This window comes from Prosopis cineraria, unplaced genomic scaffold (genome assembly GCF_029017545.1).
Source record: "Prosopis cineraria cultivar Desert tree isolate PC_DT_omini unplaced genomic scaffold, ASM2901754v1 PC2, whole genome shotgun sequence".
NCBI classification, from domain to species: Eukaryota; Viridiplantae; Streptophyta; class Magnoliopsida; order Fabales; family Fabaceae; genus Prosopis; species Prosopis cineraria.
Window position 1 is genome coordinate 40,607,340 of NW_026555333.1, and position 72,089 is coordinate 40,679,428.

General features: G+C 33.3%; 3 protein-coding genes across 9 annotated transcripts in view; all 3 read left to right on the forward strand.

The window, feature by feature from the left end:
* The first annotated feature begins 1,414 nt into the window (after nt 1-1,414).
* On the forward strand, nt 1,415-24,321 carry LOC129303058 (kinesin-like protein KIN-UC). Of its 3 annotated transcripts, none has more exons than XM_054942063.1 (21): nt 1,415-1,825; nt 3,463-3,563; nt 3,777-3,899; nt 4,190-4,372; nt 5,825-6,046; nt 6,186-6,348; nt 6,640-6,789; nt 7,720-7,808; nt 8,953-9,165; nt 9,312-9,437; nt 10,831-11,010; nt 11,437-11,616; nt 19,154-19,279; nt 19,414-19,542; nt 19,634-19,766; nt 19,866-19,958; nt 21,635-21,760; nt 22,431-22,556; nt 22,850-22,993; nt 23,069-23,197; nt 23,954-24,321. In XM_054942063.1, exons 1-21 carry the CDS (start codon nt 1,573-1,575, stop codon nt 24,115-24,117), a joined length of 3,153 nt encoding a protein of 1,050 aa, XP_054798038.1. In that variant the 5' UTR covers nt 1,415-1,572; the 3' UTR covers nt 24,118-24,321. The 3 variants fall into 3 exon arrangements, with proteins under 3 accessions (XP_054798038.1, XP_054798039.1, XP_054798040.1); XM_054942064.1 differs by having other exon boundaries at nt 19,160-19,279; XM_054942065.1 differs by lacking the exons at nt 1,415-1,825; nt 3,463-3,563 and having other exon boundaries at nt 4,239-4,372.
* Nucleotides 24,322-26,811: 2,490 nt separating this feature from the next.
* Nucleotides 26,812-55,219, forward strand: LOC129302187 (cytochrome P450 97B2, chloroplastic). Of its 5 annotated transcripts, none has more exons than XM_054940881.1 (14): nt 26,812-27,190; nt 29,027-29,207; nt 29,733-29,840; nt 30,803-30,887; nt 31,502-31,743; nt 33,811-33,984; nt 34,189-34,275; nt 34,407-34,466; nt 48,895-48,981; nt 49,117-49,205; nt 49,849-49,940; nt 52,972-53,033; nt 53,597-53,746; nt 54,827-55,219. In XM_054940881.1, exons 1-14 carry the CDS (start codon nt 27,030-27,032, stop codon nt 55,052-55,054), a joined length of 1,806 nt encoding a protein of 601 aa, XP_054796856.1. In that variant the 5' UTR covers nt 26,812-27,029; the 3' UTR covers nt 55,055-55,219. The 5 variants fall into 5 exon arrangements, with proteins under 5 accessions (XP_054796856.1, XP_054796858.1, XP_054796860.1 ...); XM_054940882.1 differs by having other exon boundaries at nt 26,814-27,190; nt 34,228-34,275; XM_054940884.1 differs by lacking the exon at nt 26,812-27,190 and adding an exon at nt 28,209-28,924.
* An 11,957-nt stretch (nt 55,220-67,176) lies between these two features.
* LOC129303471 (gamma aminobutyrate transaminase 1, mitochondrial) overlaps nt 67,177-72,089 on the forward strand; it is an 8,017-nt gene continuing 3,104 nt past the window's right edge. The window contains exons 1-10 of the mRNA XM_054942812.1: nt 67,177-67,378; nt 68,982-69,097; nt 69,733-69,817; nt 69,966-70,038; nt 70,444-70,541; nt 70,842-70,934; nt 71,440-71,513; nt 71,598-71,636; nt 71,748-71,836; nt 71,935-72,011. Of these exons, the coding sequence (XP_054798787.1) occupies nt 67,343-67,378; nt 68,982-69,097; nt 69,733-69,817; nt 69,966-70,038; nt 70,444-70,541; nt 70,842-70,934; nt 71,440-71,513; nt 71,598-71,636; nt 71,748-71,836; nt 71,935-72,011 (780 nt within the window). The 5' untranslated portion in view covers nt 67,177-67,342. The remainder of the gene's footprint in view (nt 67,379-68,981; nt 69,098-69,732; nt 69,818-69,965; nt 70,039-70,443; nt 70,542-70,841; nt 70,935-71,439; nt 71,514-71,597; nt 71,637-71,747; nt 71,837-71,934; nt 72,012-72,089) is intronic.

Genomic DNA, 72,089 nt, shown 5'->3' on the forward strand with positions numbered 1-72,089 from the left:
GTTAATTCTATATAATGTCCTAAATTGTCCCCTTTACCACATTTGAATGAAACTTTTCTTAAATTTTTTTTATCATTTAATCCTTTTTGTCACTTATTTAATTTCTTTAGTTTGTATTTTATTTTTTTGACACAAAACCCCTATTATAATTTAGAATTCATGCATTACATAATAGTATTTAGGTGACATTAGTATTATCATCCATTTAGATAGTTTTAGTGGCATAAATTGTATTTTTTCATTTGCATTCTAGCGTAAAAATCTAGCATTTAGTTTTAAATTTTTTTTGCATTAGCTTTTAAATACCTACAAAAAATTAAAATAATTCCTAAATTGCTCTTTGAAAAGAATAACTCAAAGTTGGTCTATACTATATTAAATCAATCTTAATTAATTGAGTGTTGACACGATTAAGGCAAATCCATCACCATGTCCACTTAACGGTCTTTCACATCTAATCATTTTGAATGCTAAAGATCACACTTTTGAATATGTGCTTAGCACGAAACTTCAATGGACTGGGTTGTATTTTTCCTTGAATGTTAGGCCAATCATTTTATTTCTTTTTCTTCTTCTTCATTTTCTTCCTGATTTCGTGCTTGATACTTCATTTTAGATCCACACAAAAGGTTTGGGAAATAAATTGATAGCCTGCATGTGTGTGCGCGTAAAATTTTGCAAAACATAATTAAATTAAGGGGTCAAGAGATCTCCTGTGCATCGCTTGGTACATTAGAGTTAAAACTAGAGAAGTGAAAGTGAAAAGATGGAGTGTTCCATGCTACCTCTGCTCTAATTCATAAAATATTTTTTAAAAAAATTCAACATTTCAAAACATAAAATATTTTTAATAAAAATAAAATTTCATTAATAATATTTTTTTAATATTATCCTTTTTATTTTATTCTTTATCTTTAAGTAAAATATTAAATGAAGAGTATTTTAAAATTTTACATTTTTATTTTTTTAAAAATTTATAAAATGTATTTAATAAATTTTATTATTATATATGTGATTTTGTATAAAAATGATTTATAAATCAAGATATAGAGAGTACATTTGTCAAAATTGATATTTTCAATAATATCTTGGCGATGGCCATATAATTTAAAATTTACCTGGGCCTTGCTTGCAATTATTTTCCAGGCCCTCAATCATGTTTTCTCCATTTATTTTGGTCTTTCTGACTTTCTGTCATTCCTGTGTTATACTGTTATTTTTATTTTTTCACTAGTTCAGTTTCACCTTGCTATTATTATTATTATTATTATTATTATTATTATTCCCGAGCAGAGTACGATTCTGCCTTGTCACTTAGCAACACATGGCCTACCAGGCTGGTGAAGCTTGTCTTGGACAGCGACAAACTACGTTTACTGTGCCGTCTCACTTGTCAAAATTTTTGTGTCGACGATGACAGCGAATGAATGAAATGACGCGGGAAGCACATTCCTCCATTTGTACTCTTTCTACCTCACCTTTTCTTCTCTTCATTTTCATTCCATTTCTTCTCTAACCAAATCCCAATTCCACTATTATGTTTCTTCATCAACCATAGCTCAATCAAACAATATGGCTTCCAGCTCTGCTTTCAGATCCTCGAGAACGCACCACAGACAAGTCCTTACTGCTCACTCTCATGGATATTCTTCTTCTTCGTCTTCTTCTTCTTCTTCTTCTTCATGTGCTGCTTCAAATTTGAATACGGCTAATGTTCATGGGCAAATTCCGCCGCAGCCTGCTCGATCCAGAACTCCTTCTGCTTCTCCCAGGCGGATGCTCGCTTCAAGTAATCATACTGCTCCGTTGGATGATGATGAACAAGGTGATTTCGAGTTCATTGGAAGGATAGTGTTTGAAAACCTACTGTGTAAAAGTTTTTGTTTTTGTTTCCTAGCATCTTCTTTTGTTTCTGTTAGATATCGGTATGTAGCCCCCAATCTAATGCTGGGTTGGACAGAGACAATGGAATATTGTTTTGACGTAGATTTTGAACTTATTGTTTGTAATATGATCTTTCTTGCATGGTGCGGTTATACGTTGAACCAGATTATCCTTATTAGGTTATAATGGCGTAAAGTATTTTCTTGGGAGAATGACAAAAAAGGATGTTATAAGAACATTAATGTCAAAATAGAAACTTTGGTACTAACATGGTATGAGGAGTACTGAAATTTGGAATCGTCAGTGTTGAATTGAAAAAAGGACCTTATTTGTCATTCTCCCTATTTTCTTTCGATATTTTTTGGGGTGTTATCTTAGTAGACCTTAATGTATTAATCACCACAAGTTTTATTTGCTTTCCGCTATCATCAATGAAGGATTTAAGCGCCTTCGTTATGTCCGTATGGTTATTTCTGTATTGTTATATTTAAATATCAAAGGAGTCGGGATTGGGGAAGGGAAAGTAGCAGGGATTGGACCTTGAATCATGTCCAACTTAATTTTAAAGTAAACCACGTGACAGAACACATGTGCACATTAAGAGATTGTAAAATGAAAGGGAATGCGGCCCCCCCCCCGCCCCAAGCACCCAAAAAAAAAAAAAAAGAAAAAACTTCTATTTGGCCTGTTCTGCCCAAGCTTCTGCTGGTGAGTAATTATGTTGGTTCAGTGACTCTTGAATAATTTCATTATGGCTTTTTGCTACGCAGTACGCACATTCCTATTGTATTAAGCTTCTTTTTTTCCTATCATCAATCCACTGTCTATCCAGTTTATTCTTTTAAAATCAGCATGACTAGATCAACCTTTACCCCTTAGGCTCTTACTCTATATTCCGTTATATGTTTTAAAGTGTTAAGGTCAGTTATCACTTCAATCAAAAGGTTAAGCTAAAGTGAAGGCCCTTTAGTAGTTTATTGCTAACTCTAGCAGACCTCTCCGCTCAAAAGTCCTCTAGTATCAAGAGTTCATAGAGCATGGGCCCAATGCTGAGACTTCTTTAAAATATGAAGAGTAGAAGCAGCAGAGAATTCCGTGCCTTGGTCATGGAGGCTTTGCAACCATGTTGTTGACCACCTTAGTCTTTAATTCAGAAGATTAGGTTGAAAAGTGAAGTCCATGGATATTGTATTATTATAATTTCCTCCTTGAGGATTCTTCATTTTGGTTCTAATATGCTAACAAGTCATTGTATGTAATTTTAGAAATCAATTTAATCACTAATTATTTGTGTGAAGGTCTAACCTATCAGCTAGCTATTACTTTTAATGCTTTTCTCCATACTTTTGTTTTGAAATTTTCTTATCATATTCACTTGTTGCTTGTTATATTATTTACTTGTTTGCAGATTTTTTTGGGTATTGGAATGTCTCAACTGTATATTATCATCTTTTTACGAGTTTGTTGAAGGGAGGTCCTTTAAGTTTAAGAAACTGGTGCTGTGGTTAACAAGTATGGCTCATTTGTGGGGTAAACACGTATTTATTGAGTTTGATCCTTTCTTTGTTCCCTATTTAGATTCTCAAAGGGTTAGAGTTGCTGTGCGACTTCGGCCAAAAAATACAGATGAAATTCTTTCAGATGCTGATTTTTCTGACTATATTGAATTACAGCCAGAGGTAATAACAATTACCACTAATATCAAAATCAGGCCAGCCCTCTCATCCTTTCACACAGAAGTTCTTGCATTACCTTCTATGATTGTCATGCATGTAGTTCACGTACAAATAACAATCACCAAAAATTATTATATGGTTTAAGATACTGTTTTTTTCTCCCCTTAAATCTGGATTCTTTATTATTTGTTAATATTTTGATTTGCGTCCTTGTAGCTGAAGCGGTTAAAGTTGAGAAAAAACAACTGGAGTTTTGAATCTTATAGGTTTGATGAAGTTTTCACAGAAACTGCCTCTCAGAAGCGAGTTTATGATGTTGTTGCCAAACCTGTAGTTGAGGTAAGTGACCATCAACACTTGTTTGAATTATAATTAATGTTTTGACTTGACTGAAGATTATGCCACAAGTTTGACTCTTGATTACTGAAAATTTCACTTATGCATGCTGCTTGAAGTTGCATATTTGGAATGCTACAAAAACGTGCCACTTTGTAAATTGGTTGAAGCCTATGTTCTTTAATGATTGTGTGGATATTGTAGTCTGGACTCATCATTCTTCATTTGTTTTTTGGGGCCAAACATCATTCTTCATTCTTAACTACATTAGAAATGTTGATGTGTTCTTGCAGAGTGTATTGAGTGGATATAATGGGACAATTATGGCTTATGGTCAAACAGGTACTGGTAAAACATACACAGTTGGAACATTGGGTAAAGATGATGCTTCAGAGCGTGGAATTATGGTTAGGGCTGTGGAAGACATAATTGCCTGCACATCTGCATCTGATAGTGTTGAAGTTTCCTATTTGCAGGTATTCAAACTTGACTAGAAAGTAGAGCCGTTAATTAGGGCCAAGCATGTCAAGCTGGCCCTTTTAAGCCTGAAAAAATTTAGGGCCGGGCTGCTAGTTTATAGTATAAAATGACCCTTTTAAGCCCTTTTATAATTTTTAAAATTTTGGCATTAAAAAAATTAAATATTACACTAATTTTAAAACCCTAGCCTCATTTTCACAAGGATGAAGAAAGAATATATAAAAAGCTTAATATCTTTTCCACTGATGAGGCTCCACAAGGAGAAGAATGAAATTATATTAATATTGATGACAATGAAAATCATTAAGATTTAGTTGATGATGTTAGTAAGGTCTAATTATTTTCAGTGCTGATTTTTTTGATATTGTTTTTTATTAGACTTAAATTTGTTGTTGTGTGTATTGACTTAAATTTGTTTTTCTAGACTTACTATTATATGTTATAACTTTTTTGAGATTTTAAATATTTTTTTTAGATCTTTAAATTGAAAAATGAAAAAAAAAATACAGGGTTGAGGCCTTGAGGGTCAAGGTTGAGCTGACCAAAATGAAGCTTTGAGATATAATCGGGTTTAATAGGGCTAGCCTGTTTAGGTCTTGAAGGGCTAGACTGACTCTAATTGATAGCTTTACCTGAAAGCTTGGCCTTTTAGGTAGTTGTGATGCTATGTAGTGGCTTTTGTTGAGTAATTGTGAGTAGAAGCTAGTTCTTTATTTTCTGTGGAAGCATGGCCTTACAACCTTTTGAGTTATGAAAGTGTTATGCTATTTTTCATTTTTTCATAAGAAATTCATATTTTTTGGCAAGGTTTTAAAAATTGGCTGGTTATTGGACTAGACTAGGCACTAGATCACAATAATGAACCATGGTCGAATTGTGGTTGAACTGGTTGGCATTAAATTAATATGCTTTTAATGTATGTATCATAATCAAATAAGAACTACGTGTAAATATATATTTTTTTTAAAGAAAATATTATGAATGCTTGGTAGTATGATCTATTGTCGATGAATACATGATTAATAATATTAATCATGGATGAAGTCTTCCATTTAGAAATTAAGAAGGAAGTTGATAGAATGATAAAGTGTTAGACACTTTTTGAAAGCATATTTAAGTTAAATTTAAAAGATCAAGTTTAAACAAAAAATATAGATAAATAATAGAAAGCATCAACATTAAAAAGTTGTGTTTACATTTAAAAAAAAGCTTCAAGATATAAGCGAAAAAAATCAACCAAAATCACTAGTAAAAAGAAAAATGAGGAAGAATGCATTGAGTTGTGTATTGTGTGTGCATAATATTTGTTAAGAAGTCTCTAGTAGTCCCACATTGCTTATATTTTAGTTGTCAATTTATGTCATTTTCTGACAACTCTTTAACTATTGCCAACTTGCTATTTTGACAAATTAAATTGTTATGTTTGTTTTATGATATTCTTCCTCCAGTTGTATATGGAGTCCATACATGATTTGCTTGCTCCAGAGAAAAGTAACATTTCTATACATGGAGACCCAAAGAGTGGTGAAGTGTCATTACCTGGTGTTGAAGTGGTTAAAGTTCAAGATCTTGATAGTTTTGTGCAATTACTTGAACTAGGTGAGGCAAATCGTCATGTAGCTAACACAAAGCTGAATACAGAATCTTCAAGGAGTCATGTGATTCTTATGGTGTGTATAGCGTTATCTCCCTTTTTTCCTTCTCTTGTATAATTCAGGATATTTGTTCAATAATACAACAAAATTTGGTTCTGCTTCTCCTATTGGATATATAAAACACTGAATGCTTAATATCCCTTTGTACTTGAAGGTTCAAATTCGCAGATCCATCCTTGGAAAAAAAGTAGAAGACACTACTTGTCAAGATAAAACTATCACAAATGATGCTTTCGTTGACAACAATAAACCTATGATTCAGAAAAGCAAGTTGCTAATTGTGGATCTTGCAGGATCTGAAAGGATAGATAAATCCGGTTAGTCTAATTATTATTATAAATTATTCATGATTGAGTACTCCTGTCCAAGACCTATTGCTGTGGTGTGCTTGTATTATAATTTTGTTTTTCTCTGATTTGTCCTTTTAAAAGCCATGCTATATGTTTTTTCTTGTCATTTTTGGACAATATGCTATCTTGGTTTTTTTAATTTTAATATATTTGGCAAGATTTACTTCCAGAAAAATTATAAATTCATTGTCATGTGCGGTTCCTAATCAAAATGGTTTGTATGAAATATCAACTTAGACACATTTCCTCTTGTTGTAGGAAGTGAAGGGCACTTGCTTGAAGAGGCTAAATTCATTAATCTCTCTCTCACTTCACTTGGAAAATGCATAAATGCATTGGCTGAAAAAAGCCCACATATACCAACAAGAGAGTCCAAGCTTACAAGGCTACTTCGTGATTCATTTGGAGGTCATATTCCTAAGTTTTTGTTTTCCTTTTTTGGTCCATATCTTCAGAGCTTCTAAATGTTGCAATGTGAAACATCCATGCTGATAATGCTTGTAGTTTGCACTAACCAAAATCAATTTATAAAAGATGAATGCTGACTTCTTTATCTCAGTGTGGAGGTTAGCATCCTCCACTTTTTATGTTGGCCAAAAAAAGGCAAAACTGCAGCGGTGGATATTTATTCAACACAAGAATTTGTATGTATATATATATATATTTTAATAATGACGACGGCGATGACGACTACATTCAGTATCTCAAGGTTATTGTATGACATAATCACATGGTGCATATAGTTTTTGTGTGATTCTAAGGGAGAGACAGTTTTTAGGTCTAATATAGAGCGTGGAGAATTTTATCTTCCACCGATGTTGAGGGAAATAGCTGTCCTTTGTGTGTGGGTGCGCTTGTGTGTGTTCTCTATGTCAATGTGACAATACTTTTATATTATACTTACGTCAAGGAGGTAATGTTGATGTCTCTTCCTTTTGTGGAGTCACGTATAACTAAATGAAATTTCTTTTTTAATTGAGCGGCCTTAAAATTTTGAGTCAAAGCTGGGATAAATCATCTCACTTTTGGGATAGAATGCTTGTATTTTTGTATTTGTATTTTATCAGTGAAAATTATAAACTGGGAATTCTTCTTTTGTTTCACTCTTAAAACTTTTTTGCATTTGATATTCTTTGGCTCCCTTTTGCTTGAAAAATGTACAAGTGTATTAGCTGAAGAAAAGCCCACAGGTATCAAATGGGAGTCCAGACTTGCAACTTGAATTCATGGTTCATTTCAAGACCATCTGCATAACTTATCTTGTTCTTAGAGTAATTGTGCTTCCTCCCATCACTTTATTGTTCATAGGTTTTTAACAATTTTTACTCTTGGAAATAGGGTCTTCAAGGACTTCTCTTATTATAACAATTGGGCCTTCTGCGAAGTACCATGCTGAGACTTCTAGCACAGTAATGTTTGGACAGCGAGTGAGTTAATGATAATATGTTTATGGTTTCTAGCCATGATACATTTTGCATTTTTACCTTGCTACAGCTGCACTTCCCCCCTCCTCACAACTGAAGAGACCCATCTCTCTCTCTCTCTCTCTCTCTCTCTCTCTCTCTCTCTCTCTCTGTGACAGTGAATGTATTTTTATGCTTTCCGCAATCTGTTTTGATAGGGATTCATATTTGGTTAGGATTTGATTAATTCAGAGTGTATTAAGAGAATTTTTTCTAATCCAAACAATTTCAGAAATTTAACTCAAACGATTGATCATTATATTCTCATTTGATGTAAATTTCTTGTTTTTTTGATTTATATGGAGAAGTTATGAGAATGTTTGTTCCATATTTGGGGCCAATGAAAGAAAAAATAATCTAGGTTAAGCAATGTGGCGATAAATTTATACTTCATGAGCATGATTTTGGTATGACTGCCAATAGAGTTTTATCATAAATGGACTGATACCTGGTTGGGGAATATTGTGAAAAGTTTAGGCCCTAAAACATGCTTTCAACCTATGTGTTGCAATAGATTATTCTTGCTTAAAGCATGCACAGCAATCATGACCTTCATTAATGGGTTTTCACGTCTCATTCTGTGATTGTTTCTAGAACATTCTCGTAGTCCAAGAGCAGAATGTAATTGGATTTTAAGGATGTATATAATCCAGATTCCTGAGCTCCCAAGTACAAAATCTACATAGCAACCTGGATTCTTAATTTTAGTAATTCTGTATTAATTTCTTTCACTTTATTTGTTTTTCACGTTATTATATCATTTAGTTTAGAAATCTCTTTTCAATTAAGTGGTTAATGCATGTCTTGTTTTGAGTACATGAATATATTCTGATTAAAGACAATATCATTTTGCAATGCTTGGAGGGGACATCAGTACAGCCCATTTTTTGTTCTGTGGCTAGCATGAAATGAGAATACAATAAAAGATGAAATGAGGCTTGCATGATTGAACATGTCTTTAATTAGCTCGTTTCAATTAGAATGTATTTATATGTGACCACCATGGACATGGGAAATGGTGATATTGCATAATATCAACTACAAGGAAGAGCTAACGGTTCTCAAGGTAGATAAATTTCCCTTGACAAGCTCACTTGCTTAATTGCAGGCAATGAAGATTGTGAACAAGGTAAAGCTCAGAGAAGAAGTTGATTATGAAGCTTTATGCCGTAAGCTTGAAAATCAAGTGGACCTTCTTACTGCAGAAGTTGAAAGGCAGCAGAAGATGAGAGAAAATGAAAAAGATATGTTGGAGAAACAGCTAAAAGAAGGTCAAGATGCTATAATTGAAACGAAGAGAAGTCTGCTTACAAGGTCTGAGGTAGTTGTTTGTTCCTCTTGTAGTCTGAAAGGCCTTTGTGCATTGAGTCCATGTCAGGTTTTCAAAGCCATGGTTTTTCCAAGTTTCCTGTGTTTTAAATTTCCAACATTAATTTTTGTCCTTTTGTAACTTTCAAATGCTGGCAGTTTCTAGAAAAGGAGAACATGCATTTGAAAGGGGAGTTAAAGGACATTTTAACCAAACTTAAAAGTCAGAAAGATCAAAATGGTTCATTGCATGAAGTGGCTGCAAATTTGGAAAGGAAAAGTGAGGTAAATCTTCTGTGAGATCGAGCTTTTGCTGCTTTCCTAATTCACTCTTGATCTGTGCAATTTCAGTTCCCAATGATATTAACGTTTTACAATGTCAGTACATTATATGTATGGTATTTGTTAATTGTATTGTTACCACTTTTGCTAACTCTTGTCTTAGCCCCAAAGCAATAAAACCTTGAGGGATACTTTTCTTATACCTTATACCTTTGAAGAACCCAAAGGAGTGGTGACTATTTGACATCTCTTTTCTTTAGACCACAATAGTCAATATATTGAAGTTGGCTGACACGGTTTGATAAAGAGGAAACTAAGGATTGCGAGGCTTAAAAATTAAAAAGTCTGGAGTAATAGGTTTCTGGAAATTGATCCTTGTCAATGATTTTTCCATTCTTAGGGTCTGATAGCAGTGTAACGAAGTTACCTTGTTGCTGTCGATGTTTCCCTCACAACTTGTAGCATGGCCCACATAATAAAAAAAGGACTAGGGATGGTAAAAACCTTATCAGGTTCTTTGAAGCCAGTATTGTGGTCATCAGCCAAGACAATAAATAAAATGTGCTTCCTGACTCAAAGACCTCCATTCTTTGCTTTGGTGCTTAAAGCTACCATATGTGAGGAGAATGCACTTCTTTGTTTATCAAATCTATACTGTTTGCATCATTCTTTTCTTTGAGCATCAAAATTAGGATTGCTTAAAAGATAAATAATAACCAAGTTCTTTCCAGAGTGATTTGTTAAAATCTATTCATGAATGCATTGAGTACAATCTGGTGTGTGTAAAGATTATACATGATCACCTCAGAAACACGTATACAAACAAAATAAAATGACAACAAATTCAGTGAAATGATATAGAAAAAATATATATATATTTTAAAAACACATGCTGTAGAGTAATAAGTCATGTGATCGACCTTTGAATCTTCAATGGTGACATGGCCTTGCTGTTTGATGTGGATGTTTAACAGTTCTCAACCAAAGAAATAGTTTTATCCTTATTCTGTTCTTCCAAAATAGACTTGTAGCAATTATAATTTCCTAGAGGACTATTTATGGATAACCTAAGTAAGAAATTTTAATAATCTAGGGATTTAGGCATCTTAAAGTTACATGGATAATGGCTGGAAAAAAAATGCCCATTGTTACTTGGCCAATGAGAACCTTTATTCAAATCCTTGTTAAACCCTACTTGCAAATTAAAAACCCCAATTGACAAGGCGAATTAAATGGCTAATGAAGAGGTTTCTTCATCAAAGTGTCTTTTTAAGATCAAAATCTATTTACAATGCTCTCTCTCTCTTCTCTTCTCACTAGCTAATATATGTTTTTGGCGTGGAATTCTTTCTTACATGTCAATTGGTATTGATGATGTTTATTTGACCATAAGTAGCAACAACTCCTTGAAAATTCTGCAATTCAAAGAGTACTGGTAGAGACCACTCAGATGTATGAGAGGAAAATTGCAGAGTTGCTTAAGCAGATTGAAGACAAGCATTGTTGTGCTGAACACTCTGCAAAAGAGCTAGATGCAGCACAAAGGCTTCTAAATGATCATCAAAAGTCAATTAAGGTTTGTAATCAATTAGCCAATTTTAGAAACAGCTGATAATGCTTCTCTATATCATATCAATATAAATGATAAAAAAAGTTGTATCTTGTAGCCGGTCAATTTTTGTGTTAAAGTATGTATTATGAGCCAGCACGCACGTACATGCATGCACGCATGCACGCACCCACTAGGTTCCTGCATGGCTTATAGGAGTTTTTTGGAATTAGTTTCAATACTGTGTTTTCCTGCATGGCTTATAGGATTTTTTTGGAATTAGTTTCAATACTTTGTTTTCCTGCATGGCTTATAGGATTTTTTTGGAACTAGTTTCAATACTGTGTTTTCCTGTAAGTCTCTTTTGTAAATCTCCCATATTTTAGAATATAATGAGAACATGATTCTGATACTTTATATTTCCTTAAATTTCTTCTATTCCTTTGTGAGAAGCAAAAAGAAGTAGAGAATGCTGCATATCAAACGGCCCTGGCTGAAACCACTAAAATGCATGAGAAGCAAGTAATGGAGCTAGTTAAACAGATAGAAGATGAGCGTTGCCGATTTGAATGTGCCCAGGAACAATTAGACTTGGCAAAGGGACTCCTAAGCGATCAACAAGACTTAGCACAGGTGAACTTAGTTAATGTTTTTCACAACTTATTTCTTTAACAATCTGCTTCCCTTTCGATTCCTTTTCATTTTTTATGACAAAGAATGATGTTAATTTTCTCTCAAGTTGTCTGTCAGTTACTGAAGCACAACTGCATATTTACCACTTTTTAATTAGCTATACAAATTAAAGCGTTTTCATAAAGTATATTCATTCAATTGTTGAGGAAATTACCAGTGCTCTCAGTGGATCTGATCTCATGGATGTTCTTCAGCATTTACAAATTGTTGTAAGCTGTACTGGGGATTCATTTTGTGATAGTTTCGTAACATTTTGAAATTGAATCAGATTCATTGCATTTCTCGCTAAGTGCATGTTAAAAGTTAGATGAGAAGCACTATTATGTAAAAATTCTTTTGATTATCATGCATTTAGGAGTTCTTGTGCTTTGCATCCAACCTTTTTGCACTAGCTTGTGATTTTTATAATTTTTTTATTGTAATATTAATGTTTGAACACATTTTATTTGATGTTTAATCATTAGAACCAGTAATTCGAGCAGGGCGGGCTTATTCGGGTCGGATTTAAAGTATCATACTCTTTTAAAGAAACTCATAGAGTCAAGCCCTACCCTAACTTTTTTTGGCCGGGTTTGGGCTGGCCCATCAGGAAAATTACCAAACTCTATATACATAGAGCTGGAAATTCCAACAGTCAGGCTTGGCCATGCTTAAAGTATCCTACCCTCTTAAAAAAAGCCATATAGCAAAACCCGACCTAATTTTTTTCGGGCGGGTTCGGGTTGGCCTGAATTACCGGCTCTATTTATCATTCAGTTTAATTTTGTGTGTTCTAATTTTTATTCTATTTAGTTTAGGATTACTCATTGCACAGGTTTAGTGTTATTAGGGTTTGGAAATTGGCATTCAAAAAGATTAGGATTGCATTAGCTTATGGTTGTTGAGGAGTGTGGGGTCTTATATTTCATCCATGGAGTTGATCCTACTGGTAATATAGCTTTCTTCTAGGACTAGTGTGGAAATCCCATTAATTGTGTAAATAGTAATTAGGTTTGATTTGTTTTTATTATTATCCCTTCTCCTTCGGTTCTGACCATTAGAATTAATGGTGATTATTCCTTCCCTGGTCATAGGCTAGAAATCAGGGATTAGATTAGCCTAGCACTGTGTATATATTGTAATTCGCATGTTCATGTTCGATAATATACAATTGAAGCATTTCAGTCGACTCTCTCTCACATGGTATCAGAGCTTGAGGGAGAGATCGAAAACTTATCTGATTCGGAAACGGAGATGGAGCCGACTGGAGCGGTACGCGACACCCAGACATGATCTGCGACTGACCCGAGAGACTCCGATAGCATGATTCCGAATCAGAAAGAAGGAACGAACCACTCTGCAAGTGATTCTCGGGGGTTCGACAATCTGATTTCGAGCCAGAAGGGGGGACCGTACGCGTCGATGCCGAGCCTAGAGGGCTCAAACGTCCTCATCGTCTCTGAAAAACTGACCGGAGACAATTACCGGGAGTGGGCACAGACGATGAAGCTCTCTATCGAAGGTCGTGGACGACTGGGCTTCCTCAATGGCGATTCTGTGATTCCAGATGGCTCAAATCTGAAAGCTCTGCGCTTCTGGAAAAATGAAAACTCGATGGTGGCTTCTTGGCTTATTAATGCGATGACTCCAACAATAAAAAGGAGCTTTATGTATCTACCTACTGCAAGAGAGATATGGGAGGCTGTACGAGAGGCATATTCTGATGGAGAAAATGTTTCTCAAATGTTTGAAATCAGAACTAAATTGTGGCACATGAGTCAGGGTTCCTGTAACCTTAATGATTATTATCTTGAAATGACTGCTCTTTGGCAGGAATTGGATCTGACTAATGAAGATGCCTGGAAGTGTGCTGAGGATGCTGCCCTGTTTAAAAAACGCATTGACAAAGAAAGGCTATTTGAGTTCCTAGCAGGACTCAATCCAGAACTTGATGCGGTAAGGGGGAGGATCCTGAGTCTCGTACCATTACCATCTGTCCGTGAAGCATTTGCTGAAGTAAGACGTGAAGATGCACGTCGGCGTGTTATGCTGAAAACTGATGCTAAGGGGACTACTACTGCACCAGAACCATTAGCACTTGTCACTAGAAGTGCAGATCCAAGAGGCCAGAAGAATGGACCAACTTGTGAACATTGTAAAAAGACAGGTCACACCAAAGATACCTGTTGGGATATTCATGGCAAACCCCCAGACTGGAAACCAAAAAAGCCAAGGGGTCGTGGTTATCACATTGGCACAGAAAAGAGTGATGATAGGCCCACAATACCTCAAGTACATCCAGCCACCTAGTAGTTCCCTCCTGAACAATTCGCCAAGTTCATGGAATTTCTTAATACCCTCCACATGCCTAGCACAAAACAGCCAACAGCCACGGTAGTCCACAAAGGTAACTTCCTACAAGCCTTACATGTCATTCAGCACCTGTGTATTGCAAATCCCTGGATTGTGGACTCAGGTGCTTCTGATCACATGACGGATAATCGAGAATTATTCTTCACATATACTCCATATAGTGGCTCCCTTAAGGTTAAAATTGCTGACGCTACAGTATCTCCAGTCGTTGGTGTCGGAGACATAAAAGTTTCCGATAAGCTGGTTCTTCATTCTGTTCTGCATGTTCCAAAATTGAAGTGTAATCTGTTATCTGTGCAAAAATTGACCAAGGATAAACACTGTCATGCTGACTTCTTTCCCAACTATTGTATGTTTCAGGAAATGTCAACGGGGACGATGATTGGCAATGCTAGAGAATTTGATGGTCTTTATTACCTTGATGCATCCTCTAAAGAGTATGGTAGCGTTTGCAATAAAGTTTCCTTTCCTAAGGATAGTAGTATTTTGTTATGGCACCAACGTCTTGGTCATCCCAATTTTCAGTATTTGAGTCAAATGTTCCCCTCTCTTACTTCTAATAAAAATGTCTCCAAGTTTTATTGTGATGTTTGTGAACTTGCAAAGCACCATAGAACCACTTTTTCTCGCAATATTTACCAACCTTCCCAACCGTTCACCACTATTCACAGTGACCTTTGGGGACCTAGCCGGACTACGAACAGAACACATAAAAATGGTTTATAACATTTATCGATGATCACACCCGTGTTTGCTGGACCTTTCTCCTTAAAGACAAAACTGATGTTGTCCCTGTATTCATCAACTTTTACAAAATGATTCAAACCCAGTTTCACACCTCTATTAAAATCCTACATACTGATAACGGTACTGAGTTTATCAATAACTCTTTAGGCAATTTCTTACAACACCATGGAATTGTTCATAAAAGCACTTGTGCTTCTAGCCCCCAACAGAATGGCATAGCTGAAAGAAAAAACCGGCACATTTTAGAGGTTGCTAGAGCCCTACTTCTTACTCATAATGTACCCAAATTTTATCGGGGTGATGCCATCCTTACCGCCACCCATCTCATTAATCGAATGCCTAGCCGAATCCTATCTTTTAAAACGCCACTTGAGGTTCTTCACATCACCCATCTTATTCCTCACCTTGAAAATAACCTTCCACTGCGAGTTTTTGGGTGCACTGTCTTTGTTCACATTCATCACAATAGTAAACTTGACCCCCGTGCCGTTAAATGTATTTTTCTTGGATATTCTGCTTCCCAAAAAGGGTACAAGTGTTATGATCCTCTTACACAAATTCTTTGTTAGCTGTGATGTCACCTTCCATGAAGATGAATCCTTTTATCCGAAACCTCCAACTCAGGGGGAGAGTGTGAGTGACTTGGAGTCTTCCTTAGAACCCTCTTTCCCACTTGAATTAGAATTACCCTATGAGTATGAACCTCCATTAGAACTTCCGTTTGAAGTTGGTGCATTAACAATTGAACCTGAACTAGATAATGTACCTACCACCGAGGGGGATCCTAATAAGGGGGAGAGAACAAACACTGATAAATTCTATGATCGGTTTTATGTTCGGAGGAAAACATCAAGGAACCAGACCCAAGTTCTCGAAGCTGACCATGATTCTGAACCAATGACAAATCCTGAACCTCAAGAAGATATCACTGACTGTGATCAGCCAGGGGAAGTAGAAGAAGATTTGGATCTTCCCATTGCACTTCGGAAGAAACCCAGATGCTGCACTAAACACCCAATAGACAAGTTTGTCTCTTATAAAGCTCTCTCACCTCGATTTCAAGCTTTCACTACCAATCTGGATAGCATTACAATCCCAACATGCATTGAAGAAGCACTACAGTCCCCAGATTGGAAAAACGCTGTTATGGAAGAAATGAATGCTCTCAAGCTAAATGGTACATGGGAAGAGGTTGAGATACCGCAAGGAAAGAAAGCTGTAGGTTGCAAATGGGTATTCACAGTGAAGTACAAAGCAGATGGTACTGTAGAAAAGTTCAAGGCTCGTCTTGTGGCAAAAGGTTTTTCCCAAATCTATGGAACTGATTATACAGAGACATTTGCACCAGTTGCTAAGCTCAACACAGTAAGAATTCTTATGTCCCTGGCTGCAAACCTTGATTGGCCATTGTATCAGTTAGATGTAAAGAATGCATTCCTAAATGGAGACTTAAAGGAAGAAGTGTACATGACGCCACCACCTGGATTCCCTGCCCAGAGAAAGAACCTAGTCTGTAAATTAAGAAAATCCTTATATGGGTTAAAACAGTCACCTCGAGCATGGTTCGAAAGGTTCACAAAAGTTCTAAGAAAGGAAGGTTTCACTCAAGGGCAGAGTGATCATACATTATTCTTCAAGCACAGGGAAGGAAAGAAAACTATTCTGAGCGTATATGTGGATGACATCATCCTCACAGGGGATGACCATGAAGAGATGGAAAAGATCAAAAAGGCATTGGCCAAATCCTTCCAAGTCAAAGACTTAGGGGAAATGAAATATTTTTTGGGAATGGAAGTAGCGCGATCTAAAAAAGGGATTTATATATCCCAGAGAAAATAAATCCTCGATCTGCTAAAAGAGACAGGAATGTTAGGGTGCAAACCTAGTACGACACCCATTGAAGTAACATCAAAAAAGAAGAAGATAAAAAAAGATGACAGAGAAGAAGAAGAAGAAGAAGAAGATGAAGAGGAAGAAGAAAATGAAGGGAAAGATGTTGACAAAGGAAGATACCAAAGACTAGTTGGGAAACTTGTCTATCTTTCCCATACTAGACCAGATATTGCATTTGCAGTAAGTGTAGCAAGCCAACATTCTCATACTCCTAAAGAGAAACATCTAAAAGCAGTCTACAAGATTGTACGATACTTGAAAGGCACACCTGGAAAGGGAATATTATATCAAAAGACAGAGAAGAAGAATGTAGAGATATTTACAGATGCAGACTGGGCAGGCGCCCATAATGATAGAAGATCAACATTAGGATATTGCACATATGTGTGGGGAAATCTTGTGACATGGAGGAGTAAGAAGCAAAATGTTGTTGCAAGGAGTAGTGCGGAAGCTGAATTTCGAGCAGTAGCTCATGGCATATGTGAAGAGATATGGGTAAAACGGGTATTAGAAGAGCTAAGGATTGAGTTAGAACTTCCAATGAAGCTGTACACTGATAGCAAAGCTGCTATAGACATCTCACATAACCCAGTTCATCATGACAGAACCAAGCATGTTGAGGTTGATAGACACTTTATCAAAGAAAAGATTGAGGGAGGCCTTGTGTCACTCATACATGTGCTGTCACGGAATCAAACCGCAGATATCTTTACCAAAGGCTTGAACAAGGAGACGTTTGAAAAGTTTGTAGGCAAGTTGGAAATGATTGACATATATAGTCCAACTTGAGGGGGAGTGTGGAAATCCCATTAATTGTGTAAATAGTAATTAGGCTTGATTTGTTTTTATTATTATCCCTTCTCCTTCGGTTCTGACCATTAGAATTAATGGTGATTATTCCTTCCCTGGTCATAGGCTAGAAATCAGGGATTAGATTAGCCTAGCACTGTGTATATATTGTAATTCGCATGTTCATGTTCGATAATGTACAATTGAAGCATTTCAGTCGACTCTCTCTCACAACTAGACTTAGTGATATCATGATATCAAATTAGGTTGGGTCTTTAGTATCTGAAAATGCTGCTTCTTTATTTAGGTAATAGAAGTCTCAATCCAGTTATGATCCAACCTTGTGAAATCTACATGTCCTGCTTATAATCACTATCCCTTAGTCCTTTTTCCTTCATTTATAACGACATTGGCCCCCCAATAAATTAAAACCATAACTGGGCAAAGGGCTTTGTTATTTTATTGATGATTGTACCAGAATCGCTTGATTTACCTTGTGAAAGAGAAACCTGAATTCTCTTCAATCTTTAAACAATTTCACTTATTAAAAATCAATTTCAATTGAGTGTCAATGATCCAAGATTGGATAATGGGAGGGACTTATTCAATTGTGTCTTGGGTGATTATTCATGAGAGTAAGGTGTCATTCATTAAGGCTTGTGTTGAGAGCCAGCAACATGGTATTCAGTAGAGGCTCCTATGACGTTTCTTTATGACAATATCACAACCGTAAGTACTGTGAAGAACCTACTTATCATGATAGAATCAATTCAATCAAACATATAGAGTTAGATGGATAGTTTATTATAGAGAAGCTTGATTTAGGGGCATTTGAAATTCATCATACATCAGTTCAGTTTCAGGTGACTGAACTGTTGACCAAGGTTGTTGGTAGAGCGAAGCTATAAACCTGGAATAACAAGTAGGGACTGGTTAATATCTATTCACCAGCTTGAACGGGGTTGTTGAAATTTTCATGTGTTCTTTACATACTTCTTTGGCTAGCTTGTATTTTTAATAGGGTTTTGAGTGTTTGCGCCTTTTCTTGCTGCTGCTGCTTTTTTATTACTTATTTTAATTTTTTATTTTCCTTTTTCCATTTATGTCCTTTATAGTTTAGGAGTGCTTATGAGTGTTATTAGAACTAGAAAATTGGGATTTTAGAATGATCAGGAATTGGAGATGGGTGCTAGTGTTGAGCTATTTAATGCTTGGTTTTGTATTTGGCAGACAGAAGGAATAAAATGTACGTTCTGAGGTCATGTATTTGTTGGTTCTCTTTAAAATTCCGAAAAGAAGTGTAACCCATATCCATCTTTCTACGTATATATATTTTGGATCCTACGGAAAAACCATCTTTCTATATTTACATTGTGACAAAATATTGAGAAGGAAAAGTTTCTGATGATTTTACTCTTTAGGGTACAAGGGTATATGTACAAGAGGGATCAACAATGCTAATAAATGCTAGTATATCAACTCCTAACCATCAACTGCTATCAACATATTAGTCACTAATTACAGAATATGTACACTATTCTAACACATTATATTTGTACTTTTCCCCTTAATAATAGTATTGGAAACTTTGAGCCAGAATGGTGTTACCCTTTCTGCTACATTTCTTTGGTATGCTTTTGTTAACCTTGATTTAATAACTTTTAAGTGATTTACAAGTACTGTTGTTTGTTCCAAGAACCAGAAGCAGGAAGAGATCAATGACCTCCGGGTGAGATTTCAAGGGATGTCCCATTTACATGAAACTACTGCAACTGAACTCCATTTATTAAAATCAAAATATCAAGATCTATTAGAGAGGGAGGTAAGTGAAAATAGATAGGTCTTCTTGAACTCTCCTTTCCTTAAATGTGTTGAATTGATTTGAATTAAGATTAAGACCAGTGACTATTTATCCTTTAAATGAAAATATTAAATTACCAGTAATTAATTCTGAAGGTTACACTGAATGAAGAACTTCATGTTATGCGGAAAAGACTCCTGACAGAAGAGAAGCAGAGAAAAGATTTTGAAAATGAGCTATTAAAACTTAAGAAGAACGTGTCTGAAACTGAGACTGATATCAAGGTAATTTTCTCCTTTTATTTTGATCTATGGATTTATTTTATTGTTGATCTTGAAAATCTTATATTAATACCTTCTTAATTCTTTGAATTAGAGATCTGTTTTGAAGGAAAATACATTTCATGAATCTTTGGAGTATGGATCCCCTATGATGCCAAACAAGATTAAACCATCGAAGGAGGCGATCTCTAGTCAGAAGGCTGCCATTGCAAAGATATGCAAAGAAGGCAAGAAACCTTTAGAATTATTCCATTTGATTTTTGACAAATCACCTGCATATATTTTTGGTCTATTGATTTGCATGCTGTTTGTCGAGAAAAATTCAGTGGGGTTTCAAAGAATATTAGAGTTATTGAAGTCTGAGGACTCAGATACTCAAATCCAAGCTCTAAAGGTGATAGCCAATCTTGCAGCTGAAGGTACAGGACGTGATATAATGCCGTTTTCCCCTTTATTTCTTTATTAGAAATAGAGTATTGTCATTGTTTCTCTTGTTGCATATGCTTTTCGACTCATTCGTGTTATTTTTCTTTATAAGCTTTTGAGCTGGTCTTTCTGTACATATCTTTTACTGAGAATTTTATTTGTTACCTTGCACAATTCAGGCAAAGAATGTATAGATGTTGTAATGAGAAACCATTAGAATCAGATATAAGGAAGTTGCGTTAAAAGTTTAAAATCTTGATATAGATGCAAGTGAAGAATTCATTCTGTCTGAAGGGAGGGTCTATACTGACTTCTAGAGGAGTGTTTCACGCCAAAAAAGAAAAATCACAATAGAAGAACTTCTTAATCCCTGCAAGTTTCATGGTTTAAATGGCATTTAATTAGTGAAGTCTCCGAAACAAAGTTTCATTGAGCAGAGTGCTCTTTATAGTATACAGAGTCAATGTTGGAAAGTTTCTTTGTTTTTCTATTACTTTCAATGTGCATTAAGAAAAATGAGGGGGATGGGAATTAAAGATTTTAATCTATTCTTCTTTGGAGTCTTGAGCAAGGCAATTAACATCAAAGGATGCAAAAGGATTGGACCTGTTATCTAATGTCCTTCTTGATGGTTTCCAGCTTTATCCCTTCCATTTCTTGGAAGTTTAGTAATGAGGCTTCTTTCCTATTAAGGAATAGAGAGAGAAACTTATAGTGCTGGGATCCTGAATGAAGTCTGTCTTAAGAGACCCATAAAAAGATATTTCTGATGGCAAAGAGGGAACCCATCCTTTTAGGGAATGCTTTGAGAGTTACTGGATTGTATTTCATTCTAGATATTAGTTGTGAAGGGTTGTTGTCTTCGGCAACTTTTCCCTTTGGTGTTTCTCCTTCGTGATTTCTGCTGCGACCATCCAGCCTGAAGAAGCTGGCTTGTCTGGCCTGGATAAGAAAGAAGAGCTGAGTTTATACTATGCTTTTTTGTGTTGTCCTTGCCAGATAGTCTGTAAATATGCAATTTTCCTTTTATCTGGGTGAAGAGTGACACAGAATTTGGCCAGAGAATTTTGTGCAGAGCAAGAACATGCCTCATCTCACTAAGTGAAGTTGGCTTCATGGATTGTATGATCCTATTGGGCTCTATTTCTTACAACAGAGTATTATAAATAAATATGATATCATACAAAACAGTGGAATAGGTAGGGTGAAATAAATGCTTAATGAATGAGCCAAAGGAAGCCGGAATTGGAAGCAAGTCGGTTATATGACAGTAATTGGGAACGAAGAAATGTATTAGCGGTTACATTATTAATGCAGAGCTTAATTCCGAGGGGAGATTATGATCTGAGAAGCAAGGTTGATGAGGGACACTAAGGTTGAGAGAAGGGGTAGTTTATTAGTTTGTTATTGCTTGAGTTAATTAGAAAGAGAGTCATTTTAAGCTTAATGACACAGTAAAGGACAAGCAAATCATTGAAAGTACTTCATAGTCTATGCTGGTAAAATAAATATTGGTTGGATACTTGACTTATCATTCATCATTCTATTGTAGTTTCAAACTAAGTTAAAAGTTTGGCTTCTATCTCACTATTTTCCTTTTCAGATGAGCCGTCAATTTGTTGATTGCATTCATCCATATTTGCAATGATAGAATGTTTCCCTCTTTCAGATGTTAATCAGGAAAAAATTGTTGAAGAAGGAGGATTGGATGCATTGCTTACATTAATGCAATTATCGCAAAATTCAACAATTCTTAGAGTGGCTTCTGGGGCTATTGCCAATTTGGCTATGAATGGTAAATTTGAAGGTTTTTTTGGCGTCTTATTTGTGGTCAACTACGCTTTATTGCGTCTTGCTTTTTCGGTTATACTTTTTCATATATTTAAAAAATAAATTTTAAAAAGAGTATGTTTTGAGAAACAGTATACCTATCAAGCTAGAATTTGTGGGATTATCCTTTGAGGACAAGACTGCCAAGTTGATCTCTGATTTTTTATCTTGATAAAATTGTAGAACGAAGGACAGTGTGTTTCTTATCCCCCCCCCCCCCAAAAAAAAATTTAAGATTTTCTTTTTAAGTTGTTTGTTTTGCAAGACAAGAAAATTTTATGGATGGACGTCTATTTATTTAATTTTTTTCCAAATTTTCAATGAAGAATTTTTCTGGAAATGAGGAAACCATTTCTAAGTTTTGTTTTTACTTAACCAGCATTTTTCTAAAGAAACAAGAAAAAGAAAATTTTGCCGCAGAAATATTTTCAGGAAAATTTTCTGGAGTTCCCAAAGAATCTTCATTTTCCTACAAAAATGGAACCAATGAAAAATTACATTTTTGGAGAAAATTGTAATCCTCACGAGATTAGAAAAGGTTCATCAAAAGAACTACATTGATTTAACCAAAGACATCTATAATCGATAACCATTATTTAGTGATGACGACTTATTAATATACTTCTTGAATTTAGAGCTTGGCCAAGGTTTAATAGTGAGCAAAGGAGGTGCTAGGCTGCTAGCAAAGACAGCTTCAAGAGCAGTTGATCCGCAGACCCTAAGGATGGTTGCTGGGGCACTTGCTAATTTATGTGGAAATGGTAAGCAGAAGTTGTCTCTGACGTTCCCTATGTGAAATTTTAACCTGACTGAGGTTTTAAATAATTAACCTTATATATGTTGTCCTGGATGTGATTGTAAACTCATCTCACCCTCCTCTCAAAGTAGATAACCCCTAGGGAAAAAAACACACGCACCCCCCCTATTTATCTCTCTCTCCTCACCTCCGCATGCGCACTTACACATACACAATACATTGATGACTTCGCAAGTCATGCTTCACATGGGTGTATGCTTTAGCTCTGATGTAGAGTCTCTGATTGACATTTGACAGAGAGGTTACATATGCTTCTGAATCAAGATGGAGGTATCAAAGCACTCCTGGAAATGATCAGATGTGGGAATGCTGATGTCATTGCACAGGTTGCTAGGGGATTGGCTAACTTTGCAAAATGTGAATTTAGAGGAAGAGTTCAAGGTTTATGACCGATCTTAGTTTATGGACCAAACTATTCCTTCTTTTTGTTTCTGTAGTAACATCCAATTTGTGCAGGGCAAGCAAAAGGCTGCTCTCTATTGATGGAACATGATGCCCTTTCATGGTTGATTGCCAACTCTAATACCTCTTCAGCTTCAACCCGGCGACACATTGAGCTTGCACTGTGTCATTTGGCACAAAATGGTGAGCTGCTTACTCTGCAGGACATTACTTGGGATGGAATATTAAGAAGCTAAAATAATTGAACAAATGATAAGTATTTAGGTCTGTTGGTCATCATTTCCGGCTTAAGTTGGAATTTGAAAGAGTGAACTGGGGTTCAGAAGTTTCATGTAGCAATAGCAGAGGATTCGTTTATTTTTGTCCTCCTTTTATTGAGTTGTGTAGGGAAACCACTTTATGGTGGTGATTGTTTCCCCAGAACTTGCTCAAAAGAAAACATGCGATTTCCTGGAAAAAATCGAGTGTATTTTATCATTTTTTTTTAATATCGAAAAAGATATATTTGCTATGTATTTGCAGTTTTCTTCAGAGCTCCTACCTGTCCCTGCAGCCACGCCTTGAGAAATGCTTAGGGAAAATGCTGAATCCCTTTCTACCTCCTAATTTCCTTATGGAAGTGACATTACTTTTTCTCATTGCACCAAAAAGAAAAAAAAGGAAATACGCATGTCTATTAGCTGTTGTCCTTTGGTCTAGCCTGTCATCATTCAAGAACTTTTTGCCCCATGAGAAACTTATTAGTACTTGGTTCTTGTCTCTCTACATGGCATTGGATTTAGGGTTTAACATCTCTGCTTGTTTAGAATATGTTTCTATAAGAATTAGTGGTTTAAGTTTGCATTACATTTCATGTTACTACAGAATTCCAATATTCTTTTGGAAGCGATTGTTAGAAACATTGTTTTAAGCTATTGATCATTTTTGTAATTGAAACAGAGGACAATGCCAATGAGTTCATTTGCAAAGGGGGAGTGAAAGAGCTGGTTCGAATATCAGTACAATCCACCAGAGAAGATATTCGAAATTTTGCACATCGAATACTGAGCTCCAATCCTATGTTTCAGGCTGAGATTAATGGACAACAGATTTATTATACATAATACTGAGTCTCTCTCTCTCTCTCTCTCTGAAAAAAGCTTAGGTGAAATGGGTTCCGATTGATGCAAGGGCGTACCATCTTGAGTTCAAAGAGCATTTATAGTTTATAAAAATATTTACAGATTATCTATCAACAAGATCCCGATCAAATCCAAACCAATTGGATTGAATTTTTAAGTCTGCAATATGATGTAGTTACTGATTTATTGTCCTGTGTTGCACGGTTTATTGGTTTATTAGCTTATTAGTGAGCATATCAAAATTTTGTTTTTGATTAGTCTTGCTAAAGAGATGCCCGCAAGATTTTTACTAGATTAGTCTGGGTTAAGCTCTCAAAATTTTTCTTGCTAAAATTACATTTCTACTACTACAATACATGAATTATTATGAATTTAATTGAAATCTTTCACCTAGGGGATTTTTTTCATAAGGTTTGTTATGCAACTACGGATAGAAGTCATGGTTAACTATCTTACCGAATATTAAGGAATGTTGTTAATGGCAGTTTAATTTCTGAAGTTTTTTCTAAATTGCAGATATTTTTTAAGAATGGCTCCTAATAAATTGTTTGCCTCGGCCTCCTAATATAAATTTAATTATTATTCATCTCGTTCATTTATATATTTAATATGCATGTTTTTAATTAAATTAAGACATTTAAGTAATTTATGTGTTTTGATTTGATTAGATTAAAAGATATTAAGTAGATAAAATTAAGTATTGTTTTAAAAAATATCTTTTATTAATATGGCTTGCGATAACATATAACTTCCTTATTATATGTGTTATACAGTGATAAGCATTGATGATTGGTTAGTACCTGATAAATTGCGTTAATTTTTTAAATTTCAAGAAAATTACATATGATATACTCCCTTCATTCAAAAGTAACTAGGCATTTTTAACAGAATTTTAACTTTCAATAAAATAATTATTTACTTTTAAACTAATCATATCTTTTTATATTTACTTTTATTAAACATCATACACTAAATATAAAGTCATTATCAATAGGTGTACTTTTAAAAAAAAAAGATAATGATTATATCTCGAAAGATTAAAAATGACTTACATTTTTTAATATCTAACTCCTTAAAAAATGTCTTATATTTTTAAACAGAAGGAGTATATATATAGGGAAAACATAACTTTAAGTTCTTGTATTTTTTTTTGTTAATCCTTGTACTTTTTTTTAATATTTTTTATCTTTGTAATTTTTTTTCATTGTTTTAGTTTCTTTTTTATTATTTTAAATCTCTCCAAGCTTTCTATATTTTATTTATGGAGGAATTTAAAATAATGAAAGACAAAAGTATAGGGACAAAGACACTAGAAAAAAGTATAAAAATTAATAGTAAATGATGAGCAAATTACAGGAATCTAAAATTATGTTTTTCCATATATATACATATATATATATATATATATTAATTATATTATTCTTGGCTTTTGACAGATACTTCCTCCTTTTTTTTTTTTTTAAATTTTTGATAATAAGGTAGGTAGCAAAACTACATATGGAATCCCATCACAAGCCTTATCAGGCCAATCCAAAGCAATAATCTTATTCAGCTTCTCGTATGGATGGACGAGTAGATGCATCCCACTAATTTCGCTAGATAGTTAGCTGCCATATTGTTCTCATGACTTATATGTTGCAACATAGCCTCCCATTCTCTTCTGAGAAGGTTATGGATCTCTTTGACAAGATCATAATCCTAGTGCTCAAGATTTGGCTCATTGGGTAGAAGATCCAAGCCCTCCGAAGAGTCCATCTCAAGTACAATTGTCCTCAAACAAGCATCCCATGATATTTTAAGGCCAACCAAGCCCATAATTCGGAGGTCGAATGCTTGACAAGCACTTCCTCTTCGTTTATGTTAACCTTTAGAACCTTATCATGGCATAAATTTAATACAATGCTAACCGTAAATAAATAATTGGTGTAAAATTTCTTTCATTTAACGTAAACTATTTAAAATACATCAAATATCAAAGAAATCAAATAATATTTTTCCATAAAAATTATCAAATTAGAAAATACTTTCATCTCCCCCATCATCGAAATTAGAAAATACCTTTTCAAGAAAGAATTGGGAATTTGTGAATTTTTATGAAATTTACATTTTTATGAAAGGTAAAATATTTTATTATTTATAAAAAATAATAAAATAAGGAAAAATAAAAATTTTACATGATTTCAACTTTAGAGACTAAAAAATATACAAACATAAACGTTTAATATGATTTTTAAAGTGGCAAAATTTAAGTAATTTCTCCTTATATACTTATTCAACTTTGATCCAATTAAACTAAAATAAGTGAATCTTAATATATTAATAATATTAATAATAAGAGTTTGTTATGAAATAAATAATATATAAAAAATTATATACCTTAATTTAATTAAAAACAAAAATTTTAAATATATAATGTTAAGTATAGAAGTTTTTCTAATTCAAAAAATTGCTCCTCATAAACAAGTTTTATAACAACAACAACAAGTTTTACAATCATCATCATCATCATGCAACGGTATATTTTTGTTAAGAAAATTTTTAAATACTGAAAAACTTCTTTAATCAATATAAATAAACATTGAACTCAGCATTAAATATCTCAACGGCTAACCCACTAAGATATATTAAATATCATCGTGCTATGCCGATCTCATCTTCACCTATTTTAGTTCTAACGTGAATTTCCCCAAACAATACCTCCCACTTCGCACGTTACAGAGCAAGAAGGACAAAAATCTAATTCCTAATTCCATCGTGGTTTCCCCAGCTGTGTCTCCCACTTTCACCGATTAAAACATGAACGACTTTCCTTACATTTTTATAACTTATCTCACTCCTTTTCTACGATCCACAACAGTCTCTTCGCTTTCAGCTTCCTTCGTTTGGCCATCTTCATGGCTTCTGCTACTATCTCACACCTCTCCTCAACCTTATCTGATGGCAACTTTCACCGGAGGAACAATTTTGGGTTGTCGCCTTTCAGTTCTTCTGTCATCCATTTTCCTGTTTATACTAATATTCGCAATTCTAAGCCCAATGGGTATTCTTCTGTGAGGTATTTTTCTTTTACTATTTAGTCTTTTTGCTATACTTGCTTGTTTGGTTGCCAGGGGTTGATGGAATATATGGGCTTGTCTGCATTGGATAATATCTGCGGTTTTCTTAGGTGCCTCAAGTACTTGTGTGAATGCTTAAGCCTCACTCCTCTCTCTAGTTTTTCTTTTCTTGAATTGTTTTGTGGTCTTTTTTTTTTTTTATTGATTGCTTCTTTTGGTTCGTGGACTGCTAGTTGCCTGGTGGCTGATTCTGAAACTAGAATGGGAAATTTTCAAAAGCCTTTGATTTGACTTTGTTTACAGGACAAACGGAAACTAAAATGGGAAATTTCAAATGATTCTCACATGATATTTTTGTTACTTATACCACACCTTATGTCCCATGCACAGTCTCACTGCTTTCAAATTTCTCCATTTGGCCTTCACCATGGCTTCTGCTATGTCACAGCTATCTTCAACCTCGTCTGGGTGACAATTTTCACCAAAGGAATAATTTGGGTTTTTGCCATTCAGCTCTTCCATTTTTCATTATCCAGTTTATATTAATATGATCCGCAATTCTAAGTTCAAAGAGTATTCTTCTGTGAGGCGCTTCTCTATAACAATTTATACTTTGTCTTGTCTATTTGTTTGATTGCTAGGAAGTGATGAAAACTATAGGCTAGTACGCATTGTATGATATCTGCTGATTTCTATGGTGCCTCAAACTAGTAGCCATGGCATTAGTTCAATTTTATATGAAAGAAATCTGTTTATTTGCTCCTTTTTTTCCAGTTTCAAATATTAACCTTAATATTTACATGCATTTATTAGAGCGGTGTAATCCATGTAATTGACCCCACCTAGTGGGATAAGGCTTGTTGTTGTTGTTGTTTTGTGATTCCATTTTGTTTTGGTTTAATGGACTGTTAGTTGCCTGGTTTCTGAAATTGAAAGTAAAGTGGAAAATTTTAAAAGCCATGCTGTTTACAAGAAAAGGCTAGTTTAAGAAAATGAACCAAAGCATAAGCAACAATTATATGCCTGTACTAAGATGTGAGGAAATGAGATAGGAAAAACATTGTAAACCAACAAGCCAAGAACACAAGCACCAGAAGTTCATACTTTTCTCCTTAATGAGGCTGATTAGATGAACTTTCTGTGGCCGATATTCTCCTATAAATTGCATTTATTGTGTTCAAAATTTAATAAATTATTTCAGAGCAAAATTCTTTATAAATGTTTATGATATAACCCTGCTGTAAACAATAAATACACAATAATAATCTAAAGCAAGCAAACAATAAATGAGGGAAATTATGAGGTTTTGCTATTAATGATCACAGAGAACAGAATCAGTGTTACCAAAGGAACTTCACTGATTCTGGCCAAAACCCTATTCCCTATGGATAAACAAAATACAGAGAGTAAATAATCAACACAGATCAGGTCCCTCACTGGTTTTCAAGAGACCAACACTCACCTCACAACTGTCTTCTCTCTAAAACATTGTCTGAGTGCACCACGAAACATAACTAAATATTAATACCAGGCCAAAAAGTGACCTTAGTGTCTAAGCTGAGTCTGTAGCCACACTGCAAATATTATTACTTACTCCCCATCACCAAGACCCTAAGGATAAAAACCTTGACCTGCTGGATCTTTCTTCTTTGCCCCATGTTTTCTCCTCAATTTCCTCTCACATGTCTTCATAAACTTTCCAGCTCTATCAGTTTACATCTTCCTTCACTCAGGTTTTTCTTCTTTTTGTTGAAAGTGTTCTTTCTTCAGTGCTCATAAAATTGACTTACATTTGAACTATGTATTTGCTTAACATGTGTATTTTAATAATTTAGATGTCAGTCAATTGATGCTGATGAGAGGAAGTCAAATAGGAATCTTCTAGATAATGCAAGCAACATACTTACGGAACTTTTGAGTGGGGGGAGCATTGGGTCCATGCCTACGGCTGAAGGTGCAGTCTCAGATCTGTTTGGTCGGCCTCTCTTCTTCTCACTATATGATTGGTTCTTGGAGGTACTTTCTGCTTGTCCTTTTTGTAAATGGTAAACCTATGCCTTGTCTCTGATACTAATTTCTTAACTCAAATATCTTTATTTTCCACTTTATGTTGCCCCTTTCCTTTGCCCAATTTTGGCCTTTTGATTTTGGTATTGGAAATTTTAAGGAGTTGAATTTCAGTGATGGCCCAGCAGAAACTATCCAACCATTAGATATTGTTTCATTATTAGGGTTCCTAGCCTTGGCTCTAGTGATTCCCCTCGTGCTACATGTTAATCACCTTCAAGTCCTCTTCTTAGATATGAGAGGACTTCAATGTTGTGGTTGTTGTGGGATATTTGAACAAGCAAAACAATTGGTTGCTCCAACTTGTGAAATATTGTGCTAGTAAATACTTGTAAGATATCTTGTACTGTTTAAATTAATATTTTTCTCTATATATCCTTCCCCCTGGGGAAAAATTTGATTTGATTTTACTTTTGTTTGAATCTGCTCAGTTCTACTTTTGTCTATCCTCTGATGATATTGTAAACATGGCAGCACGGGGCTGTGTATAAACTTGCATTTGGGCCAAAAGCATTTGTTGTTGTATCAGATCCCATAGTTGCAAGACATATTCTGCGAGAAAATGCATTTTGTTATGACAAGGTACCATCTTACCTGTAGCATTCTCCTTTTTTTTTTTTTTAAATTTATTGAGAAGTTGTGATCAGGCTTGAACAATTCCCATGTTTTGCCTCCTTAGTTGGTATGCTTTAAGGGTTGTTTGTATTATTGAATATTCTAACTGAAAGGCATGACTTTTGAGTGAATTTCTCCTCCATTGTTGTATATTCATGTGAAACCTGAAAAAGGATAAAATGTTGAAGCGCAAAACATTTTTCTCTGATTTGATTTCTGATTGAAACTGAATTTAGGTTTCCACTGAGTTTTTTGGTATAATAATTTGAGCCTGCGAAGAAAATATATTTTCTCTTCAAATGTGCATGATGAAAAGGCTGCTAAGCTCATTAACCTTCATTTTGTGGGAAAACTACATCTTGGATTTATGTGGACAATAAATCTTCATGAATTTTCTGTGCATCAAGAAGCTGCGTGGTCAGTGTTCACATTGCAACTGAGAACCTTTCTGATATAAAGTCCACCTTACCATTTTTAAACCCCCTGTTCCTCATTTTGCCCAAACTTCAAACTTTCTCTACATCCTTTTTGTTCTTTTCTCTGATAAGTAAGTTCTGATATTTTCACCATGATACCATCAGTGCACTTCTTGTGGGAACTGGCAAAATTTGTGGCATTATGCTTTTCAAATTAATTCATGGGTTTTCATTCTAAGTTTATACATCCTGAACCAGCAGGAAGCTGGAGGATGCCATGTAAAAGCAGGATGAGACATTATCAAGTTTCCACCAAAATGAATTTTTTTAGGGAGGGGGGGGGGAGTATAAACAAAAAGCTGCCAAACAGGGTGTAAACCTGTGACAGGATGGTTTTGAGGAAGATCAAAGTTCCTATTCCATTTGATTAGTTATTATGTTGTTCATTTTAAACAAAAATCAGTTGATACTTATTTACTTTTATTTCTATTTCTGGTTTGTGAAATAAAATAGGGAGTACTTGCTGATATCTTGGAACCAATAATGGGCAAAGGACTCATACCTGCAGATCTTGATACTTGGAAGCAAAGGAGAAGAGGTGCTCGTACAGCATTTGTTATATCATAGTCATTTATTCTTCTCTTTTGTTTTTCTGTTTCATTCCATGTCTCAGCTTTTGATTGAAAATTTATATCTTTGTCATTTATTCTTCTTTTTTTGTTTTCTCTTTGATTCCATGTTTTAGCTTTTGATTGAAAATTAAGGTAACTCAACATTAACTGAAGTGGGATAGCTAGAGAATTGGAATTTAGGGTGAAGAAAGTATTATTTTACAGGGCATATTAAGGATGGAATGATGAAGGCTTATTTTAATATCAAGGATGATCAATCGGTGGTTCAGCTAACTTTGTTGGCCTACTATACTGCCATCCCCACTGGGTGCATCGGGTTTCCCAAAAGAGTCACCTAAGACCCTCAAATATGTAATGTGATCTACATACTAAATAAGTTGTCAAATATCATTACTAAATCAGTAAATGCTGCTTAGCTGAACTTCAGTGTTCAATTGGGTTAACAATAATGACCTTCGACAGTCTGAATAATGCTTGACATCTGTGGCTTCTATAGCTTATTTTTCCACTGATAATATTGTCAAACATTTTGTGACTTACCTCCCTGAGATCCTTTTTGTTTATTTTTATGAATTTGCAGTCATTGCTCCTGGTTTTCATGTTTCATATCTGGAAGCTATGATCAAAGTATTCACAGCTTGCTCAGAAAGAACAATATCAAAGTTCAATAAACTTCTTGAAGGAGCAGAGGACAATAATGAACAGAAGTCAATTGAATTGGATCTTGAAGCAGAGTTTTCTAGTTTAGCTCTTGATATTATCGGGCTTGGTGTTTTCAACTATGACTTTGGTTCTGTGACTAAAGAATCTCCTGTCATAAAGGTTTGTCTAAACGATGAGGCATTTCAAATATGTCATTAATTTTCTTTGATTGTAAGCAAAAGCATGCATGCTACTTTCTACCTTTTGTTTTGCCTAATGTGACTTCAGTTACATATTTATTTATTTACTGTGCTTGCATATTAATTGCTCTTCTACATTTAAACTGTCTGCTTACCCCGAAAAAGAAAAGAAAAGAAAAGAAAAGAAAATAATCGTCTATGTTTTGGGTGTTGAGATGTATCGCGGAAGCAGTCTCCTGCTTCTTTTAGTGAAGAAAAGAGCGTGATGGTACATTTCAAGTAGTCTTGCCAAAATAGTAGCACCATCAGTAAGTCTTGCCAAAATGTTGCTTCTAAATTTGTTTACAACCCTGTGTTTCTGGTCATCAACCCTTCACGCTTCAGGGACATCCAATGAATCGAACTTCTATTTTTTCTTCTTGACCTTCACCTAGTTAATCTCCACTCCATGTCTTGAATATGATGCTTCCCTGAATCTCCTTTTCTTACAATTAGCTTGGCGGGACCAAGAGCTTAGACTGCAAATTTCTTGACAGGAAAACCATCTAACAAACAGATACTAAACACTTGGAGAAAGGGGGGAAAAACTCCATTAAAAATATGGGAAAACTTTGGAAACATATCATTAATAAAAAGTGGTGTCACTATTATACTCCTGTTTTTGGTTGAAAACTAGGGTTAGGATTCAAGTTAGGTGATATTAATGCTCTATTACTATGTTGAGAAAATATGGAGCATAAAAGTTACGAGAAAATGAAGTTGGACAGAACTAGAAAAAATGATTTTTTTTCTTTTGGGTCCAGGGGTATTTGCCTAATATAAATATTAATATTTATTAGCAATATGATTTCAAATATTTATTAAATCAATATGATAAAAAATTGATGAGAAAAATAATGCAAAAATTATAGAATTCATAAAGCTGCGAAAGAAATATTGTCAAAGAAATGAAATAGGAAATAATTTTCTATTGAGAGAGAGTGAAAGTTAGAATATAGATATCACAATTATAATTGAGAAGCTTAAATATATTTTGTCATATTTTATTCATTTTACAAAACTTATTTTCTTAATCAATCTATAAGAAATTATATCTTAAGAGAATGTTAATGAGATTTTTTAAAAAAAAAATCAACAAGGGAAAATGGATATATTTTAGAGGGGAAGGTTAAGTTTTTTTTTTAAATTAAAAACTAGTACTATATAATATATAATATGAATATCTTATGCTAGGGTGGGGACTGCCCCCGAAGGGTAGCATGTAGGACTATCCTTGGAATGAACTTTATGATACACTTACATATATGCATAATTGAATAATTTAATGACAGGGTTTGTTCCATTGCTTGCAGCCTATATTTATACTAACGCTATAAATAACCATATAAAGAAATTGACACTTCTTAATTTGGATGCATTGCTGGTAATTATTTCCTTAATGTGGAAATCTTTCTTTAATCTCTAAATAGGTCATCTCTTTTCTTATCCTTCAAAATTTACCTTAATTTTGAAAACCTCTTAACACAACTGCACAAGCCAACAGTTGTATGTTGCCAGGCAGCACTAGAGGATCCAGTTGTGTCATTAGTAGCAACCTAAGTAGCTATGACCAATTAAAAACCACATTGCGTAAATTTTATGGTCTTTTCAAGTGATATATACTTCATACTAATCAGTAATCATTCTCTTTTGATCATTTCCTCTGACTTTTCAAGTGATATATACTTCATACTAATCGTTCTCTTTTGATCATTTCCTCTACTACTCTTTCTATCTGTAGGTTTCTTCTCTCACTCAGTTTCAGACTAAAAATGAGAGACACTTGAAATAACACCATTCTATATTTTACTTCTGAGCTTCAACATTTAATCTGTTGCTGGTTGTCCATTGAATGATTGTCTATATTTCAATATTGTAGACCATGTTGAGAATTCTTTTAAATTCTAGACTTCTTTATTTGATAGTTTTATATCCATTGAGCATTTATATTTTTTAAAGCCACTGATCTGGAGAGTTATTTGACCATCTACTTTAAAATGTGTTATAGGCAGTCTATGGCACTCTTTTTGAAGCTGAGCATAGATCCACTTTCTACGTTCCATATTGGAAAATTCCTTTGGCTAGGTGGATAGTCCCAAGGCAGAGAAAGTTTCAGAGTGATCTGAAGGTTATTAATAGCTGCCTTGATGAGCTTATAAAAAATGCGAAAGAGAGCAGACAGGTGAGAAAGTACTTTTGAGTTTCAATTCATCATTGTTGTGTTTGTACTTGAAATCTATAGTGTTGAAATGACACTCGTGTGCTTTCTTTACGGTCTTTTGCATTTTAATGCCAATTTCTCTACTATATATCCTTTTTTATGGTGTGTGCGTGCTGCATTGATAGGAGAGTCTTATCATGCTACACTGCAAATCTTTCATCGTAGGATCTTGGACCCATCACCAAATTGTATTTTCTCTGGCAGGAAACAGATGTTGAGAAACTGCAACAAAGGGACTACTTAAATTTGAAGGTGCCTGTATATCTTTGCTGAGTATCATACTGATTTGCAATTGTTAAACTATATACATAAATTCATTGCAAATTAGGAGTTCTATATGTATCTCAGTTTCATTTTAACTGTTACTAAGAAGCTTACAACAGGATGCAAGTCTTTTGCGTTTCCTAGTTGATATGCGGGGAGCTGATGTTGATGATCGACAGGTATTTCTCTTCCAAATCTATTTTACTCTACCTCAAACCGTGGATAAAGTAGTTATCATTGAAAGATTCAATGACCATCTATAACATTTAAGTCAACTTTTGTTTATGCAATGCTATAACCTCACGAAGAAACTTATATCCTTTTTCTTTATGCTTTATAATCATGTATATCTTTCAGATACAAGGCTTTCATAATGTCTTGAATACCTATAAGCAGGATAACTTTTTTTCAACTATAAGACTTTCCTAGATTCTTATAGACTTCCCATGTGCGACCTGTTTGAGGTTAGGGATGACTCAAAATGGTGCGTTTTGAGTCATAAAAAAAAATTATATGCTTCTAGGCCGGCGAGCCTAGAAGCCTTTACTGAAAAAAAAAAAAGGGGTTCTAGGCTAGCTAGCCCAAACCCATTTAAAAAAAAAGAAAACAATAATTTTGGGCTGGAAGTTCAAGCCAAACAAAATATTAAGGGGGTTTGGACTGGTACAACGAACTTGATCCAGTGGATTCTCGAGCCAGGTTTGACCAAAACTGACCCAATCAATAAAAAAACATGAAAAACGAATTTATTTAAAAAAATTATATTATTAAAAAGGCACACATGCTGCATGGGGCCCACTAGATGGGCCAAATGACACTTGGAGGACCCCACTCAAAAGCTGATGGCGCATGGAGCACGATGGACTGGCAAGTGTTCCAATCGGAGTGCGGGAAGACATTGCGTGGTGTGCACCCGCTATCTTTGAGAGTGCGGGTTCTCTGGATTTTTTAAAATTTTCTTTTCCAGTGAACTTCTCAAGGTGTATGAAACCTTTGATTGAAATGTCGTTTGTCTTAAAAAAATTTCTAAATTCAAGATTTTCATTTTGATATGTTATATGCTTGTACTGAGATGTATTTGGAATTTATTTTTGAGCTTTTTCAGTACATTTTATAAGTTAAAAAATGGGAGAATTATATTGAAATCCCGCATAAGGAAATTAATTGCTACAAGTTCAATGGCCTTAGTTCAATTGTCAATGGACCTTGTAGTAATTAATTTTCTTGTATGGGACCTAGATGTAATTCTAAAAAAAAAATTCTTGAAAATTATTTATTTCTCTTTTAGGAAGATATGAAGCAAGAAGCTTCAAGCAGTACTGATGGCTCAGAAAGTTATTTCGTTGGCATTGAATATCTGAATGAGGTAGATTATGAACCTCTTATTGAGGATTTCGACTTGAAACTCTTTAAAGAGGAGGAGGAGGAGTATGAACCTTAAAGCGAGGATTCTGATCTTGAAGAGGATCCTAATGACAATGTAGATTAAGTGCTGGAAGGGCCCAAAGAGGTGTGCATATAATGTTGGGATCAAAATACGAATCAAAGGGTACTAAGTATCTTCAAGACAAAGATGAAGCAGTGGAACAATCCTTCACACCCTCTGTGATTGAAAACATAGTTAAGAAAGATGCTAAAAGAATTAAAAAGTCATATTACATTTCCCCAACTATAAGAAAATATCCAAGCTTCATAACTAAAGAAGAAGAAGCCCTGATTGTGGGAAAATTTTCTAATTTAGGAAAGAGCTCATGCAATATAATAAGCAAAACAAGTCATACTCGAGAAATCTTCTATGGAATGGAGCTATTAAGAGGATGAGAGGGCAAAGAAAATATAAAGACATAATTAAGTATAGTCTTCTTGGGTTTGACACTTGATAACATAACGTATTTTTGTGAATGTTCTGTTTTGTCAGACTTGATGTTTTTTGATGCCGTTTTATGTAAAGACCTTTTACTCTTGTAAATATGAAGTGTGTTTAATTTTAATGTTGAATGGCTTTTATTGCTTTAAATGCTTCTTTTGAATGGGAGCTCTTAAGCAATGAGTCATTTAAAAGTAAATATAGTAATTGTGAAAATATTTAATTTTTTTTTTAGATGATAGTGATATTATTAGAATCAATGTGATAGGGGAGATATAAATGTAGCTTTTTAATCGTTGACCTAATAATGTTGTTATTACTCTAATGAAGAGTAATATAAATATAAGACATTTTATATTTCTCATAAGTCATTTGTTCTTCGTTTAATATAAAATATTATTAATGTGGGATAGTTTCGTATTAGAACTAAGAATGACAATAAAAAACATTATCGTTGAACTTATAAAGGTTACAAGTTAAATGGGGACAAGTGGGGCATATGGCACTATAAGGTGACATACATTTGGGAAGAGCAAGATGTGATTGAGTCATTGATTATTGTTATGGCTAAGCCTGAGGTAGGTAACTCGATTCAACATAGGAGAGATTAAGAGGTATACACGTCATGAAAATGAAAGAATAGTATTGCATGAATAACCTTTTTAAGTGCTTTGGATGATGATTTGATGTATGAATTTTTAAAGCACTCCATAGCTCAAGTCATGTGAGCCGCCTTGAAAGAGAAGTTTGGGAGTACCTCAATCACCAAACTGAGAAGGCTAACATTTAAGTTTGACACTTATAAACTGAAACCAAATATTCTCATGCAACAGCACCTTAAGGAGATGGTGACTAGAGTGTAACCTCTCTAATAAAATAGTACTCAGTTTAACCTTAATGGAGTAAAGTGTGCTACAACCTAGGTCATATCCCTAAGAAGTGGATAAAATCACTAAGAGGTTATCAACGCTACAAATTACTCAAGATGGTGAGAGCTTGATCGAGCTAAATTATCTTAAATGCAAGTAAACCTAAGCTAGTGAAAATGTGTGAATTACTCTTATGACAAGTATGGAGATCCTTAGGAATTTAATGTTAGAGAGTTCATTGCCCACCAAAAGTGTTTAACTAAGAACTGATTCCTCACTAAATTAAATTTCTTCTAGATTCAATTAAACTTAGTTAAATTAGCTAGTTGACCTAAGCCAAATCCCCTAGATTAAGGTAGATATAGCCTCAGCCAACCCACTAATTAAGTATTCTAGTGTGTTCTATCTATCCCTTGCCACGGCCAAGCATGAAATGGACATACAAATATCACAAAATTATGCAATACCCTAATACAAGCCAATGAATTAACCCACAAGATTATTTAAAGGCAAATCCAATACAATTCATAATAATTCAACACATTATGTATCAAATCACTATGGCCAAATCATAGCATTTGGACAAAGCAAAAGAATAGAGTCAAACAAGAATTCTCTCATTACAAATATGATGAGCTCAAATTAGAGTCAAGAGCCAATCAAGTTGCAACCTAAATCTAGAATTACAACATGAAGTAAAATGAGAAGAATCTAGGTTTAGAAAGCTCTTAGCCAAGTGTTGACTATGTGGACTTCATCTCCTTCATCTTCCTCCTAGGGATCTTCTATGATCTCTAGTCTTTCATCTCCATGTCCTTCCTCATTTGGCTGAACCTTGTCATCACTTTAATGGTTGATTTCAACCTTCAATCTTTGAATAATTGGGAGGGATAGGACAAAAATGATGAGAAAAGAAGAACGGGATAGGTTTTGTATGATTTAGTGGAGAAATAAGAGAGATATGAGTGGTTGAATGGATGAGAAAATTGATGAACAAGTGAGAAAGTGAGAGAAAATGTTTTTAGGTGGGAAAATTAGAAAGAATCTGAAAGGGGAGCTGAACTACACAAAATGGCTAAGTGAAAAATGATAGAAAAGGCAAGAAACTTGTCAAGTGATTGTGACAAATTGTTTTGGAGGGAAATGGTGATAATTCCAAACTAGACTTATTCTAATATAATGTGCCATTCCAAGCTTAGTTTACACCTTCTTGAGTCTTCTTCTTCATGCCACAATTGCCCCTTAAAAGCTTCTTTGATTTGCTTTGAACTATGTCTTCAATTATCACATTAATTCACCTATGTAATAATTTAATCAAATAATCAATTCATCATAGTGTGACATTTATTTAATTAGAATAAGAAATATTTAAAGGTTTCATGTTAGGAAAGCAACTGTGTCCTATTAAAGTGATATATGAGCAAAAGGAAGATTACCTTAAATATATATGTCCGTGCTCATGACCAAAACTTGTCTCTTATAAAACAATTTGTTGATTCATAAGTGTGGATACTTTGCATTCAAGAGAGATTATCTGAGTCTTAGATTGACTCTACAGGAATCAGACTAGTCATGACAAGAAAAGTGTATATTGATAAATCTAGGACATTTAAGGTACATTTAATTAAGAATAAATTGAACTATAAGTTTATTTGTGCTTACATGGTCTGTGAGGCCTGAGTTTACAATCCAAGAAGAGGAAACAACTTCCATTAGAAAAACATTACTGGAAATATAAGAAAAATGTGAATTTATATAATCCACAAGTACTTGATCGTGTTCATTTTACTCAGGACAATCTTTTGCAAAATAGCCCATTTTCTGACAAGCGAAACATTTGACCTTTCTTAGGTCAATTCTCTTTTTCGTATCCTTCTTTCCTTTCTTCTTGAAAGGTTGTTTGTCCTTTTTCACCTTAGGCCACTCTTGTTACCCTTCTTGCCCCTCTTGAGCTTAGCATTGGAAGGACCACCTTCCTCAATAAGGTAAGCTTGTCCAGATGACTTGTAAGCTTCCAGACGTTCATCCTCTAGCTCCAAGTGCTTAGCCACATCGTTAAAAATAATAATGTTCTTGTTGTGGGTTAGGTTAACTTTTATGTGCTCTCAACTAGTTGTGAGCTTAAGTGATTTGATTATAGCCTGCACTTGTTGCTTATGAGACGAGTCATGCCCAGCTTTTTTAAGTTCACGAATCATGTTGACTATCTTCTTAGGGTGCTGTTATATAAGAGTAGTTGGCTTCGATTTATAAGTTTTAAACTTAATCATCAACTTTCTCAATTAGCAATTGAGATACTCATAAACTTCTCTTTCAAATTTGCACATCAAATTATCAGCCATAGCACTTAAAAGTGTTATTTGTGTGATACTTTTTTTTTTCATGCTGTGTATGTCTTTTAATCTCTCCTATATTGAGCCAAGTTACTTATCTCAGGCTTAACCATGACAATAGTTAATGGCTTGACAGCATCCTGCTCTTCCAAAATGTATGACACCTTACGGTGCCATATGTCCCAATTGCTTCCTTTTAACTTGTCACCTTTGTTAAGTTCAACGATAATGTTTTTTACCATCATTCTTAGTTTTGATATGAAACTATTTCACATTAATAGTATTCTATATTAATCAAGAACAGAGTATTTATGAGAAATATACAATGTCTTATATTTATATTATTCTTTGCTAGACTAATAACAATACTATTAGGTCAACGATCAGGAGGCTACGTTTGTATCTCCCATCATTTTAATAATATCACTATCATTTATAAAGAATCTTACAAATATTTTCACAATCACTTTTTTTGCTTTTACATGACTCATCACTTGAGAGCTTTTTCTCAAAAGAAGCAATAAAAGTTATTCAACATTAAAATTAAACACGCTTCATATTAATAATAGTAAATGTCTTCATACAACACGTCATAAAAAAACATAAAGATTGACAAAACAGAATATTCACAAGAATACATTATGTTATCAAGGCTCGAACCTAAAAGGACAATACTTAATTATGTCCTTATATTTTTTTGCACTTTCATCCCCTTATAAAGGATTTCTCGAGTATGACTTGTTTCACTTGTTACGTTAAATGAGTTCTTTTCTAAGTTATTTGAAAATTTTCTCACAACCAAGGCTTCTTTGGTTATGAAGTTTGAATATTTTTTTACCGTTAGGGAAATGTGATCTGGCTTTTTAATTCTTTTAGCATCTCTCTTAGCTATGTTTTTTATCACAGAGGGTATGAAAGGTTGTTTCATTACTTCACCTTCATCTTGAAGATCTTTAGTACCCTCTAATTCGCATTTTGGTCCTGACATTGTGTGCACCTCTTTGGGCCCTTCCAGTACTTTTTCAAGATCGTCATTAGGATCATTTTCAGGATCATAATTCTCACTTTGAGGTTCATATCTTCCTCCTCTTTGAAGGATTCCAGGTTGGAATTCTCCCTAAAAGGCTTATAATTTGGCTCATCCAGATATTCAATGTTAGCGGAATAAATATCTAAGTTATCATTGTTGCTTGTGGCCTCTTACTTCATATTTTCCTGAAAAAAAAAAACATGTATGCCTATATGAAAGAAAAAAACTTTTTTTTTTAGGATTTTTTTTAACTTATGAGGTGTACTGAAAACAACAACAACAAACAACAACAACAAGCCTTTATCCCACTAGGTGAGGTCGGCTACATGGATTGCAAGACGCCATTGTGCTCTATCATTTATCAAGTTTTTAGGAATATTATTAATTAAGAGATCGCATTCAACAACTTTCAAGAGTGTTTTCTTAGGCCTTCCTCTACCCCTTCTAATCGGACTCAAAGTTATATGTTTCACTCTTCTCACTGGTGTCTCCCTTGGTCTTCTTTGTACATGCCCAAACCATCTCAACCGATTTTCTGTCATTTTTTCCTCGATAGGTGCTACCCTCACTTTTTCGTGTACGTACTCATTTCGAATTTTATCTTTATGTGTATGTCCGCACATCCATCGTAACATTCTCATCTCTGCGACTCAAACTTTATGCTCTTGCTGTCCCGTTAGAGCCCAGCATTCACTACTATATAACATTACCGGTCTGATAGCAGTGCAATAAAACTTTCCTTTAAGTTTGTTAGGCACTTTACATTCGCAAATAACTCCTTTAGCTTTTCTCCAATTAAACCATATAGCTTGAATCCTATGTGAAATATCTCCACTGATTTTGCCATCATTTTGAATAATGGCTCCCAAATATTTAAACTTTTCCACTTGAGGTATAATTTGATCTCCCAATTTCACTTCCAAATTATTGTCGAATAGTCTCTTACCAAATTTACAATATAAATATTTCGTCTTACTCCTACTCAGACGGAAACCTTTCGACTCTAATGTCCTCCTCCATAACTTAAGTTTGCAATTAACCTCTTCTTTTGTCTCTGCTATAAGAACTATATCATCCGCGAAGAGCATACATTTGGGAATTTCCCTTTGAATATGTTTTGTCAAAACATTTAGGATCAAGTTAAACAGATAAGGACTCAGAGATGATCCCTGATGTAGTCCAATCTTTATAGGAAAATCCTTTATTTGACCACTAGGCGTTCTTATACTAGTTTTTACCCTCTCATACATATCTTGTATGGCTTTAATATAAGCAATCCGTACTCCCTTTTTTTCCAATGCTTTCCAAAGCACTTCTCTTGGTATACGGTCATAAGCTTTTTCCAAATCAATAAAAATTATGTGTAAATCTTTATCTTTACAACGATACTTTTCCATTAATCCCCTTAGTAGATAAATCGCCTCTATAGTTGATCTACCTGGCATAAAACCAAACTGATTCTCAGAAATACTTGTCTCCAATCTCAACCTGTGCTCAATTACTTTCTCCCACAATTTCATTGTGTGGATCATGAGTTCACTCCCTCTATAGTTAGTACAATTTTGAATATCTCTTTTATTTTTATAAATAGTAATTAATGTACTTCTCCTCCACTCATCAGGCATTTTCTTGGACCGTAAAATCACATTAAATAACTTAGTTAACCATCTCACCCCTTCTTCACCTAAACATTTCCACGCTTCGATAGATATATAATCAGGTCCGTTGGCTCTACCATTTGCCATTTTTTTAAGAGCTTCCTTTACCTCCTCATCACATATTATTCGATAAAATGACAAATTTTGTTCTCCTTCACCAGTTACTAAATCCTCCAAGTTACTAGATGAACCCTCTCCATCATTGAAAAGTTTGAAAAAGTAAGTCTCCCATCTATTTTTAATTTCATCATCTGTAACTAAAATTCTTCCCTCTTCATTCTTAATACACCTTACCTGTTCTAGATCTCTTGATTTTCTTTCCCTAGTCTTGGCAATCTTATAAATGTTTCGTTCTCCTTCTTTCGTCTCAAGGCTCTTATAAATTTCTTCAAAAGCTTTAGAACGAGCTTCACCTACAGCTCTCTTAGTTTCCTTCTTAGTTATACGGTACCTCTCTCAATTTTCCTCATTGTTACACAAATGTATGACTTTAAAACAGTTCTTCTTATACTTAATTTTGTTCTATATACTATTATTGCACCACCAAGACTCCTTTCTCTCAGACCCAGAACCTTTTGATTCTCCCAAAACTTCTTTTGCAACCTCCCGTATCTTTTTAGCCATATCCTCCCACATGATGTTAGCGCTTTTCTGAGATTCCTAAATTCTTTTGTCCAAAAAATTTCACTTGAAAATATCTTGCTTCTCATCTTTTAATTGCCACCACCTAATCCTTAGTGCTACTACTTGTCGACGTTTTTGGATTTTACTCATAATACACACATTAAGGACTAGGACCCTATGTTGTGTCGTTACAACATCTCCGGGGATCACCTTGCAATTTTTACAAAGTCTTCTATCTGTGTTCCTAACCAAGAGAAAATCAATCTGTGACCTTGAGGCTCCACTTTTGTAAATGATGAGATGCTCATCTCTCTTCTTGAAACAAGTGTTGGCAATCTTAAAATCATACGCCAATGAGAAATCAAGAAGAGTTTGTCCTTCATTGTTTAGCTCTCCAAAACCAAAACCACCATGCACCCTCGCATACTGACTAGCGTCCTTCCCGACATGCCCATTAAAGTCTCCTCCAATAAAAATGTTTTCATTCTGTGGTATGTGTCAAATCAACCCCTCCAGATCCTCCCAAAATAATTCCTTAAGACTGGCTTCTGTCCCGACTTGCGACGCATAAGCGCTAACAATATTAATAGTCTCACGTCCAATTATCATTTTTAAGGAAATAATTCTATCTAACTCCGCCTATGTTTATAGCCGGTCCCAAGCCCGGGTAAAGGAGGAGGGTTGTGTTAGGCCATCAACAGCCAATGTAAAAATTTGTTGAATCTATCATGAACATGGACAATAGACGTTATAATGTTAATGCTAGGTCGTTGCCCGTAAGTAACGCGCTGCATGGCTCGAGTACAGTGATAAGTGAGTTAGAGCCGCTGCATCGGCGCCCGGATGTAGTGTTAAATGAGCAAGGGCTACCGCGTCATTTTGGACGCACGCGGCTAAAGAAGTTAGTCCATAAGAGCAAAATTAGATTTGGTACTTGGAATGTTGGGACATTAAATTGTAAATCTGTAGAGGTTGTAGGGGTTATGATTCAAAGGAAAATCAATATCCTTTGCTTGCAAGAAACAAAATGGCGTGGAGAAGAAGCTAAGGATATTCAAGGTTTCAAACTTTGGTATACAGGAAAAGTAAGTGCACGCAATGGAGTAGGCATCATTATAGATAAGGAGTGGAAGAAGAACGTTGTAGAAGTTAGCAGAATTGGAGACAGAATTATTTCTTTAAAAATGATAATTGGACGTGAGACTGTTAATATTGTTAGCGCTTATGCGCCGCAAGTCGGGATAGAAGCCAGTCTTAAGGAATTATTTTGGGAGGATCTGGAGGGGTTGATTCGACACATACCACAGAGTGAAAAGATTTTTATTGGAGGAGACTTTAATGGGCATGTCGGGAGGGAAGCTGGTCAGTATGCGAGGGTGCATGGTGGTTTTGGTTTTGGAGAGCTAAACAATGAAGGGCAAACTCTTCTTGATTTCTCATTGGCGTATGATTTTAAGATTGCCAACACTTGTTTCAAGAAGAGAGATGAGCATCTCATCACCTACAAAAGTGGAGCCTCAAGGTCGCAGATTGATTTTCTTTTGGTTAGGAACACAGATAGAAAACTTTGTAAAAATTGTAAGGTGATCCCTGGAGATGCTGTAACGACACAACATAGGGTCCTAGTCCTTGATGTGTGTATTATGAGTAAAATCCAAAAACGTCGACAAGTAGTAACACCAAGGATTAGGTGGTGGCAATTAAAAGGTGAGAAGCAAGATATTTTCAAGCGAAATCTTTTGGATAAAGGAATTTGGGATTCTCAGGGAAGTGCTAACATCATATGGGAGGATATGGCTAAAAAGATACGGGAGGTTGCAAAAGTAGTTTTGGGAGAATCGAAAGGTCCTGGTCCGAGAGATAAGGAGTCTTGGTGGTGGAATAATAGTGTACAGGACAAAATCAAGTATAAGAAGAACTGTTTTAAAGCCATACATTTGTGTAACAATGAGGAAAATTGGGAGAGGTACCGTATGGCTAAGAAGGAAACTAAGAGAGCTGTGGGTGAAGCTCGTTCTAAAGCTTTTGAAGAATTTTATAAGAACCTTGAGACGAAGGAAGGAGAGCAAAATATTTATAAGATTGCCAAGAGTAGGGAAAGAAAATCAAGAGATCTAGAACAGGTAAGGTGTATTAAGGATGAAGAGGGAAGAATTTTAGTTACAGATGATGAAATTAAAAATAGATGGGAGACTTATTTTTCTAAACTTTTCAATGATGGAGAGGATTCATCTAGTAACTTGGAGGATTTAGTAACTGGTGAAGGAGAACAAAATTTGTCATTCTATCGAAAAATACGTGATAAGGAGGTAAAGGAAGCTCTTAAGAAAATGGCAAATGGTAGAGCTAACGGACCTGATTGTATATCTATCGAAGCGTGGAAATGTTTAGGTGAAGAAGGGGTGAGATGGTTAACTAAGTTATTTAATGTGATTTTACGGTCCAAGAAAATGCCTGATGAGTGGAGGAGAAGTACATTAATTCCTATTTATAAAAATAAAGGAGATATTCAGAATTGTACTAACTATAGAGGGATTAAACTCATGAGCCACACAATGAAATTGTGGGAGAAAGTAATTGAGCACAGGTTGAGATTGGAGACAAGTATTTCTGAGAATCAATTTGGTTTTATGCCAGGTAGATCAACTACAGAGGCGATTTATCTACTAAGGGGATTAATGGAAAAGTATCGTTGTAAAAATAAAGATCTACACATGATTTTTATTGATTTGGAAAAAGCTTATGACCGTATACCAAGAGAAGTGCTTTGGAAAGCGTTGGAAAAAAAGGGAGTACGGATTGCTTATATTAAAGCCATACAAGATATGTATGAGGGGGTAAAAACTAGTATAAGAACGCCTAGTGGTCAAACAAAGGATTTTCCTATAAAGATTGGGCTACATCAGGGATCATCTCTGAGTCCTTATTTGTTCAACTTGATTTTAAATGTTTTGACGGAACATATTCAAGAGGAAATCCCGAAATGTATGCTCTTCGCGGATGATATAGTTCTTATAGCAGAGACAAGAGAAGAGGTTAATTGCAAACTTGAGTTATGGAGGAGGACATTGGAGTCGAAAGGTTTTCGTCTGAGTAGAAGTAAGACGGAATATTTATATTGTAAATTTGATAAAGGACTATTCGAAAATAATTTGGAAGTGAAATTGGGAGATCAAATTATACCTCAAGTGGAAAAGTTTAGATATTTGGGAGCCATTATCCAAAATGATGGCGAAATCAGTGGAGATATTTCACATAGAATTCAAGCTGGGTGGTTTAATTGGAGAAAAGCTAAAGGAGTTATTTGTGACCGTAAGGTGCCTAATAAACTTAAAGGAAAGTTTTATCGTACTGCTATCAGACCGGCAATGTTATATAGTAGTGAATGTTGGGCTCTAACGGGACAGCAAGAGCATAAAGTTGGAGTAGCAGAGATGAGAATGTTACGATGGATGTGCGGACATACACGTAAAGATAAAATTCGAAATGAGCACATACGTGAAAAAGTGAGGGTGGCACCTATTGAGGAAAAAATGGTAGAAAATCGGTTGAGATGGTTTGGGCATGTACAAAGAAGACCAAGGGAGGCACCAGTGAGAAGAGTGGAACATATAACTTTGAGTCCGATTAAGAGAGGTAGAGGAAGGCCTAAGAGAACACTCTTGGAAGTTGTTGAACGTGATCTCTTAATTAATAATATTTCTAAAAGCTTAATAAATGATAGAGCACAATGGCGTCTTGCAATCCATGTAGCCGACCTCATCTAGTGGGATAAAGGCTTGTTGTTGTTGTAAGGAAATAATTCTATCTCCAATTCTGCTAACTTCTACAACGTTCTTCTTCCACTCCTTATCCATAATGATGCCTACTCCATTGTGTGCGCTTACTTTTCCTGTATACAAAAGTTTGAAACCTTGAATATCCTTAGCTTCTTCTCCACACCATTTTGTTTCTTGCAGTCAAAGGATATTGATTTTCCTTTGAATCATAACCCCTATAACCTCTACAGATTTACAATTCAATGTTCCAACATTTCAAGTACCAAATCTAATTTTGCTCTCATGGACTAACCTCTTTAGCCGCACGCATCTAGAATGACGTGGTAGCCCTTGCTCATTTAACACTACATCCGGGCCCCGATGCAGTGGCTCTATCTCACTTATCACTGTACTCGAACCATGCAGTGCGTTACTTACGGGCAACGACCTAGCATTAACATTATAACGTCTATTGTCCATGTCATGAGGTGTACTGAAAAAGCTCAAAAATAAATTTCAAATACTCTTCAATATAGGCATATAGCATATGAAAATGAAAACCTCAAATTTAGGAATTTTTTAAGAAAATCACAATCAAAGGCCTCTTGCACCTTGAGGAGCACACTGGATAAGAAAATTTTGAAAAATTGAATAATATAGAGAACCCTCACTCTTGGAGGTGGCAAGTGCACACCATGCCATCTTCCCGTGCTCCAATTACGACACACGCCAATCCCTTATGCTCCACGTGCTGTTAGCTTTCGAGTGGGATTCTTCACGTGTTATTTGGTCCATCCAGTGGGCCCTATGTGGCATGTGCCTTTTAAATAATATAATTTTTTTAAAATAAATTCATTTTTTTAAATTTTTTTATAGCTTGGGTCAAACCAAACCTGAGGATCCATTGGATCGAGTCCGTTGATCTAGTCAAAACACCCTTAAAAAAAAAAAATTTTGGCCTTTAGCCCAAAATGTGTTATATATATATATATATGGATTTGGGCTCACAAGCTGAAAACCAATTTTTTATTTTTTTTTTATAGAGGCTTTTGGGTTTGCCAGGTCAAAAGCATATAATTTTTTTTTATATGACTCAAAACGGTACCACACTATTTTGGGTCATCCCTGACCTCCAATTTGGGTGGAGTGACAGGTCGGGTCCTTCAAACTGGAAACTTCTGGGAGTCATTTCTCCTCCGTTCGACTTCCATTTCGCGCTTTTTTTTTTTTTTGAACTCTACAATTTTATTCGTTTACCCAAAAAAATTGCGTTTTCAAACACCCATTTTTCTGTTTGTTTACAGTTGGAAGTTTTGGCAATGTCTATTGCATACAAAACTCATTTATATCAACCAAGAAGCATCTTAACATGTTCACTTGACAAAAACATGCATGAAAAAGGGACAGAGGCAGTAACTTGATATTCAACGTGAAAAAATGAGCAGTAGATTTGCATGTACATATGTTAAGCAAATCAGAGTCTCAATATTCAAACACAAAAACACAGCCCAGGATACAGCATTGATCTGATACCAATTTGAGTTTTTGGAGGAGGATAGCATACTTAAATGAGATGGGTTGCACTAGATAGGATGTATGTGGGAACGGAGTCATGGTACAGACTTGGTTCAGGAGTACACAACAAATGAACTAAGAGAAGAGAGCAAAAAGAGAAGGAAAGAACCAGAGAGCTTTTTTGGAGAATGAGATTCACTTCAGTATCACACATTGCACTCCCCATGTATCTCTCTCGGATGTGTGTGGGGAGGCTATCAAACCGTTCCCACCATAGTTCAATTTTGAACAATGGGAATATTGCATAATGAAATGCTTTGTTACTCTCATTGACCTAGAGTTCTCCTTATTATAATGAACCCCTATGGGCTCATTTATTTGGGCTCAATCTATCAAGGGTGGATAACCCAACACATAAACCAAATGCTGAAATGCTTACCCATAATACCTTTGGTTGTAGCTTCCTTAATGATAAAAGTAACAAACAAAAGCTAAAAAACTTATCCATAATACCAAATTATGGAAATGCCAACACCAACGACTCCATAACCAAAAGGTACCTTCACAAATTTAAATTTCATACAAGAATGATAAAAACCTCATGAAATATATCATCAAACAAAAGGCATAACTGAAGTTGGTACCTTTTCAAATTAAATTTCAGAAAATCTTTATGCCTCTTGGCAGGCTAAATATTTTGTTCATTAGATAAATAGTCAAACAGTTCGTTGAACCAACTGAATATACTAAGAAATATGATCTTGGATGTTTCTCCAAGATTCCACTTCTAAATTTTTCTGTAATATATATTTAGAGGATGGCTTTTCAAGCGCCCTATTTATCAAAACCTCAGGATTTTCCCCTCTTATTTAACCCTGCGGCTGAATTTCTGCATTTAATATCGTATTTCTCTGGTTGGGTCTCATTATCTTTCCTTCTGTTTTCTTTGACAGCTGAGGGATGACTTAATGACTATGCTTATTGCTGGTCATGAGACCACAGCTGCAGTTCTGACATGGGCATGTTTCCTGCTAGCTCAAGTATGTTTACCTTGGCAGATGTTGGACATTGCATCTTGTTTAAGATGGACAAATTTAGTTGTTTCATGACTTCTTTTCATCAGAACATATTCTCTCAGGTAGCCATCCTGATCCATATTAACTTTCTGATTGCAGAATACGACTAAAATGAAGAAGGCTCAAGCAGAGGTGGATTTGGTACTGGGCGAGGGGAGACCTACTCTTGAGTCTCTTAAAAACCTGCCGTAGGTTCCAAAGTCCAATAACCTTTTTTTAGTAACAGTTAAAGGTTTGATATCCATTATTTTTATTCAACAATAAATTCAAAAATTATTAACAATTATATCTCGTAGGAAAAAGGGAAAAAAAAAAGCACATCCATGTGTTAGATAAAGAATAATAGTGCTTAATGCAGCTCTTCATTCATGATGTGGATTTACTATTTATTAATATAGGGGATTTCAATAATGGTTTCGAGTGTTGGAAGAATTGTTAATAATACTAACCTGTAGGATGGGATATCGTAGGTTCTGGCTTCCAATCATAATTAACATTCTCTTTCTATGTCTTAAAAAAATTTGGTTTGATTGGATTGTAATTTGCGTTTTCTCATCGTTTAGGGGTTTGTTTTTGTTATAATTTCTATATATGGCTATGTTCCTCCACCGAGAATTCTTTCCTTTTTTTTTTTTTTTGGTGGGGGGAGGGGGTTTGTGATACCATTCCAATGGTGACCTTTTGGGTATGGCTGAAAAGCAGGGCAAGTTAGATGCTAGCCCGCCAATCTTGCCAATTTTGTGATGCCTAAACTTGGAAGCATCAATTTTGAGCAACTCCAGCTTTTCTGCTCCTAGGACAGTTTTCTTGACATATATATCTTGCTTTCAGGTACATAAGACTTATTGTCATAGAGGCTCTTCGTTTGTATCCCCAACCTCCTTTGCTGATTAGACGTTCACTAAAGTCAGATGTGTTACCAGGTATTGCTCTTCGTTGAATCCCCCCATGAAAATAGGACATGACTTTTGTGGAGCAAAAACGAATTTAAAACGGAAATAACCAAACTTTCGAAGTCAAAATTTAATATCAATTAATTCTAATAATGATCATCAAGATAACTACAATAACTTACTGATCCCAAGCTATGGAGACAACACCAATGAAATACCATTGATCCAAAGCTCATATTGGGATTGTAAGATTAGGAGTAATACCTGATATGTTGCATGGGTCTCTATACAGATGACGGGGTCACTATGAACCTGGTCTGTACTCACAACAATTAAACAGATAGAAAGAGGAGAGAAAAGTGAGTGTTTTTTGATTGTGCATAGAGAGTTACTTCTTCAATTCTTGCAACCCCTACACATGGCACACTCACTCTAAACATGTTATACCATAAAAGGTAGAATTGTTCAAAATGTTTGCAGCCTTATCATGAAAATTAACATAAAACTCATAATTTAAAAGGCAAGAAATAGAAACCAAGTTCCGTCAGATATTCAGTGCATGTAAAACATTATGGAGAATTAAAGGCTTTGCCACAACTTAAAAGCTAATTTGCAGGTTCCCACGCCCTTCGCTTCAATCTTTGTGTTGTTGCTAGCTGTCAATGGTACTCAATAAAGGATCCTTGATCCCTCCTAATGTGGTTTATGGATTCTGAGTTTACAATCCGAAGAAGAGACAGTTTCCGTTAGAAAAACATTACTAGAAACATATGAAATATGTGAATTCGCATAATTCACATGTACCTAATTGTGTTCATTTTGTTCAAGGTAGTCCTTTACAAGATGACCCATCTTTTCTCAAGAAAAGCATTTGACCTTCCTCAGGTCGACTCTTTTTTTACTGCCCTTCTTCCCCTTCTTTTTAGAGCACATGAAGATTAACTTGGTCTGTAACCGGAAAAAAAATAGTTACTTTTAACAATGTAACAAAACACTAGAAACAACTAAACCTCATGAGCAGGGATCAAGGATCCTTTATTGAGTATTGTCATCTGCCGAACCTAAGCAAATGGCTTTATGTGGGCCACAACGCGAGGATTGATGTAAATGGCATGGTGACCTGCAAATTAACTTTGCATTATGTCAAAGTTTTGATTCTCCATGATGTTCTACTTGAATCAAACATCCAACAAAATTTGATTTCTATTTCCTGGTTTTTAAATTATGGGTTTTATGTTAATTTTCAAAAAGTTCTTTGTAATGGATATTGTTGGTGATGTATATTCACATAATTGCTTTACTTCTTTGTAATTGATATTGTTGTTATGAATATTTGGCACTCTAAACTAGGACATATTAATCAAAATAGAATTATTAAATTAGCTAAAGAATGAATGTTAGGTCTAGTTACAAATATGGAAATGTCCTTATGTGAAAATTGTCTAGCCAGTAAAACAACTAGAAAATCTTTTGGTAAAGGTACCAAGGAAAATCCATTGCAATTAATCTATTATGATATATGTAGTCCTATGAGTGTGAGGGTCACTTTTCATAATTTGGTCATATCTATTTGATATCTCAAAGATCTAAAGTTTTTCAGTACTTTAAACGATACATTAATGAGATTGAATCAAATGAACGATAAAATTAAAACATTATGAACTAATTGAGGTTGTGAATATTTACCCAATCAATAATCAATTTAAAGGGCTCTATGTTGAAAGAAGGTCAATTCTACAACAATATACAGCTATTGAAAGAAGAAATAGAACTCTTCAAATTTAAGGGGAAATTGCACTTAAGGACTCAAGCATATTACACATAAAGACCGTGTGACTAATATTCATATAAGCCCCATAGGCTTGAATTTTGGGTCTGATCCACCAAGGGTGAATAACCCAACAGGGATAGTTCTTATTACATGCTTTCGCCGACTTGATATCCGCAACCTTAATTGAATGTCTAAAAGAGAACATGATACAAATTGCTACCCTAAGATATTGATGGCTAAGAATTATTTATCATCAAGGCAAGAATAAATAACTGTTGGGTTTCATGCTTAGTCCACCCTTGGTGGAATTTAAGTTTTTGGCCCAAGCCCACATTGAAAATTGGGGGCTTATTTGAAAATTGTTAAGATTAGGGTCCTTAATCATGATATACTCCTTTAATTTGAAAAGAAGGAGGGAGCAGTTAATTTTTAGAACCATGCATGGTTTGGTTAATGGAAGTGGATGCATGAGTTATTTTATGCGTGTGGAGAACACAAGACTCCAACCTTCTCTCAGGACCTTAAAAGTTTTCTTTCTTCTCAGTTGGTGGTTTTTGTTGTGTAATACAAGCAATGTCCTCTAAGCGACTCTGCTTAGGGTGGTTTATATTTTATGTCATGGAATCCGGTACGTATTCTAAGTTTCTGCAGTAACACATTACTATTTCGTTCCCAAAGAAGAAAGGGAGTGTAGAGCATATACTGTAGAAAGATCAGAAATGCTTCTAACATGAGTAATCAAGGCAGATGCACAGCATCAGCTCGAAACAACAAAGTAGTCTCTGCCAATTGACTAGGGGACACAGTAACTGATCAATTGTGGTCAACTGAATTTCACTAAAAGGTTTTGGAACCGGGCCTATCCCTGGATGGTACACCGTCAAATGCACTGCACTCATCCCTTTTGATACAGCTACCAAGCACCTTCTTCATTCTGCTTCTAAAGTCTCTGGATCTATATCACTGCACTCATCCATTAGACGGGGCCGGCTATATAATTTGAACAATTCCATTGTGCTCTATCCTCAACCATATCTTTGGGAGTATTGTTAATCAAGAGGTTTCGTTCAAGCATTTCCATTGTGCTTTTTGTTCTAATCTAGGGAGACAGAGCCAATGTCATGTAAACAGTTTGCTTCACAGCTGCCTTAAGAGTTTAAGACCAATATCAATTTCTACATTCATCTTACACCTGCTATCCTTTTCCTTTCTTTTTGTTTAATCATTTCTCAATTTGTTTCCTTCATTTGGGATAGTATTAGCGCCTGAGGATTTTATGTCACTTTACAGGAGGATACAAAGGAGATAAAGATGGTTATGCAATTCCTGCTGGGACCGATCTCTTCATATCTGTGAGCACATTTTTTTTTTTTATGTCTGAAATGCTTGGTTTTTTTTTTTTTTTTTGGTCCTCTCATGTTTTACAGGAACATACATTATTCTGTTCTGCATGTAAGAGTCACATTTACTTTAGTTTATTGGTTTATCAACACCATGAAAGCCCAAATTGTAATTATTAATTCGGGTGTTGAGTATTTCTTTTTGTGTTTGAGATTAACAACTTTTTAAATTTACCTTACCTTTTGATTCCGTTGGTTGTTTCAGTCATGTACATAAACATATATGTCACAGACAAACACATGTTTATCTGACTTGGTTTTTTTTTTTTTTTTTTGTTTCTTTTCTTTTCAAACTTGTGTGTTTGTTCAAACCCACCTGCCCATGTGAATGCAAAAGGTAGAATAGGAGGGAGGCATCAGGAGGGAAACACAAACCATTTATATATGTGTGTGCGGAGACGCCCATATACCTTAGTTCTTGTTTTTTTTTTCCCACCTGCATATACCTTGGTTTTGAAATATGTTCATTTCACATGTTGATGGTAGTGTAGTTGCTAAAATATTCCCTAATGCAGGTATATAACCTCCATAGATCTCCATACTTCTGGGACTCTCCTCATGAATTCGAGCCAGAGAGATTTCTGGTGCAAAAAAAGAGTGAAGAAATTGAAGGATGGGCTGGCTTTGATCCATCTCGAAGTCCTGGAGCCTTGTATCCAAACGAGGTTGCTTCTTAATCCTACCTTTAATGAAGGCTTAAATTCACATATTTAGTGTGGTGGAATTTTCAATTTTATCCCTTCACTTTTAATTGAGTGAATGCTGTTCTTTAGGGTTAAAAAATATCTGGTGAGTGATTTAAATCCACTCACTCAGAGAGTGTCAACAATTAAATTTCATTAACACTTGAAAATTATTGAGTTACATTTCCCTCTAAAAATTCAAAACCACCCTCATGATTAAAATACTTTTCACATTATCCCTTTCAGAAATTTGAGATTTGGTACTTTCTAAATATTATATGACAAAATCTTTAATAACCATTCGATTAAATCAAATGTTTCTAATCATGTCATATGAAACACTTATTGAGTGAGTAAATTTGTATCACTCACTAGATCCAAATCCAAAAATACATAATTGAGTCTCTCTCTCTCTCTCTCTCTCTCTGGTTTTTTTTTTTTTTTTTGTGATGATGAAAAATGATACTGTTTTGATTTTGGCCATTTGAATAGCCAAGTTAAATGTGGGTTAAGTCATGCGATCTCCCTTATCCCAATTCATGGTGATGTTACTTGATTACTTATCATTTGCAAGTGCATTTGGCCTAAATCAAATTTATGAGTTAACATCGACATCAATTCTTGACATCACCGGAACAAAACTAACATGATAAGACCCTTTTAGTGTTGGAAAATGTTAAATGCGATCTCATTATGATTGATTTATGAATTGTGACGTTTATTCATTCACCACATGAGAGTTTATATAGAACAAAATAAGAGCATCCCGATAAAAACCAAATCAATATACAATAATTACAATAAAAGTGACCTGTCAACCTAACCATAATAGGAAATTACAATCAACCGAAAATCACAACACTGATGGAAAATATATATACACACTCTCATGTGGTGAATGATAACACTGATTTAAACTATAAATCATAAATCAATCATAACCAGACTCAACTTAAAGAGGCAAAATTAGAGAAACTATAAACTAAAAGTGTATTTAAACACCTTATTGAAGCATGATTTATTCTGCAATATAATTGGCAATATGTATGTGGACTTGATCAGATTGTATCAGATTTCGCTTTCTTGCCTTTTGGTGGTGGACCTAGAAAATGTGTTGGGGACCAATTTGCTCTCATGGAGTCTATTGTAGCTCTGGCTTTGTTGCTGCAAAATTTTGATGTGGAATTGAGGGGAACTCCTGAATCAGTGGAACTGGTTACTGGGGCAACCATCCATACAAAAAATGGAATGTGGTGCAAACTCAGGAAGAGATCTAGCTCGCATCATTGACATACTTTATAGTGAACATCATTAAGCATGTTGTATATCATTTTGCTTTCTTGTATCCAAAAAAAAAAACAAAAGAAAAGAAAAAGAAAAAGAAAAAGAAAACATATACAGCTAAAGGATGCTCAATTAATTAGATTATTTTTAGAAAATAATTAAGGTTTTGTATGTTTAAGATTAAAAAATAAGTTATTTTTAGATAGTTTAAAGATATTATAAAAAGAGATTTTTTTATAAAGATTTTATAAAAACAAAACATTATTTTATGTTTAGTTACAATGATAAAAAAGTGATTATTAGGTAGGTATTTTTAAATTTTATGATATATGCATTGATTTCTGTTTCATAAAAATAATTTATTATATTATTTTAAATTTTTGTGATATTTTCACATATTCCGTCTCTTTATGATACTCTCTTTTATTCGTGGCATTAAATTATTTTGATAAGCTACTTTAAATAGCCCTTGAAAACAATTAGACATTTACTTTTTTTTTCAAATTCTAATTATTTTTAAAATTTTAAACAAATATTATAAAAACTCACAAAAAGAGATTTAAAAAAATTGATTTTTTTGTAAAATAAGTTGAAATAAATAATCGCTAAATTAGCTTCTTAAAATAATGAAAAATATATTTTTTATTTTTTGATTATTTTTAAGAGTTTAAACATACAATACAATAGATTTTAAAAAAGTAATAAGTGATTTTTTTATGAAAAATATTAAACAAGTGGGATCTAATGTGTGGACTAAAATTTAAAATATTAAAAGCTCATAATCATTATTGATAAAGAACCAGCTCTTGCTTCCAAAGGATTTTTAGTGGCATTGCATGTTTCATATGTTAACACTAGGAGTGTTCATGGGACGGGATTGGGACATTCCTGTCCCGTGTCCCGTCTCGAAAAAAGATCAGGATTAAATTTTGATCCTGTGTCCCGTCCCGTTAAGAGTCGGGACAGGACCGGGACAAGATCAGGACGTCCCGCCGTCCTGATAAATGAAATAATGTGGAAAAAAAATTTGGATAATAACGTTTATTAAAATTTTAAATTATATAATTTATTAAGTTTAAAATCAAAATAACACAAGTACATAAATAACAATAATTTAAAATTAATTATTGAATTATATTAATCACAACTATATATTATAATAAAAAATACAATTGATCGTTATGCTATAAGATTAGCAACAACAGGCAAGTCAAACACAATATTAAATAATTGTTCTTCTACTTTAGTGAAGATGTACTAAGCTAATTATTTTTTAAAAAATAAACAAGAAATATGTTATAAATAAAAGTTATTAAATAGATAGATATAAGAATAAATTATATTAATATAATTAATATCTTATAAAGAAAGATATCGCCATGTTTACTCCATGCTATTAAAATTATCAATATAAAAAAATTTTAGTTTTAAATAAGAATTGCAAGTATTAAAATTATAATTGATATAATTAATATAAGTATAAATTATGTTAATATAATTAATATATTTAAATTAAAAAATAATATATATAATATTCGGGACGGGACGGGACGGGACGTCCCGATGGTAATCCCATGTCCCGTCCCATCCCGCACCCCTTTCCTGTCCCGTCCGGTAAAGTCCCGTCTCGATTATTTTTGGGCCGGGACAAGACCCGTCCCGATATGATCGAGACGATATCGGGCCAATCGGGACGGGTCTAGAATGAACACCCCTAGTTAACACTAATCCTTTTATTTTATTTTTTTCAGTGTGCTGAATTTTTTTGTATATCAGTGTTATGAGATTTTTTTTTTTTTTTAAGTTAAGGGTCAAAAATGTTTTTAAAGTGTATATGAAAATTTATGAATAATTCTAAATTTAATAATGGATCATTTTTATCCCCCAATCTTAAAGATCTTTTGTTATATCACCGCATCATTTCTTCCGTCAGCTCATAATCATTATTGATAAAGAACAGCTCTAGCTTCCAAAAGAATTTTAGTGGCATTGCATGTTTCGCTTGTTAGCACTGTTCCTTTTTGTTTTTGTTTTTGTTTTTGCTCTGTGTTATGAGATTATCAGCGATTATGAGATCTTTGTTGCTCAAGTAAATGGTCATGTTACACTCTATGCATCGTGGACCATTGTACTTGCTTGATTTTGTGATGGTAAAAAAATTTTATTGAGAGAATGATAGCTAAATTTCAGAAAAAAAATTAATGACAATTAAATTTTTAATTTTTTTTTTAAAAATAAGTTATAAATATCAATTCAAACTTTTACAAATTCAAGAGATTTAATAATAAATAAAACACTTATATCTTAAGTTTGCGTTTGAATGGGTGGATTTGAATTGATAATTTTAATTTAAAAACTCACATTTAAAATTTATATATTCTAAATTCTTTATTTGGATGATATAAAAAATTTTAAATTATAATATTAAATTTTTTTTTTGGATCTCAAATAAAATTTTAAATTTCAAATTTCTTATTTAAATTTAAAGGCAAATCGGATGATGTTGGTGATCTAATCAAAATGAAGGGTGGCATCTCGATCTTGATTGACTTTAACTATTTGAACTTAGACCACGTCAATGGTCTAATCTCGATCGATAATGGCAACTCAATCCTAGTTGACATCAATGGCCTAATCCCCAAACAATGCTTACGAATTAGCATGGAATGATTATAGCAATCTGAGGGCTGTGGATTAGACTTAGATGGCAACATCAAACCATTGCCTATAAACAAGGGTGTTTAGCGTTAGACGACAAAGGTGAACAGATCAAAGATGATGATCATAGATCTATCCTAGACTACGATGGTAGTCAAGTTCGATAGATGTCAACAGTTCAGTCCTATTCACCATTAGGTGTCGATGGTATAGTCCTTGTCACAACTAGCTGTCCGATCCCTGTTTGCTCTGGGCCTTCAGTCCTTATTACAGCTAACGATCTAGTTCCAATTAGCATCGACTGTTTGATCCCAATTGGTGTTGTTCGTACCATCCTAGTTAAAGTTGACCATCCAATCCTGGTCGATGCTAATCGTCAGATCCCAATCAGCACTGGTAGTTTGATCCTAGTTGGTGCCGGCATTTCAGTCTAAGTCGACATTGGTAGTTTAGTCTCGATGGATGTCAGCCAAAGGCAGTAATGTAGAAGTCAAGAAAGTAGTGAAGTCAACGATCGAATACAAAGGAAGAGAGAAGCTTTCATTGAAATTTAAAATAATAAGGACTTAGAAAGAATTTGAAATTACAAAAGAATTGAGGTAGGATTTGAATTTGGGTCAAATCTAAATCCACGTATTTTTAATCACAAATTTAAATTCATACATTTTTAATTATCCAAGCATTGAATTTGGTTCAAATTCAAGTCCATATACATTCAAACATAGCATGAATGTATTTGTCATTTTGTAATTGGAATTTCTATCTATAATTGTTTGAATAAATATTTATAATTTACTTTTAGAAAATTTTATCAATAATCTAATTATCATTAATTAAAATTCAACATCTTTTAAGACTTTAAGGTCATCTCTTATATTTGAAAGAAGACATGGCAGAGGAAAGATGCTTATATACGGATTGAGGAGCTGAATGATGCTTTCCTTTGGAGCAGAGAAGCGTTAATTACCCAACACATTTTGATTATATCAATTATGTCATAAATCATGCTTACAAATTAATTTTATTCAAATTATATTTTACCCAACGCTAATTCAAATGCACTTTATTATGAGACAATTTTGAAATTTGAAGGATATAATGTTTATATATATATATATATATAATAAAACAATTCACAGATTTTTAGTAGTAATCATTTTTCTCTAAGATACCTCTAATCCCTGTATAAAATAAAAATTGAACCACCTTAAAATAAATTTATCTTGGAAAAAAAAATGAATGGAGTTAGTGGAGTTTGAAGCTGTCAATATAACAAGGTCATTTTTTTCGTTCGCAAAAATCCTAATTTAAATCTAACATTAATACGTTTGTGTGTGCGCGCACCTGTGTCTCTCTTTTATGAGAAGAAATATGTTAGGGGTATGGTTTTCTTAAAAAATGGAACTTGAGGGTATGCAACATATTCAACCTCCAATTCTCTCTATTATTTATTCTCCTACTAGATGGAACCCAGTCTCACTTAGAAATGCCAACACAGCCAGTCAACCACATATTGTGGGGCCCACCTAGCCCCACTTATCCACACAATATATATATATATATATATATATATTTGAGTTTTACATATGAGACTTGGAAGCCCTCACAAATAAGAGTAAAGGTGTTCATGGGAGTGTCCTGTTCCCATTCCAAAAAATTGATTGAAACTGTTTGTCTTGTATTTTGTTCCGTCTCGAAATTAATACCATCTTGTTTAGAATAATCAAGACGACATCAGAGCTAGATTGAGATATTCAGCCGTCCTCATGAAACAAACAATACGAGAAAGAGATTTGGATAACAATATTTATTAAAATTTTAAATTATATAATTTATTAAGTTTAAAATTAAAATAATATGAGTACATAAATCACAACAAGTAAAATTAATTAATGAACTATATCAATCACAACTTAAAGTCAAGTATTCATGAGTTATAACATATTATTATAACAATTACAAGCAATCTATAAGCTATAAAAAGAACAATAATAGACAAGTCAAGTATAATATTAAGTTATTATTCTTCTTTTTTAGTTGAAATATGATAAATTAGTGACTCTTTCGAAAACAAAGTAAGAAATATGATATAAAAAATTATTAAATTGATAGATATAAGAATAAATTATATTAATATAATTAATATATTATAAAGAAAGAGGTTACATTGCATTGCTTACTCTGTGTTATTAAAATTATCAATATAAAAAAATTTAGTTTTAAATAAAAATTACACATATTGAAATTATAATTAATATAAGTATAAATTATATTAATATATTTAATACATATATTTTGAAAATAAAAAATAATGTGTGTGTGTGATGTTCGAGGCCAGACATGATGCTCTGAAGGCAATCCCATATTCCTACTCATCTCACAAAATTTTGTCCCTTTTTTTAAAAAAAAGTTAGGAAAGACTTGTTTTGATATGATCGAGATAGAATTGGGCTGACTAAAATGGATATAAAGTTAAACACTCCTAAATAAGAGTTAAAAAAAAAAAGCTACTCTACCCACAAAAGCATACACAATGCATAATTATATGTAAATATGATATCATATAGTACATATAAATAAACTCATTGCGAATACCAAGCCAAGATATTCCTACATTTTTTGAGGAGATAATCCATGTCTTGAGTAGGTTATAACAACTTTTCACATTAAAAAAAATGAGAAAGTACTTCTCAAACGTGGGAAGTTTTTTACCCAAAGGGGCTCATATAACATCTCAATTTTTTTTTTTCAAGAGTTAAGTAACTGTATGAAGGAGTTATTCTATAGTAATTAAAAATTATCATGCAATTATCGAAGCTAAATTTTAAAATATTAATTCCAATACATAATTTTTGGGGAAAAAAGAGTTAACAAGATTAAGGGGATTAAATTAAACTATGTAAATTACTTTTATGCTTAAATGCTTCTAATTATATAAATATTATTGAAACTATATTCAAGAAAAAAATAGAAATTAAAATTTTAGTCCTTGGGATTTTATGAGAGTCTTGAAAACTATAGAAAATTATGAAAGATAATTTCAAAATTTTTAATATCATCGTACAGGATTTCTGAAAGCCAGTGGAATAAAAAAAAAGTAATAATAAAACTCTCAGTCTCTTAAGTTTGCTTCAATTATTAATTCAGTCCTTCAAATTTAATTTTTATTGATTTGGTCCCTCATGCTTTCTTAAATTATCATGAGTCATTTAAGTTTTAAAACACAAATTAATTTTTTAAATAATCTAATTCATAAAATATATTAATGACTTGACTTGTAAGTGTAGTTAAATGAGAGCAAATTAACCCTCAAATCAACTAATTTTTATCAATATAATCATTTTCAATACATTTTATCCGCTTTTTTTTTTAAAACTTTAGAGTCTGATTTTTTTAACCTAAATAATTATATTTTTTTTATTAATCTGTATGACTGTTATCAATATTTCATTTTTCATGTCAACAAATTTTAACAGTATTATCTATGTTTTAAACAATAAGGAGCAAATAGATAATCAAAGTAAACTTAGAGGATCAAATTGACAGAAATTAAATTTAAAAAACTAAATTAATAACTAAAACAAATTTGAGGAACTAAAAATTACATTATTAAAAAAAATAATATATTATAGGAAAAGAGAAAGAGAATGGGTGAATTTACCGTAGGACCCACACTCATGTTTTAAAATTACCCCACCTCTTTATCTTTTCTTCATTCTTTCTTCTTCTTTTTCTGCATCATCCAAAAGAGAGGGAGAGACATAGCCAGCGTGGGAGAGAACGAAGGATTGATTTTTGGTTCAAGCCTCCATAATAGAATATTTTGGATGAGCTTTCAAGTTTTTTTATAATCATATAAGTGTTTTAAATATTTTTTCTAATTACATATCCTCTTTAGCTTTTAATTTATTGATAGTAAAAAATTGTGATTTGATACATTTTGAGTTTTTGGGTATTTTAATTGATTTATTTTTTAATGAAGCTAATGATGTTAGAATAATAGTTTGTATAGTTAAATTTGTTTAACTAGTTGATTTGAGGAATTAAAGTTAGGTTTTAATTGAGAAAATTGTGGTGTATAAATATGGTGGTGGTTTATTCAAATTTAATAATTTATTTTAGTTTAATGAAGGTTGCATTGATGATTAATGGATTGGCTTTGACATGTGTAATTGAGTATGAATATTTGTGATTTTTTTAGGCATGAGAAATGTTTGAATTTTGACATTAGGGACAATTTGGGAAAATTGTTGTTGTGTAATAGTTCTAATAAGTGAAATGAAGCTATTGAATGCTGGAAATATAATTGGGATGGTGAAATTTTCTTGTTGTAATGAATTGAGATTTTTAAAGAAAATAAAATTTAAAAAATGGGATTTTTTTGTGATGATTAAAAAATTATCTGGGTCTAGAATGATTGTAAGTGCTAAAATGATGATTTGAAGCATGAGACTAAACTTTTTATTTTTGGGATATTTTTGTATGAATTTATGGAATGAAAAAGATAAAAATGTTGATATTAAAAATGAATTAGAGGCTAATTACAGCTTCTTGATGTTTTATAAAGTAAATGTGTATTTTTATCCTTGAAGTATTCTTCAAGAAATACTTAACATCATAAACTATTTGTTAGAATAATTTTACCTTTAAAAAAATTAAAAGGAAACATTTTTTCATTAAATATCCTAACGGTTAATATTGGGGTTTCAGTTAATATTACTAACAATTAACATTGAAAATTTGATAGCAAATGAAAAAAATGCTTCATTTTAATTAATTTAAAGGCAAAATTACTCGAATCAATAGTTTAAAGTGCTAGACGCTCTTTAAAAAATACTTTAAGAGTAAAAATGTACTTTTACCCATGTTTTATAGAAAAAGGGTTAGAATTTTGGTTTATTGTATTAAACTTAGAAATGATATAAATAATAAAATTGAAAATATAAGTTAAATCCTCTAACTCTATGATTAGAGTTATTTTACTAATTTCAATAATTGAAATTAATATATTATAAATTTATGACATATGCAAATTGTATAATTGGAGAAAATTATGGTGAAAGAGAAGTTGTGAGGGGTAAACCATTGTTGAAGTCATAAGATAACCATGCTTTATTTTGTTATTAGTGTTGTCTATTATTATTTATGTGATTATTGAGAAATATTATTGAAATGTTGAAAAAATTATGTTGTTGTTTATGAAAAATTGTGGAATTATGAATATGTGTTTTGAAATATTTTGCCCAAGTGGTGGAACATTATGTTATAATATTGTTGAATATAATAAAATTGTGATGGTTGTAATTGCTTGACTTTTTGTGAGAGTTGTTGGGTTAGGAGACATGTAGTATTTTTGTGTCATGTGGTATGTCTCTATTAGAGCCTTAGTGGATAGTTTGTAAGGATTTGGGTTAGTCTACATTTAGCAGAGTGATCTAGCACCGAGTAAGGGTTATAACTCAAGGTTAGTGAAGGAAGATAATGGTGGTTGTTTTTCATACATTACAATATCTTTGGTATTTCAATTTAAATTATAATGTTGTTATTCCCCACTTAACAAGCACACATATAATTATTTGCATACATTGTTATAAATTGGCATTGATTATTAAGACTTTTAAACTTTATTATATGGTTAACAATTTTTAGGAAAATAGCCAAGTGTTTCGCACGCGAAGAAGCCCCTCAAGCTTAGTAGTGTAGGACCACTTCCTCTCTCTAGGTTTGATTTATGATTTTTATAATGCATCATTGCCAATGTTAGGGTTTTTGTCATTTATTAAGCACATAAATTCATGGTTGTCGTCATGTCTCTTTAAATAGTTTCTTTATGTTATATGAAATCACATATTGTTGAGAAATATTTTTGTATTTAGTTAGGCATGGATGATTCTTGAAAATGTTGGATGTTTTGAAAAGGGCATGATGATTAGGTAATGTGTTTTGGTTTGCTTATTAAATTCAACCAATTGATCTATCTATGAATGTTGGTTTTGGTTTGCAATTGTAGGGAAAGGGTGAGAAAATGATATTTTGACCTCAATGGCATATGTGAGGATATTTTTATAAAGATATTGTATTGCATAAACTAAAGTCAAATGCTAGATGAATTTATGTTTATTTTTTTTATATAAATTGTGTTAGGTGACTATAACTTAACTACAATTATAGATGTATATATGTGTTATTTGGAAATGTTGCTAGGCAGTTATAAGATTTTGATATGTGTAACTATTTGTATTTTTCTTATTCTATTTTGTTTATCATATTTTAAATTTCAAATGGGATTGTATGAGTCTTTCACACTTATTTTTATTTTATAAATATTTGGGATTCTAAATTTTGGAAATAACAATTTAAGAAGTTTAATTTTATTTACTATAGCAATACTTATTTATCTAGCTTAATTTTTTTTACTATGGTAGAATCTTTTGTATCATGGTGGTCATTTTAAAATGTGAAATATTATATAAAATTATGTTTTATCCTTATCTATTATATTAGTGTTTTAAATTAAAGAATTGTTTCAAAATAAAAAGGGATTAGTTATCTTTTATTTATCATATTAAATTCTTTTCTATCATGGTTAAGGTAATAAATTGAAATATTTTTTTTTAAGGTGTTACAGTCCATGTCTTGAGTAGATTATATATATGCATACACACACACACACACACTAATTTCATGGCTCATGAGCACGATGAGCTAATTAGTTGCTGTAAATATTAATTTTTTTTAAAAATGTCAATATGTAACTGTTGGATTCTACATTAAAATTTCTCTAATATCATTAAACATATTTATGGCTACGTGAGTTTTCAAATATTCTTTTTCAATCAAAGTTAAAACTTCCATTGCATTATTCAAATGTTGATGGATATATAGAAGTTGATGTCAATGGAGCTAAGATAGAGAAACCATGTATAATGCTAGCTATGGGGTCCTCAGTTAATGGATAATGGATATGTTGATTTTGTCAAAACTTAAATGTGTGCCATGTATATATATAACTTACATATATATATATATATATATATATAAAATGACGTGTACTAATTAGAATAGAGATATATTAGAAGAGATGGATCCAAACAAGTATGCTGAGTGTGATGGCAATCAACTTGTTGACCTTTTGCCCATCAAAAGGGAATTAGGAATTCTCTTGCTCAATATATACTATTTCTTCAGCGTTGTTTATAAGATACTCCCATCCTTTTAGAATAAAAAAAGAAAATAAGATTTCTCTGAAATACAATGATAATTTAGTCTCTCAAAATGCTATAATTTTTTTGAAGTTTTTGGGAACTTTTCTATCATTAATGAATTTATATAAATTATTAAATTATCCTTATTGAAAATAAATGATTCACAACTTTCTTTATTATATTCACAACTTTCATTCTTATATTCATAATAATGCAACAGTAAATAAGAAATTTAACATATGAAGTTGTGATTTGTTGTTGCATTGTTGCAAATATAAAAAAAAAAGTTGCGAATCATTTATCTTTAATAAGGGCAATTTAATAATTTATATAAATTTGTTAATGACATAAAAGTTTTTAAGAATTTTAGAGAAATTATAGCATTTTGGGAGATCATATTGTTATTTATATATTTCAAAATAATTTTATTATTATTTTCCCAATAAAAAAGGTTAATTTTAATTTTATTTCTATGACATTTTACTCTTTTCTATATTTATTTTTATCTTCTTGTCTTTATTAAATGATAAAAAAATTATTAAATATTTTTGTTCTTATTAGAAATAGAGGTGAAGACTTGTAAAATTTTAAAACAGAGTTAATAAAATTTAATATTTTTCCTGTTCCAATAAAAGAAGTTGAAAGTAACTTATATATAAATAGAGCCAGGGGGAGTATTTCTGAGTATTTTATTAAAATTAAAGAGGGGTAATTAATCATTAATTTTATTTAAAAATGAAATTTAAATTTTTTTGAGATTTATTATCTTATTTTATAAATTTATTATTTGAAGGGAAAAACATTGAAACAGAATTTAATGGGAATGAGGATTTAGGACCTGCAATGCCAGTCTTGAACCTTGCGGTCAAGGGTCGGACTTTGCTAACAAGAGTTTTGTTTTAAGGCTTTTTTCTTTTTCGTTTTTTTGGCATGAACAGACTTTTCAAACCTCCACCATTTTAAGCCTGAATTGGCCAGTGTTTCCACTGCTATTTTTGTTTTATTACGTATGGTAGATTGGATTTTGCTAACTTTCAGACTGGTTTAACTTACCCAACATATGGTTGTATTAAAAATAAAAATATCATAAGAGGGAGATGAAATTACACATTTTGACTACCATATGCTTGGATTAATTGGATAAGAAATTGATTTAGCTTAGTCAGAAGTTTTTTTCCCAGTTGGAGATATGCTTCCTAAGGAAGTGCCTACACGTTGTCAATTAAATTAGCTTGGGTCAAATACATAAGGAGATGTTTTTAGATAGACCGAGTGCACCATATTATTTGTAGTCCATCTAATAAAAATATAAATTAATTATGATATTAATAATATTAAAGAGAGAGAAAATGTAAGAAATTAAACGTGCATTTTATTAGAAGAATAAAATCAATTAAAAAACAATCACATAAGATTTCATTTAAATTACTTAAAGTATTATAATTAAACAGATTACAAGTGACATGGTGATCCGATTTACTTAAATATTTCTCAATACATAAGATACTTGAGTGAAGGAAAATAAATAAATAAATAAATAAATAAATAAGGAGTTACATTCTGTGCAAAACACACTATTGTTTATTTATACTCTCCCTGTTGTAAAATTAATTGAGGTATAATTGAGTTAAAATATCTTATATTTTTTTAATCTGATGAAGTATTTATTTATAATATTTCCGTCTCAACCATCCCAAAGAAGAAGGTGATCACATGATGTACTTTGTCAGAATCATAATATAATATATTTTTTAAAAGTTTTGCTTTATTTAAAATATAACATATTTAATAATTTTTATATTTTTTAACTATACTCTTAATTTATTTATTATTTTTTTATAAAAATCATCCATTAAAATTTTAATTATTATTATCAATATTTTTTATATATAATATTTAATATTTAATGTGGATATACAAAATAAACATTTTTAAAAATTTAACATTTTAACTGATACTATTCGTGAACCGTGAATAAATATTTGAGTATTTGCGCATAGCTAAACTTTTGTTCCTGGAGATCCGGAATCGAATCGAATAATTCAAACTTGAAACCTTTATTATGATTATTTATGAACAGATTGATTCTTAGTCGCCTCGCCATTTACCTTGTGACGTAAAGCCACGCAATATCTGCATAAAGTCCATTAATTTCTTTATCTCTCGCATTCTTTTTCAAAATTGAGATATATATATATATATATATATATATATATATAAACGTTATCGCAATTTGAAAAATTCTATGTGGTGATGAAGATGATTAATATGGAATCATACTGAACCGGGACAGGTTCAGTTGATTGGTCGGACCCGCCTCTCGCTTGTCGTTATCAATACTAAAGGGTGATGTTTTCTCATTTCTGAGTCACTCTTCCAGTTTCAGTTCATATTCTCTCCGCATCTTCGGAAGTTCTCGAGATATACCATCATGAATCGACTCTTTCGATCTTCTCTCAGAGCCCAGGTAACATGTTCTCGATTCTTATCTTGATTTGCAGAACTATTTAGTTGTTCTTCGTGGATTTCCGGACGAATGTATTTGTCCCCCCCTCCCCCTTTATGGCCACGAATATGATGCCTTCTGGATCGGCTATGATTGAAGAGAAAATATTGAAGCATGTTTTATGTTCTTAGATCAGTTTTTCTTCTCTGAATAAATGGGATTTTCATCTATGTTCTGTTCCTTTTCTATTATGATTCGTGATATTTCAATTGCATTTTTCAAATTAACGTATATTTGTAGCCTGAGCTTCTATATATGTAATAAAAAAATCGCAGATTAAAAAACAGGGGCCTAAAAGTGGGATACTTTTGTACAGGTTTAGAGCTTTTACTAATTAACTTGTGCGCTAGAGCAACTTTTATGTCCAATCTTCAAAGTTCCACGTGCAAGTGAATTAAGCAACTAACTGAGGCTGATTACTTTTGTTCCCTCTTCGTGTCAATGATAGCGAAAAGATTGAAAGTCGTTGAACATGATTATAGTTTATGGGAATTCATGAATTCGCGTAAAAGTAGCCAGCTTTTTCATTGCTATTCTTGTAATTCCATTTACTTACAATTATAATTTGTATATTAATTTAATATATAACTAATTGGATTTTATGTTGCTGTTTCATTGATTGTTGTAAACATTCTTTTCTCCCTGCTGAAAAAGATTCTAAAAAGTGTAGACTTAACTGATTATGTCACAAAATTAAGTTTAATTTTACCTTCAGTAAATAGTTTCTTTGGAAAAAGAGGAAAGGAAAAGGTAAGCCAGAGGCTCATGTTTTTTCATATTTCTGCTAACTTTTTATGCCCATTTCCCCATTAATTCCATTTAAAGCAATACTATATTGGAAGTTTGGGCTTCTATCATGTTTACAAGTTTGGATTATTTATTTATTCGTAAATTAATTATGCACTTGAAAGGCTAACTTCATCCTGACTTTGCTATTGAATCATTCTTCTGCTGATGCATGGGTGCAATTTCATCGGGTACATGTGATTTATTTTGAGATTCAGTGCATTCTTCGTAAAAGCATTGGAATATTCTTTAAAATTTCCATATATAGCAGTCTTTTCTTTCGCTATGCTTGTATTTCTTGTGAATTACCCATATACAGCATTCGTCTTTTGTAACCAACATCATGCCACTGTACAAGTGAATCGACACATAACAGAGATAAACGAGCAAATGGAAGCCAATAATTATTTTCCTCTTTGGAAGATTTAAGCTGTACTATGTTATATATCTTGAGAAACTATTCCCCACTTTCTCTTTGCTCCCTGAAACAATCAAATTACAACTACATAATTTCAAATTATCTGTATATTGAAAGCTTGAAATGGTTATATTATTATGATAAGAATATATATGAATTCAATTGCTGATGCCTTGTCCTGGGTTTAGAGCATCAGATGTATGCTTTTATTGTTATATTCTCTAAAATAGTTACCTTAAATACTATTAGCTTTGTCTAAGTTATTTATCTGACTTGGTATATTACACATGGTCTCAATGATCCTGTGTTTTCTGTTTAATTTCTTGTCTATTGATGCATATTTTCATATTCTATTTTCAGTTTGCTTCAAGATATGCTGCTGCTTCCAAAAGTTTTCAGGAAAATCTTCAGGATTCCTCGTGGTCTAGATTCTATAGTACTGAAGCATCTTTGCCAAAGGATGAAAACAACGAAGGGTATGCCCCTCTCTCCCTGTCGTGCCCGCGTGCTTTTGTCTATTGGTCATAGCTTTATTTTGCATGTTTATGAATTGGCTTAATGGCTATGAACTAAGTGGCACAATTGTTTCCACTTGCTCTTGCAATAAATATAGTTCTTAATACTGTTACTTTTCCATTTTTCTCCTTTCCACTGAAGTTCAAAATCTAGGAATACATAATTTGTACAGAGTGTTTTTAATTTCTGATGTTTACTGAAGAGAGGTATCAAGGATTACTGCTTCTATTAAGATCTGATATGGGACAGAATTTTCTTTATATGGCTACAATTTGGTGCTGGCTCTCGGTTTTTTCAAGAGAATTTCCATTTTTCATATGCTAAGAGATTGGGCAGCTGTTTTGTGTATTTTGTTTCTAATTTGAGCCTTGATTATCCTCAGCTATTACTCTTTATACTTCTCTTTCTGATACAACTTTTGTTTTTATTAAAAAAAAGTGTATGGTTCAATGAATAAGCAGTTCTTTGGTTAAAGGCTAAATTTTTTTAGCTTCTCTAATTCTTAAATATCTTGAAAATTTCATCAAATATTTCCCTTGTGGACATCGCTACCACTCCAGGCATGCTTCTGCTAAAATTACTTTGGTTGTCTTAGGTTCAAGGGCCATGACATGCTTGCTCCTTTCACTGCTGGATGGCAGACTACTGATTTGAATCCTCTGGTTATAGAAAGATCAGAGGTGAACTTCCTCTCTTCCCGCCTAATTTTTTTTTTTAATTATGTAACAGGCTTAATTAACTCTTGGTTGCTATGAATATATACTTCTGTTACATTGCAAAAAATGACGTGTTTCTCCATCTTGTAATACATCCAACCAATGGAATTAGGGAAGCTATGTATATGACATTAATGGGAGAAAATATCTTGACTCACTCGCTGGTTTGTGGTGCACTGCTCTAGGTATTTGAGTTCTTTTCTATTTATTTTCTTCTTTGCTTATTCATTGACATCTTATTTTTCCCTTTTTTCCTTTTAGATCATACAAACATATTTCTTTTGTTGTATGCTTTATATTTCTTTTATGTTTCTGGAAACTTTTGATTATGTTCTGTACCCATTAAATGTAAACCTATCCTCTATATCTGCTTCTCCTGTTCTTAATCCAATATCTGACTACTAATGTTGGAAAAAACATCAATTAAATTTGACATTATTATTGCTAAGTGTAATAACATCAAACTAGCATGACCTACTAGTAGTCTTTATTAAAATATTGGTGTTGATCTACTCATATGAAAACATCCAATGTGTATCTTTTTGATATATAATAATGGTTCACTGTGACATCAATATCTTATTTTGCAGGAGGGAATGAACCACGTCTTATTGGTGCTGCAACTGCACAATTGAAAAAGTTGCCATTTTACCACTCATTTTGGAATCGAACTACAAAACCATCTTTGGTAGTCATATGTTCAACCTCTTGTTGACCCAGACATAATTTTTCCCTTGTTAATTGCACCTTAACTTTTACATTATTTCTTGCTTTTGTTTGTTCTTTTCTTTTCTTGAAAAAGAACATATATGTATCAATAATTTGAAACTTTTAGCTCCTGACTAATTTTCCATTTTAATTCATATACTGTGGCATCATGTCCATTCATTTCAGAATATATTATTAATTACCCTCGCTAAAGTTCTCTCTTGATATTGAATTAGTCATTTTTCTATTTTCTTATGTAAAAATAAATTTCATCTTACAGGATCTAGCCAGAGACCTTCTAGAAATTTTCACAGCTAGAAAAATGGCAAAAGCTTTTTTCGTTAACAGTGGATCAGAAGCCAATGATTCTCAGGTTTGTTAGGTTCTAGCAATATATCCGTTTCAATTTATAACATACCATTAACTTCATGTAGTTTTAACATGGACAAATCGAATTATGTCTGTAGTTTTTCCTTTGTGTTTAAATTTAATATCTGGGCAGTAGCAAAATCTGCAATAGGACAATTTTCAACTTGGCAAATTAACATTTTCAGAAATTCAAAAAGATCATGAAGAACGATGGCAAAACATATGACCAACTCATCACTCATCATATAGTGCATGAAAATAGATGACTGGATTTCAGAATATGATAAACGTATGAGTAATTAGATAACTGGATTTCAGAAGTCAAAGCTAAATGTGTTCTCTCATTGCAAATTTAGTTCATTTAAATGATTTTGTCATTTAAGTTATGAATGAGGTCAAATTAATTTTGTAGGAAATTAGAATTAGATATTTTAAGTGGAATGTCAACATGGTTAAGATGAACAATAATGCAGTAATCTTTCTCAGTTTTACATCATTTTTCCATGCAGGTGAAATTGGTATGGTATTATAACAATGCACTTGGAAGACCTAATAAGAAGAAATTTATAGCTCGGACAAAATCGTATGTTTGATATTTCGACTAATGATGCTTTATTGTATCTTAGTAAAATGGATGGTAGCTTATATTTCTTAATGTTTCTTATAGGTATCATGGTTCAACATTGATATCAGCCAGTCTCTCAGGGTAGGAAGAACTCAGGAAATTTCATCAGTGCTTTTGTAGCAAATATTTTATTTATTTATGAAAATGAGGATAAGAGAATTTTTATTGGTTAACTGTAAAATGATATTTCAGACTTCCAGCTTTACATCAAAAATTTGATTTGCCTGCTCCGTTTGTGTTGCACACTGACTGCCCACATTACTGGCGATATCATCTTCCAGGTAGCTTCTTTTAGTAGGTCTAAGTCATGTTCTCAAACTTCTTGTATTCTCACGCATATTATGGCAAAATATATCACACATTCTCGTGACTATCCCAGGTGAGACAGAAGAAGAGTTCTCAACCAGATTAGCTAAAAATTTGGAGGAACTAATTTTGAAAGAGGGACCAGAAACAGTAATGCTTTAAAATATATATAAAAACTGTTTTCATATTTTAATATTGATTGTACTATAGCAACTTAATACAGCTTTT

Coding starts and splice junctions, on each gene's coding strand:
- LOC129303058 (XM_054942063.1), top strand. CDS start 1,573: ATGGCTTCCAGCTCTGCTTTCAGATCCTCGAGAACGCACCACAGACAA. Junction 6,349..6,639: donor TGAAAGGATAGATAAATCCG/GTTAGTCTAATT, acceptor CTCTTGTTGTAG/GAAGTGAAGGGCACTTGCTT. Junction 11,011..11,436: donor ATCATCAAAAGTCAATTAAG/GTTTGTAATCAA, acceptor CTTTGTGAGAAG/CAAAAAGAAGTAGAGAATGC.
- LOC129302187 (XM_054940881.1), top strand. CDS start 27,030: ATGGCTTCTGCTACTATCTCACACCTCTCCTCAACCTTATCTGATGGC. Junction 29,208..29,732: donor TATATGATTGGTTCTTGGAG/GTACTTTCTGCT, acceptor TAAACATGGCAG/CACGGGGCTGTGTATAAACT. Junction 53,747..54,826: donor GAGCCTTGTATCCAAACGAG/GTTGCTTCTTAA, acceptor GGACTTGATCAG/ATTGTATCAGATTTCGCTTT.